Source organism: Paramisgurnus dabryanus, chromosome 13 (genome assembly GCF_030506205.2).
Source record: "Paramisgurnus dabryanus chromosome 13, PD_genome_1.1, whole genome shotgun sequence".
Lineage (NCBI taxonomy): Eukaryota > Metazoa > Chordata > Actinopteri > Cypriniformes > Cobitidae > Paramisgurnus > Paramisgurnus dabryanus.
In genome coordinates this window covers 23,232,318-23,285,531 of record NC_133349.1, presented here as the reverse complement: position 1 = coordinate 23,285,531, position 53,214 = coordinate 23,232,318, and the positions used below count along the sequence as shown (strand labels likewise).

Here is a 53,214-nt window from a genome sequence, read left to right as displayed (position 1 = left end):
TTGAGAGACGAGAGGTTTTGAGAAGACGAATCACAGATTTTCTCTTCATTGTATTCACAAATATAATAATGATGATGATATAAATACAAGAAACAATATTCCAGACAAAATGTGGTCTTTGTAAACATTGTAAACATTTATTGGTAAAATGACAATGTGTTCAGTCATTAAACTGAGCTAAACTAAGGAACCCTCTCAGAAATAAAGGTAAAAAAGCTGTCACTAGTGCGTTACCCTTTCATAAAGTGCACATTTGTACCTTAACAGTACCTCAAAGATACATACTTGTACATATCTGTACCTAAATGATACAAATGACCATTTAAAGGGTACCATCACGGTGACAGCTTCTGCACCTTCATTTCTGACAGCGTAAAACCAACAAATTAACTTCTAAAATCTTTTACAAACTTCTAGCAGATCTTATTGATTTATTTTATGGTTGGTGGTTACCATTATAGGTTTTATGGTTTATGGTAACGATTTAAATTCCCAAACCAAAGTGACAAAACCACAGTCCACATTGCAGTTTTTAGGAGGTGAGGGAGGGGCTCTGATCACTCATCCAGACTGTCAAAGCCAAAATATTAGTCAGACTGTCAGTGTGCTGCGTGTTAAAACTACAACAGTTAACTATCAGGACTATCGCTGTTAGCATTAGTATATGATAGCTTATTAAAAAACCGCAAATTTAGTTTTTTTTGTAGCGTTAGTTAAGTTTTAGCAAGTTTGACGCAACCTGCTAGTATTAGACAGATAGCTTGACATTTTAGCCTAGCCATGACAGAGAGATATGTTTATTCTGCAAGTCTCGTGTCGACCACTGTGCTTTAACCTTTTCAATGTGACTGTGGAGTAATACAAGTGACAGTTTCTAATGCAAAGACCGCTGCCGGGTAATGGTTAGCAAGTAAGGTTTATTTATTTAAGTAGAAAGTTATTCTGTTACCCAAGGCAGATAAAGGTTAGCCTGCTAGCAGCGAGCAAAACCACTGTCTAACCACCAATCTGTTTCTGTGGAATAATGAGCGCCACTCATGTTTATGCAAGTCGCAAACGGAGGAAACCTGTCCCAAAAAGGTAATAAATCCATATTTTACCAAAACCAAGCCTTGTACTCTAGTATGCCTTGATATATATACTACTAAATATTACAATATTGTTAAACCATATACCATAGTAAATACTAAAGTTTGCTATACAATATTAATAACAGTTGATCAATTCACTATAGTTACAACTACAGAATACAATAGATAATACAATAATGTACAGTAATTACTAGACTCCTATATACTCTAATTACTAGACTCATCAAAGTAACTTCCTAAAATTAAAAAGTGCTAAAGTATTTACTATAATAAACTATAGAAACAAATGTAATACTAAAGTATACAGTATTTGATATACATTTACTTTTAACTCAACTCTTAAGTATCACATACTAGAGAGCTATAAATGCTTATTTATGTGAAGTCACATCAAACTACTCTAAAAACAAGGTGCCTACCTAAACATCATTTTGAGCATCATACAGTGCCACAAATAAATGGATGAATATTTAAGGGTATAAATATATAACTCAATATATTTTTCTTAATATATGTACAGTACCACTACCTACAATTAAAATAACTTTCCAAACAATTGCCATTAGAGTAATGTGTCTGTCCTAGTCTGTACTAGCACAGTAAAACCATATGCATTGTCATTTACAGTGCACATCCTCCACCTGAAAGCGTCAATTCAAATCCTTCTAAACGCCACCGGGATCGGCTGAATGGAGAGTTGGACAGGTTGGGCAGCCAGCTTCCCTTCCCGCAGGAGGTCATATCCAAGCTGGACAAACTCACCATACTGAGGCTAAGTGTGAGCTATCTGCGAGCCAAAAGTCACTTTAATGGTAATACTTAATGCATGGTACAGTATTGATCCCTAATAGCATAATAAAGGTGCATGGTTTAAAAACCACCACAATCTTTGCAATCCAGCCCTCTTTAAGACAACACTTCTTCTCCCTTAATAGTGAATATAGATCATGTTTAAAGTGCTAGCCCCAAACACTTAAAGAGCCTCAATATTTACACGCCTGTTTCCTCCTATAATGCCCACCCACATCTCATGGCTGTTTACAGTATGATACGCTCATTGAGAAATAAGAGGGGGAGCACTTTCAAAAAACAGGATGTCACTTGGGTGTGTGAGATCCTGTGGAAGGTAAAATATAAATTTGAAATCATATGCTTTGCCCTTCAAAGGACGCCCAATCAACACTGCAATAATAGGGCAGAAATGTGTCTCAGTTTTGTTTTTGATAGGTAAATTGCGTCAATGTTAACCAAAACTAGTTGCTTAAGTATTATTAGAATGTTGTTTAAAACATTAACATGTTGTGCATAACATTATCTTCAAAAAATTATCTGGCCTAGGGCAATTGCCCTGTCTTCAGCATACAGAGATAGAAGGACAGATTGGAAGGGCGTTTCTTTTTTTTGTTTGCCAAGTTTATGCAGTAGATTCGGTTTGCTTATATTTTGATAAAACACTAGAAATATGCTAAGCAAGACACGTTGTTTTGTACTCTTGGGACAGATCACATCACATTTTTTCTTGCACCTGTGCAAAAGTTTAGTTTTACAGTTTTATGCATGAATCGCAAAATTTAAAACACTTCTTCAGTTTTGTTTATTTTGTTGACATTGTTCATGTATTGTGTCTTTACATTATTAGTTGACTTTATGTATGTTTACATTATTAGTTTACATGATCTATGTTTACATTATTATATATGTGGTATAGATGAAAAGAGATTATATTTTGCATGCTTACATGTATGCAATGTGCACGTTTAAAGTGTGTTATACTGTAGGCCTTATATAGTACATAGGAATTAATGGGGACATTACATTACACAAGACTTTTTTAAGATGTCAAATAAATTTTTGGTGTCCACAGAGTACATTTATGAAGTTCTAGCTCAAAATACCATATAGATTTATTATAGCATGTTAAAATTGCCACTTTGTAGGTGTGAGCAAAAATGTGCTAAATGTGCAGTGTCATTTTAAATGCAAATGAGCTGATCTCTGCACTAAATGGCAGTGGCGTGGTTGGATAGTGCAGATTGAGGAGCAGTATTATCCCCTTCTGACATCACTAGGGGAGCCAAATTTCAATGACCTATTCTATCACATGCTTGTAGATAATGCCTTTTCCCAAACAAAGTTACTGGGTTGATCTTTTTCATGTTTTCTAGGTTAATAGAAGCGGGACCCAATTATAACACTAAAACATGGAAAAAGTCAGATTTTCATTATATGTCCCCTGTTAAGGTTCAGTCCTTTCAAGGTACAAGTTGCACATCTTTCACGTAAATAATAATGAGTCATCATTCAGGGAAGTTAGTTACTCAATCATTATGTAGGGAATTGGGCAACCACTGTAGCCTGGCTAACACCAAACCAGTCTCATAGAGAATGAGACGTGGTCTGGGAATCACATGCTCATTTTCTCATATTTGAGGCGTGGTTTACGAATGCCCAGAGCTGTTTATTGGCCGCTACGAATGTCTATCAAATGTACGTCTATACGTAGCTCATAGCCAATTGTTTTAATTATACCACATGACGTATGTAGTGTGACATAAATTCAAAAGTAAACAACTTTTATCGGGTATGTGTGCACACAGCTGAAAGTTATGCAACTAAACCGGTAGCTGTATATTGATATTGAAATGCAACACAACTTAGTGGCACTGTGACAACCACAGTAAAAGCATAATGACAATATGATATTAATAAATACCACTTACCATTTATAAGTTAACTGTACTTCGACGACATCGACGACGATGCCTAGCAGGTTGGTCCTATAAAACTCTGTGGCTATCATGTCTTGCCATATCCAAACATCCTTCTTGTATATGAAATTGTTTTAACGCCAAAAGTTGCTCTTTTTTTTTTTTAAATAAACTTACGTTCAAAACTACTTGGAACACTATCTAAGGCTGCATTGAAAAGTAACGTCGCGTCTGCTGCCATGTTAGATAAACAAAACTGCTTCGGTGTGTCGCATAGACGTCATCATCGTCTTGCTGCCCCCTCCTTGTTCTGTGATTGGTTCCTTATTTCAGGGACAAAATTGGTCCATAGTTTCCATACTAGACTTGCAGCGTGAATACATTTGCACACAGGGCAGCATGGGGAAATCCAGGCTACAACCACTGTTTTATTTACACTTAAAGGTCACCTAATATGGCATTTTTTCAAGATTTAATATTTGTCTCAGGTGTCCCCAGAATGTGCATGTAAAGTTTCAGGTCCAAATAATATATAAATCATTCATTATACAGTGTTGAAATGGCCCATTTTTAGTGTACAGGAAAAGTGCTGTTTTTGTGTGTGTCTCTTTAAATGCAAATGAGCTGTTGCTCCCTCCCCGTTTACTGTCATTTATACAGAAAACATACCCAGTTTTTTTAAGGCAATCACCTTACTTTGTTGTGCAAACTTTATGTGCGATAATACATTATGGCTGTTTCTCAATTCTAAGAACGCAAAGAACGGACTTGCGTTCTCGCCAGGTGACCTTGGAAGAACGAACTCAGAAGGTCGCGAGAACACAGAACGCACTTGTGAGAATTGAGATGTGTTCGATCTTCCTGCTGGTCGCGTGACCTCCCCAAATTTCAACGCGCAAGTCTGCACTCGATGCATCCTCGATATCAAGAACTCATCCGGGTATTTTCACGCGTCCTCTGTACTTGCGTTCTTGAGAATTGTAATTGAACTTCGACTGTTAATGATGACGTAGAGCGAGAACACAAGGACGCAAGATCGCTGAAGAACGCATATTGAGAAACAGCCTATGTAAAGAATATTTAAAATAAAAATAATGACCTAAGTGTGATCTTTGGACAGTTGTGGGTGGGGCCTGTGCAAAGTGACATCAGTTTGCTCATAAAATGCCAACATCTTGGCCCCTAAAACTGTTAAAGGTTTTATGTGGATTTAAATAAAAGGAGATTTTTATCATTACATGGTGGTTGTGTACACACATGGACGACACACAATTATTTTCAAACAACATTTAAAAGTAAATTTATCATATTAGGTGACCTTTACGTAAACCGGCAGAAATAGTAACTGATACAATATGACAACGAACTAAAAGTTTTCAGAATTGTTGTGTTATATCGGAGTGCAATCACAGGTGTGGTCAAGTGGTTAACATTAAAGAGAACTTAAACTGGTAATGGATTCTGTGAGAAACAGGCTAAGCAGGAGTGGATTTGCTTTGGTTTTCTCCCAAGGCATTATGGATGCCTGATGATTGTTTGGTACGCAAGTACACAGACACTCTGGAGGCCGACACTGGGGGAGTAGGGCCTTGGTTTGCGTGAGTAATTCAAACAGACTCATTGACCTCTTGACTTCTGTTAAAAGAGTTACGAAACTTGTTTGATAGTCACTGGCTTCAGAAGCAAACTTTGACCTGAGTCACTGTATAATGTCAAGCACCCTGCCAAGCCTTGATGTGAACCAGTGGGGTTCTTCGGGGCCAAGCATTGCATTATAAGAACGCAGATATGATCTTGATGTTACACTGGCACGCAGTATCAAATCCATAGGGGTTTGTTTAAACAAGGACTAGAAATCACCTTTTCATTCAGTAATGGCATCTAGTGTAGTAAATGGAGACTGTGGATTGATTGTTCTCAATAGAAAAGAGGTTGCTTGGCAGACCAGAACTCTTTTTGTATTACAATGTTTTTTTTAACCATTGTTTTGGTTTGCAGTTCACAATTGATACACTTTTGAAGGAAAAAAAATGAGTTACATAATATATGTCTGTCTGGTCTACGTTCTGATCTCTCATTGCGCTTGTACTGTATGGCATTATCAATCCATAAGCAAACATTTCATGTGAGTTGTGCCAAGCACCAGCGATTTTCTGTATTGTGTACAGTATTGTTAAACTGCCGGGCATTCAAGTTTACTTTCAATTTTAGGATGCCCAATGCCAACAGACCTATGTTTAAGGTAACCCATACAGGATATTTTGCTCATGTTTGAACAAGTGCCTGATCAAGTGCTTGTTTGCTGTTGCAGTGTCCCTGAACTCAAAGAGATCCAGCCACATAGCAAACAACAGCAAAGTTCAAGAGCTGCCGGAGGGAGAGCTGTTGCTACAGGTGAGTGTCTTGTACATGTCATGCGAAACATTGACTTTTCCACAAAACAGAAGAGATCAAACAAAATACCTCCTTTCACAGGTTATAAATGGCTTTGTGTTGGTGGTCACCTCCAATGGCACTATCTTCTACACTTCGTCTACCGTTGAGGACTACTTGGGGTTTCATCAGGTTGGTTATTGCTTGTGCACATATTCAATATTATTGCACTGGGAAAAAAACTGCAGACCAAAGAGTTTTTATGATGCAGTTGTGAATCACTAAACAACTTCTTAAAGGGCACACATTTACAAGATGTTTAGACATAAATCTGTGTTGGCAGTGTGTGAACACAACAACCCTACAATGAATAAAAAAACCACCCTCTTCTTTTTTTAATCCCCATTTAAACAAAGCAGTCTCATTAGACCTGCTTGTTAATGTGATGTCACACTGATAAAGCCCCGCCTGCGGCCACTGACTGACTGGTTAATTTGCCCAAAAGCTTTTTTAATTGTCTTTGTTAGCATGTTGTAGCCCTAATGCTGCTAAATACACTCACCTAAAGGATTATTAGGAACACCTGTTCAATTTCTCATTAATGCAATTATCTAATCATCCAATCACATGGCAGTTACTTCAGTGCATTAAGGGGTGTGGTCCTGGTCAAGACGATCTCCTGAAATCCAAACTGAATGTCAGAATGGAAAGAAAGGTGATTTAAGCAATTTTGAGAGTGGCATGGTTGTTGATACCAGACAGGCCGGTCTGAGTATTTCACAATCTGCTCAGTTACTGGGATTTTCACGCACAACCATTTCTAGGGTTTACAAAGAATGATGTGAAAAGGGAAAAACATCCAGTATGCGGCAGTCCTGTGGGCAAAAATGCCTTGTTGATGCTAGAGGTCAGAGGAGAATGGCCAGACTGATTCAAGCTGATAGAAGAGCAACTTTGACTGAAATAACCGAGGTATGCAGCAAAGCATTTGTGAATCCACAACACGCACAACCTTGAGGCAGAAGACCCCACTGGAAAAATGTTGCTTGGTCTTATGAGTCTCGATTTCTGTCAGAATTTGGCGTAAACATAATGAGAACATGGATCCATCATGCCTTGTTACCATCCTCTGATGGATACTTCCAGCAGGATAATGCACCATGCCACAAAGCTCATATCATTTTAAATTGGTTTCTTGAACATGACAATGAGTTCACTGTACTAAAATGGCCCCCACAGTCACCAGATCTCAACCCAAAAGAGCATCTTTTGGATGTGGTGGAACGGGAGCTTCGTGCCCTGGATGTGCATCCCACAAATCTTCATCAACTGCAAGATGCTATCCTATCGATATGGGCCAACATTTCTAAACAATGCTTTCAGCACCTTATTGAATCAATGTCATGTAGAATTAAGGCAGTTCTGAAGGCAAAAGGGGGTCAAACACAGTATTAGTATTGTGTTCCTAATAATCCTTTAGGTGAGTGTATACTACTGTATTGTCTCAGACTGTTTTGACATGAATCAGTTCTATTTTAACTGAAAGTACTCACTATCTGTTGGTAAGGGGTGAGGAGCTGTAGCTCATTTGCATTTAAAGGTACACACATGAAAATAACACATTTTGCTCACACCCAAATAACGCCATTTTGGACATGCTATAATAAATAATATGTGGGGTCATTTGAGCTAAAACTTCACAGACACATTTTAGGGACACCTCAGACTCTACATCTTGTAAAAATTATATGCATAATATATTTCTTAGGTGTTTAAAAAAGCAGCGGCCTGGTTTATGTACAACCCCAAATCAGAAAAAGTTGGGACACTGTAGAAATTGTGAATAAAAAAGGAATGGAATTATTTAGAAGTCTCATAAACTTATATTTTAATCACAATATAATATAAATAACATATCAAATGTAGAAAGTGAGACATTTTGAAATGTCATGCCAAATATTGGCTCATTTTGGATTTCATGAGAGCTAAACATTCCAAAAAAAGTTGGGACAGGTAGCAATAAGAGGCCAGAAAAGTTAAATGTACACATAAGGAACAGCTGATTGAGGACCAATGTTTAGGAATAGGAATGTTGTCCCATTCTTGTCTAATACAGACTTCTAGTTGCTCATCTGTCTTGGGTCTTTTTGTCGCATCTTTCTCTTTATGATGCACCAAATGTTTTCTGTGGGTGAAAGATCTGGACTGGCGGCTGGCCATTTCAGTACTCAGATCCTTCTTCCACGAAGCCATGATGTTGTAATTGATGCAGTATGTGGTCTGGCATTGTCATGTTGGAAAATTCAAGGTCTTCCTTGAAAGAGACGACGTCTGAATGGGAGCGTATGTTGCTCTAAAACTTGGATAAACCTTTCAGCATTGATGGTGCCTTTCCAGATGTGTAAGCTGCCCATGCCACACGCACTCATGCCACCCCAAACCATCAGAGATGCAGGCTTCTGAAATGAGCGCTAATAACAACTTGGGATGTCCTTGTTCTCTTAAGTACGGATGAAATGTCGTCCCAGTTTTCCAAAAAGAACTTCAAATTTTGATTCATCTGACCACAGAACAGTTTTCCACTTTGCCAAAGTCTATTTTAAATGAGCCTTGGCCAGAGAAAACGCCTGCGCTTCCGGGTCATGTTTAGATATGGCTTCTTGTTTGACCTATAGAGTTTTAGCTGGCAGCAGCGAATGACACGGTGGATTGTGTTCACTGACAATGTTTTCTGGACGTATTCCTGAGCCCATGTTGTGATTTCCATTACAGTAGCATTCCTGTATGTGATGCAGTGCCGTCTAAGGGCCCGAAGATCACGGGCATCAAGTATGGTTTTCCAGCCTTGACCCTTACGCACAGAGATTGTTCCAGATTCTCTGAATCTTTGGATGATATTATGCACTGTAGATGATGATAACTTCAATCTCTTTGCAATTTTTCTCTGAGAAACTCAGAAAACTATTTTTCACCGCAGCATTGGGGGAATTGGTGATTCTCTGCCCATCTTGACCTCTGAGAGACACTGCCACTCTGACAGGCTTTTTTATACCCAATCATGTTCCCAATTGACCTAATAAGTTGCAAATTACTCCTTAAGATGTTCCTTATATGTTAATTAAAATTTTCTGGCCCTTTATTGCTACCTGTCCCAACTTTTTTTGGAATGTGTAGCTATCATGAAATCCAAAATGAGCCTATATTTAGCATGACATTTCAAAATATCTCACTTTCAACATTTGATATGTTATTTATATTCTATTTTAAATAAAATATACGTTTATGAGATTAATAAGTTATTCCATCCCTTTTTTACGCACAATTTCTACAGTGTCCCAACCTGTTTTGGTTCAAGAAACGGGATTTTGATTATGTGCTAAAGATTATAGAGGATACTATTTCAGCATATAGCATGTTGATAGAAAATATAATGTGTATATATAATATGTAATGAGCAATGTGACTGATGTGTTTGGCTTGCAGTCGGATCTGATCCAACAGAGTGTTTATGAGCTTGTTCACACTGAAGACCGGGCTGAGTTTCAGAAACAGCTCCACTGGGCACTTAACCCCAGCTGCATCCCAGACACTGGACAGCTAGTACAAGGTAAAAAAACAACTAAATATCTCTCTAGACAGTTTGTTGGCAGATCTGGCCATAAAACGCTGACAACTATAAGAATTTATTGCAATATCTTCACTATAAAGAGTTTCAGATGTACTGCCCACATATACAAACTTCAAAACAAGTTTCATTTATTTATGTGTATAATGAGGCATATGTTTAATTAACAGCTACTTTTTAGATGCTCTACATGTTTGCTTTTCATTTATATGATTTTGAGGATTCCTGTGTTTATGTACTGTGCCAAATACACTGATTCCACCCAAGCCCAGTTTTTATGGTAGGTGTTTAAGGACTGTGCCAGTTTATTCTGGTCTTAGACTTAAACCACTGGATGAGTTTTCATAAGAGATCTAATGCTTGGTGGTTTGAAACTGGAATTCAAGAACTTTATCAGCACACACGCTTAGCAGTAGAAATCTTTTATCAATAACGCTGATGTCAGTGAGTTATATAAATTCTTACACTGCAGGGCCAAAATGTTGCCATTAATGCTTTATTATCCAGTGCATGCAACATTTATTTAATCTGAAAGAAACTGTATTAAATTGGGTACTTGTATATGTTTTGTTCAAGCTTCCCAAGATGCACCACTCCCTCAGATGTACTACCGTCCAGAGCAGCTGCCACCGGAGAACTCCACCTTCCTTGAGAGAAATTTTGTTTGCAGGTTAAGATGTCTACTGGATAACTCCTCTGGTTTTCTTGTAAGTTGAATATATTTATTTATTTATTTATATTTATACACACATTACAAATTAATTTTTGATATATCTGGCAAGGTTTCTACTGTATGTTTACTGTGATTTTGTACAATAAGATTTTTAAAGTTTTATTTAAAATGTATAAAAAAAAATGTATTACAATTAGAAATAGCACACCTAATAAAAATGCAAAAATGATCTGCATACAAAGTTTGAATGTGCTAAGGAATTAATATCAGAACATTGTGGAGAATAAAATGTAGGGATTTCAAAATGGTGCTCACCTTTCTTAGCCGGTAATTAAAAGTATTTTTTGTCAAAAAGCTAATGATCGTATAATAATCCTGTCCAAAGGGTGAAATTAAAGACTTATTTGTCTCTAAACACAGAACATCACACATAACAAAAGATAATTTAGTTAGCGTTATTTTGACTAAGATTAGGTCTGTGGCTCCACAACTTTAAGATGACATCTGCTGTAATGGTGAAATCGTAACCGAGTCACTCCTTGTTTGCTTAAGTTTGTTTGTGGTTGATAATTATTTGCTTGTTGTAATGACCCAGTCATTAGTCCCTTTCACACATACCCTGTAAAAAAATTCCGTAGAAATTGCAATGTTATTGCAGCTGGGTTGCCGGTAATTTACCGTAGATTTAAATTTATGTTATTTACTGGCAAGAGTTTGTTCAAAGTTTAATAAATTTTAAATATTAACAAGTCTTTATCTTTAGAGAATAAAACTATACAATAACAGCCTCATGCAGAGCATTCTGGGAACCAGAAATCATCATCAACCTTTTTCTGTTTTTTGCTTCAGATTTTGTTTCCCAGAATGTTTTGCTTGAAGCTGTTTTTTTAGTTTTACTCTGTAAAGACAAAGACTTGTAAATGTTTAATGTTCATTTATCTTTGAACAAAATGTTGCATGTAAAAAACATACATTTAAATCTACGGTAAGTTACCGGCAACCCAGCTGCAATTTCTACGGATTTTTTTTACAGTGTACAATCTTTACTGGTAAATTGCAGTTAACAGGTCATGTGTGAACAGAACCTTACTGGTAAATTAGTGCTGCTAATTGACCAGTAAGAGAGGTTGTAAGATTACCAGTAATTTACTGGTAAGCGCTATGTATGAACATATAAAAAGGATTGCTAGCATTTAAAATGGCAACGTCAGAATGTGCTGACAGCTTCAGGCCAATCATAATGTTTTTATACATAATACAGATGATGCGTTTACCCCCGCACTGTTTCCACACGCACTCCACAACGTCCACATCTCTTCACCAAAGTTTTTTAAAACAGCTTACCATCTATTTTCCGAATTGCCCACATCCTTTGCACACCCTCTGTGAAGCCTAATGTGTAAACATGATTGCGGTTCAAGACGCAGGTTTGCGACTCTTCCCAATTCAGTTCAGTTTGAAGTCACCTAATACAATATTTTGTCACGAGCAACTGCGCAACAGTCAGTGTTTGCCACAGAAGTGAAAACATCAAAATACGAACTGTGTATATGAAGTCCTAACCTGCCATTGTTTACAAATACAACACTGGGTCACCGTGCGGCAGTTTAGAGGTAACTTCTGCTTTCTCACCGAGTTAACCGGTGTTTTGATACTGATGTGTGAATGATATCTTACTGGTAAAAGACTTTCAGTCACTGCGTGTGTGAACAGCACATTTTTGTATTTACTGGTAAAGTCCTTCTGGTAAATTCATGGTAATTTACCGAAATTACTGTGTGAAAGAGGCTCTTTAGCACATTCAGACGTTTCACCATTAAAGAGCACCAATAGTCTGATTCATGATTTCCATGTTAATGATATGCAAAAGGTACAAACCCCAAAGTAAACATTGACGCGAGTTATCGTCTCCAACGTAATCTCTTTTCTTGGAATACAACAAACACACGGATTGTAGGCAACAGCTTACTTCCTAGGATTGGTGATGTGGTAAAGACTGACATTATCACAATTCCTCCTGCTTGGACTCACAGCCTTTTAGTTCGGCCAAAAATGATATTAAACCCATGATTAACTCACCCCCAAGCTGTCCGAGTTGCATATGTCCATCGTTTTTCAGACAAACACATTTTCGGATATTTTAGAAAATGTTTTAGATCTTTCAGTTGATTAAATGTAATGTTACGGGGTCCACGACCTTCAAGTCCAAAAAAAGTGCATCCATCCTTCACAAAATAAATCCAAACAGCTCCAGGATGATAAACAAAGGTCTTCTGAGGTTAATCCGCGCGGTGTTGTTTTAGAAATATCCATATTTATTAGCGTATTAGCGTAGTGTACGCACTTTTCTTAGTGACGTATGACAAATTCAGAGGGCGGGGGCACAGAGCAGCAGCAGAGTAGCCTCCGTAGGCTGCGTAAGCTCTCATCCTAAATGCGGACGCGACTAAGATGGCGGCCCAAGAATTAGTGCGCGTCGAGAGGTTAAAACAGATAATGTTTCATTTGATTCAATTTTGGATGATGGAATATGCAGAAAGAATAGAATTAGGCTGAAAGGTCTTGGGTAAGGGTGTAATTACACTTAAGGTGCTTTATGCAACCGGGCCCTGTTGCTTTACAATTGTAGCATATTCAGGTTGTGCATCATGTTTTTGAAAAGTAACTTAGTAAAGTAACGGGATTACTTTCTTGGAGAAGTAATCCGTAACTAATTACTATTTCCAAGTAACTTGACCAACATTGATTATAGGCTACCAAATACACAAAACAATGTTTTTAGCAATGAAATAGGTGCACTTTAAATCATTATCTGATACATCATCATAAGTCACAAACTTGTCCAGTGTACTAAACAATTAGTCAGTTTCAGTGTCGCTGTTATTTTTATGATCCATTTTGTTTCATGCAGATGTTTTAAAACATTAATCCCTTAATTAGGGTCACATTGTGCTTTTGAAGTGTACTGATAATAAGTGTGAGAGATCAAAAGATTACTTTAATTATACTCGATTGTTTATTATAATTATAGTCACATAGTTGTTTTTATATTTGATTGCTTAATTGTTTACTTATAACAGTTTGGGGTGGTTTCCCGGACAGGGATTATCTTAAACCAGGACTAGGTCTTAGTTTAATTAGGAAATAAAACTAGTTTTAACAAACATTACCCGTGTGCACTTTGAGGCAAAACAAAGGGCACTGATGTATTTTAAGATATGTCAGTGTAATTTGTTTTCAACCTCTTACATTTATTTTAGTCTAGGACTAGTCTAATCCCTGTCCGGGAAACTGCCCCTTTGAGTTGTAGTACTGACACACGAAAACTTTCTCATGCGTCACATTATCTTTCCTTATTTTTTTACAGGCCGTGAATTTTCAGGGGCGTTTGAAGTTCCTGTATGGTCAGAATGAGAGGACAGTAGATGGGAAACCCATCCCTCCTCAGCTGGCCCTGTTTGCGCTGGTCTGCCCCGTGCAACCGCCGTCCATACTGGAGATCCGCACTAAGAGCTTCATGTTCAGAACCAAACACAAACTGGATTTCACACCCACTGCATGTGATGCAAAGTAAGTCACATACTGTACGCCGAGATACAATCACATCTGAGAAGATTTGAATGCTGGTTTTGTTTCTTTTTCTGGCAGATACTGTAAGTGTTGGTAAGGGAATTGTTTAATACCACTTTAAAAACAAAACTTTATCTGGAAAATAAATGATTTGTTTGCATTTCTTTTGCTTGAATTCTCAAACCACCACATCTCATTTCACTTTCAAAGCTCTGTGTTTTTTGGCTCCTCCACAGAGGGAAGATGGTTTTGGGCTACACAGAGGCAGAGCTGTGCTACCGTGGCTCAGGTTATCAATTCATTCATGCAGCTGACATGTTGTACTGCGCCGAGAACCACATGCGCAGTAAGAATACCTTTTATTACAGTATGGTACACACACTACATCCACTTGATGTGCGGGAGGTAAAAATGTAACCCTGAATGATAACATAGTTATCAAAATAGTTTAGTTTTAATATCATATCAATACATTTACTATAATAAAAACTGTACTAGTGAACTCTGCAATTGTGTTTAAGCAGCAATTGGTTTATGAAACCTATAAAAGGCTTTATTTTGTACATCTAATAGCTGAAATGTTTCTTCTTTGTCCCATGCAGTGATGAAGACGGGTGAAAGTGGACTGACTGTTTTTAGGCTCTTGACGAAATTCAATCACTGGGTTTGGGTCCAGGCCAACGCCAGACTCGTCTACAAAAATGGGCAGCCAGATTGCATCATTGCCTCTCAGCGAGCGATCACGTATGCCCCTATCTGAAATCATCTTTTTATGCTGTTGAATGCACAACTGGAAAAAATGCTATCAGGAAATGTTTCTTAGGGTAAATTTAGTAAAATCATCAATTCTGAGTACTGGTAACAATTTATTTGCTTATTCTGGTTTTGAACATACAAGCTAAACTTTTTTTTTTTTTTGGCATTTCCTGAACAGCAGAAACCCACACATTACCCAATCCAAACCACATCTTTATCCAAATTATATCAGCAAATGTATAAATACACCCTAGTTTTACGTTCTTTCTTATCAAAATGACAGCTTTTCTTATTTGTTGTGTGGTAAAGTTAAAGGAATATTGACTATACTCAGCAAGCATTTTTGTGCTTGAAGCGACACTACACTTTTTTTGAAAATATGCTCATTTTCCAGCTCCCCTAGAGTTAAACATTTAATTCTTATCGTTTTGGAATCCATTCAGCTGATCTCCGGGTTTGGTGCTAGCACTTTTAACATAGCTTAGCTTAATCCATTGAATCTGATTAGACATTTAGCATCGCGCTCAAAAATAACCAAAGAGTTTCGATATTTTTCCTATTTAAAACTTGACTCTTCTGTAGTTACATTGTGTAACATAATATCAAGCACTGCCCGGAAATAGTCCACTGCTATTGAAAGTTACCAAAGGGGACTATTTTCGAACGCTGCGTAATATCATTGCGCCTCCTGCAGCCATGTTACGACAGCAAAGTCCTTGATTATTACGCCAGAATGACAGTTTAGTTCCTAGCCATATCGGCCTAGAAAATCGCAACTTTAAATTTTCCGTCGGTCTTAGTACACAATGTAACTACAGAGGAGTCAAGTTTTAAACTCTTTGGTTACATTTTTTTAGGCGCAATGCTAATGGTCTAATCAGATTCTTTGGATTGTGCTAAGCTAGGCTAAAAGTGTTAGCGCCAGACCCGGAGATCGGCTGAATGGATTCAAAAATGGTAAGAATCAAATGTTTAATTCTAGGGGTGCTGGAAAACAAGCATATTTTCAAAAAAAGTAGAGTGTCCCTTTAAAAGAGATCTAATAGCGGTCCAAACACAGCCCAGATATCCAGGCTAAAACAAGGAAAACTTTGGGCTGTCAGTGAAACGTAACGCTTAGGTTACTCACGTAACCCCGGTTCCCTGAAATAACGGGAACGAAGCATTGCGTCAGTTAGCTGACGCTATGGGGGGGGAAACTCCTGTTTACTCCGTGACTGAAGCCTATTGGTTAACGTCTGTACAAAGTACAGACCAATGACGTTTGAACCCGCGCGCGGGAGGAACGCGTCCTTATATAAGCGCGGTTCAATCGTCAGGAGCTCATTATATTCGACTGAAGCGCGCAGCCGAATAACACTCGCTGCGTAGACGTTTGTAGCACGGCAAGAGACGCAATGCTTCGTTCCCGTTATTTCAGGGAACCGGGGTTACGTGAGTAACCTAAGCGTTCCCTTTCAATACGGTTCACTTCGCATTGCGTCAGTTAGCTGACGCTATGGGGGAACGTAATCCCATCACGCCGTGCATACACAACGTACTGAAGTGCCTTACCGGAGAGACACTGCGTGTGGCCCTATACCCGGCATATTCACAGCTTAAAAAGCAAATGTGTAAGCACCATATAATTGTTGACGCGCACACGGTGGGGTTTTAAACGCACCGGGGGCACATAACATAGCACAAGACGGCGAGGTACCGAGCGCGCCGCGGCTGTGCGAGATAAGTAAATTCAGAGTCACGTTGGTGAGCTCGCTGAGAGCACCGTGGTGTACACATAAAACGCATGAGCGTGCATGATTGAGCCGAGAGAACCTGCGCTCGTAGGGCAGGGACGTCTAAGCTGTACAATCTGACAACGTAGACGGCGAAGACCAGCCGGCCGCGTAGCAGATATCAAATATAGATATAGATACCCCTGTAGACCAAGTTCATGAAGAAGCCAAACTCGCAGAGAGTGGGCTCTATATAGGACATAGCTCATAGAGGGGCGTGAGCCAGTGCGATGGTTTCAACGATCCATCTAAATAACCACTGTTAGCAACAGACATACGTAGTGAGTGATCTGCGAAGCTCACGAACGGCCGATCTGACTATAATATGCGGCAGAACGGTTCGTAGCGTGGGATTATACAGATACCACAATAGTGTGAACCCAGGTGCACCCTCGAGCGCATCGGGATGCATATAGGTAGTATTATAGTGCACAGATCGGTGAGCTTTCCAAGCGCGCCGTAAATGTGTATTGACTATAAATTGCACGGGCACAGGTGAACACTTGAATACATCGTGAATGCATATAGATGAATCAGAGTGTTATAATGCACAGGCCGGCAAGACTCTCGAGCGCGCCGTCATGTGTTCTGATAATAAATTGTGCGCACACGGGTGAACTCTTCAGTGCACCGTGAATGCGTATAGATAAATCAGTGCACAGAACGCGCCGTGAATGTGTACAAATATGATTGATGAACGTAACGGTGGGCACCCAACGCACCGTGAACGTACACAGATGAACAACAATGTATGTGTCACAAATCATAACACAGCTGTGTATACAGGTGAGCTTTCCCAAGCGCATCTTATTGTATACCAAAATGTTATAGCGTGTACATGTGAGCTTCTCTAAGCGCACGGTGGACGCATATAATTAAAAACCATATCGTGCATACAGGTGAGCTAATGGGCGCACCTTTAATGCAACAAACCTCAGAAGTGCGAAGCAGGGATGTCGAAGCTGTAAACTGACAACGTGGACGGCGGGGACCAGCCGGCCGTGTCACAATTGTCAAATGAGAAACCTCTAAGACCATGCCCATGCTCTAAGACAAGTGAGCATAATTGTCACGGGAGGTGATAACGTCAACGATCCATAAATAGCCTGTATTGACAGGTGCTCTAGTGAGTGATCTGTGACGCAGATGAACAGCTGATCGTCTGATGTACGTCAGACGTATGTGTCATCCAGGACCTTGGACAGTTCCAGAGCGCTGTGCCTCGGGCACCGTCCGCATCTGAGAAATGACAGGCTTATGAATAAAGTGAATGGCCAGCCGTAAAAGCATGGTTCGCTGTTACCGCCGCCGTCCGCATCTGAGAGATGACAGGCTTGTGAATTAAATGAATGGTCGGTCTTAAAAGCGTGGTTCGCTGTTATCACGGCCACATAGATATAGGTAGGGGAGAGAGCCGCCGTGCCTCTGTAGTGAGGAGAAAAGTGTTCCACCCACGATTCGCGGGGGGTATTGACTTTCAAATGTCACTAGACAGAATGGATCAGACTTTGCATAAGGACGCCTCGTGAAAGGGGTCCTAGCAGCTTGTGTCAATGTGTCATAAGGCACGTAATGTAGGTCGTGTCCCACGGATGCCATCTCCCCACGCCCATCGTAATGGGTTAATATTGGTAGTTTTAGCATGAGATGCGTATCACTCTGATTGAACATAGCTTATAAAGCGATGCAATGAGTTTATAAAGGAGATGACTCGTCAGCTTGTTCAGGGGGCGAGATCTCAGTCTGGTTCGGTAAATAATGAAACCACCGTAGATTGCCCGACCGCATTATCACAATAACACGGTCGAGAGTGCTGCAGTGCTAAATCATCCTCTCAATGTACCGTATTCACAGTACAAGGTGATTTATATGAGACAAACGGCGTTCCACGCGCCGAAGGCTGATTGCCGTCGTAAAGCGTGTTCAACCCACAGCAAATGCTGGGCTAGCTCGTAATGACAGCACTCCATGCAGCAGTGTGTAACTTAAGCAAGCTTCCCGGCCGTCAGCTCGGGGCGGGACCTTTGCTTAGTCAAACTGAAGTGGACTTATGAACAATGCCACGATATTCAGCTTTCTGAGGCTCGTTAGAGGGGTACGTGCGCCCGTCTTAAACGAGATGCCGCGCGCGTCTGACTGTGCGCGCGCTTTAAGCTTTGAAACTTATTGTGGCGGGTAGCAAGCTCACTTGAGGTTGATATTACCCTTAATATCTCCGAGTATTGGAGCGGAGGTGTGAGCGTCTTCGGATCCGCTAATATAAATCAGCTATATGGCCGAAAAACGTCATAAACCGCTTGGCTGTAAAGGGTTTGAGTGGCCGTCCGGAGAGGGCGCGATTCAAACGCTTGGAGCCATGCAAAAGTCTGAGGCTGTCCTTCCTCTAGGAAGAGAGAATAACAGCCGTAAGACCGTGCTCGTTTGCGCCATCAGCATCGTAGCGGAGAAACTGAGGTGGGCTGCGAGCGAATTTGGCAGAAAGGTGTTATGGCGCTTTTCCATTGCATAGTACCCCACGGTTTAGTTTAGTTTGGGTCGGGTCAGTTTACTTTTGGGAGCTTTTCCATTGGGTGCAGTACGTAGTACCCGATACTTTTTTTCGTACCACCTCGGTTGGGGTTCCAAGCGACCCGAGCTGATACCAAACGTGACGCGAAAACACTGTAGATCACTGATTGGTCTGAGAGAATCGTCACGTCATCGCTATAATGTAAATATTAGCTTTAGCTTACTGCTAGCTTGCGCTGTCTCAAGCAAACATGTTGTTATCTGTGTTCTGCTATAAGTTTCCAAACACCCTTTTAGCGATGAAAAACATCCGCAGGTTGAGAATCCGGGACACCATAACAGTTTTTTCCAGACTTACAGTTTGTGGCGGCACATTCGCGACGTGCACGTCCGCATTATATATGCTTATATGCAACTTGAATGAGGCTCAGCGGAGCGCCGTCGACTGACGCCACGGGTCGGGTGTTTGAACAGAAACTGTCATGTGAGACAGAGGTAGTTATAAACGCGATGTGCAAACATCTATTTGTGGTGGCCAATTTTAATTTTGTGGCAGACTGAGAAATAAATGAATGTATGGGAATGTACAACAACGCTCTCACGTGTATGATGTCACAGCAGTAGGCAGCGTAAATATAACGACACGCCTATAATCCCTCCCACTCCGAAGTGATACTAAACTCGATGGAAAAGCTAACCACGCCAAAGTGAGGTGAGCTGACCCGACCCAAACTAAACTAAACCGTGGGGTACTATGCAATGGAAAAGCGCCATTAGAGACACCGTACAGTCGTGGGGTGTCAATACACAGTATATGGCCAAACCGGGGTTTTTTCGGCTAGCGTCGATAGAATTATGGACAGCGGGCCGTGTGTGCGTATTACTGATTGCTTGTCAGTAAGGCGATAAAGTGTTTAGAGACACCGTACAACCGTGGGTGTCAATACACAGTATAGTAAGCACGGAAATTACTCTTTTTAGAGGAATTAAATACCGTTCGCCACTATAGTGAGGTCGCATAGCCGACAGTATTACACAGTATGTTTGGATAAACAGCACACAGAAAACATTTCAGGGCAGTCCAGCCGAGGCGCGACATAACCCCTTTTTCCCAGACAGTTTCGTTCTCTGTTGATGCAGCTATGCTGCGGAGACCAGAGCTCAGCCGTTCAGGTGCACAAGCCTCAGTAGTGACGGTGACCGAACGGCTCACGGAGCAGGGTAGTATGTCTAGGTAGTTTAATGTCAGACTGAACCCATCGCAGAGAGGAAGTCTGCCGCGAGGCCCGCGGTTTTGCCGTTTATTAAAAGGGCAGAAAAACCGGGTATATATATATAAGAATGTACCAATATTCAGCGCACTGATATAGGACGGGACTGAATAAAGGGAGGTATTCGGGCCTCAGTATATTATAAACAAATTCGTTCTGCCTCTGATTCCGTCTTAACCAGAGAGAAATTACCAGGCAGACGAAAAATGAGCTATCTGAAGTGAGATCGGCTCAGGCCAGTAAAGCTCTATAATAAGTGTTTTAGCGCTCCAATAGAGGCGTGTCCGCCTTATCGAGCAGACGAATGAGATCGTGCCGCTCCAGGAGGGGAGGGGCATGAAGCTCTCTTAAAATGAGTGTTCTTGGTGCTCCAATAGCGGCGAATCGGCCTATCGAGCAGACGAATGAGATCGTGCCGCTCCAGGAGGGGAGGGGCATGAAGCTCTGTAATCGTTGAACACTGGACAGCTGCATTTAGAGGCAGCGAGCCGTAATACCGCGTGCTAGCTAAGCCGTTAAGAGACCTCACCACTGTGGGGAAAGGAGCGAGGGACTCCGCGAGCGTGGAGCACGAGTGGCTGTGCTATGACAGAGACAGGGGCAGACCGCCCGTGTTTGCTTGTCGTATGCATCTATCCAGGTCTACGGTTCCCCGCTTGTTCATCTCAACAAGAGAGGAACGGCAGAGGGGAGCAGCAACAGACAGAACAGCCATGCGTCGTGACGGTATCACCCGATGCACTCGGGGGATTAATATATGTGCCAGAGATCTCGCCACTGAATTTGAGAGGAGCGAAGGGACTCTGTAAGCATGAACGGTTGCGGTGTGACAGAACACAGGGGGGGTTAGTCCGTGTGTGCTTGTCTATGCATCCATCTAGTCTCATGGCTCGCCGTGTGTTCATCCCGGCGAGAGAGGAACAGCAGGGGGAGCACGAAACATGGATAAGACAACCAAAGCATAAGCGCGGTCCCGGCGTGGGAGGTGCCAGACCGGTAACGCGCTCGGAGGAAATTCATAGCAGAGAGGCTCACCGAGCCGCTGTGCTGGACGCTATTACAACAGCGCCTGCTCTTTTAGCTTATAGCTTTATATTAAAAATATTGATCTTACCGGGCGGCCGCAGGGGAGACCTCGTCAGGCGTGTCCGCTGCACAGGGCTCGTACCACGGCAAGCGAAGGCTATCTTCGGTTCTCGGCCGGAAAGCGGCAGGGGAAGACGCTAGACCTGGACTCTGCTATCTTCGGTTCTCAGCCGGAAAACGGCAGGAAAAGACGCTAGGCCTGGACTCCGCTGCAGGGCTTTTGTCAACGGCGAGGTAAGGCTTCTTCTTTTTCTTCGGAGCAGCGAGAGGTTCGCGCTGAAGGAGAAAATAATGAGCTCCTGACGATTGAACCGCGCTTATATAAGGACGCGTTCCTCCCGCGCGCGGGTTCAAACGTCATTGGTCTGTACTTTGTACAGACGTTAACCAATAGGCTTCAGTCACGGAGTAAACAGGAGTTTCCCCCCCCATAGCGTCAGCTAACTGACGCAATGCGAAGTGAACCGTATTGAAAGGGAACTATGGCACCAAAATAAATGAAATAAAATGAATTAATGAAACCAAATACCTTATAATGACTGTTAACTTTGCTTACATGATGGATATCATACATTTCACAAGTTATTTTGGCAAAAATGACATGTAACCAAATTCAAGTTCATTTTGACTAGAAGTGGCTGGACTTTTTTGGGGCTGTGGTTACCCAAGACTGCTGGGTACCATTTCATCACTTGCAAAATGGCATTGTGGGTCAGATTTGTAAAAAAAATCTCCCTTTGTCTACTGTGTGAGCAAGGTCTTTGTTCCTTGCTTGTGTGACTGATGTTGAGTTATTTCATTTTTATAGGGATGAGGAGGGTGAGGAGAACCTGAGAAAGCGCACCATGATGCTCCCATTTAGCTTTACCACAGGCGAAGCTGTTCTTTACGATACGAACCTTCCCAGATCTCTCAAAAACACCACACCCTCTGATCCCAGTGCTCCAGGCAACAGTGATCAACACAAAACCATCGGAACCCTAGACCCTGACTCTCTGCTGGGCTCAATGCTGAAGCAGGATGAGTCTATATATGTGTGCCCTGCAGGTTCAGATCAAACATTACCCTCGATAGAGTGCCTAGGTAAAGAGGACCTGGATGTCTTCTTTACTAGTAACCGGCAGGAGAGCATCTGTCAGAGGTCTCTGTTCACACAGCAGCCAATTAGAGCCTCTGGAGGAGACGACAACTGTGAGATCTTGAACTTCATGGGGAGTTTAGGGATCAGCCCAGAAGACCTCAATGATGAACTCTTCCTTAGCATTGATGGTGGCAACAGCATGACAGACCTCACAGATGGAGTCTTGTCCTACATCCAGCACTCTCTCAAGATAAAGTCAGACCGTATGACCAGTGATGTTCAGGGTAACCTTGTAGGGAACCCTACACAGACTGTCACCCCTCCATGGGAAGCGCCTATGGTAACTTCTCAACCATATTTAAGCGATTCCCTCATGTTAGAACCAATGTCCTTCATAATGGAGCATCCTGAAGCTCAGACCCAACTGCAGCATCAAAATAATCCTCAAATTCACCAGCAAACGCTGCCTCTTCCATACAGTGGGACAGGAATCACACAATGTGCCTTTTCACACACAACTGTCCAAAAACAGCAGGTTCACATCTTGAACCAACAGACTCCAAATCTTCCACCTCTTATCCAATTTAGAAATGCTCAGGTTTGTAGTAACATCCCACATGTTCAAGCCAACGACAGCCAGCAGGTTCCTCCTCTTTTCCAGCCAGGGCTTCAAGAGTCTGGATACTTTTACAGGGAGACATGCCCTCTGGAAGTGGAGAACTCTTACAGAAACCATCTCAACACTGTGTCCATAAGTTGCTCCCAGGAGCTCTCCTCACCTTATATTACTGCAGGTGACACAGATGTGAGTGCGTTCATCGCTCAGGACCTCGAAGAGCTGCTTAGCAGCCTGGATAGTGGAGGTATTGATAGGAATAGGCAGCTGGGACAGAATGTAGGAGTGGGCATCGAACTAAGCCTAGATCAGCAATCTTACATAGACCAGGTATGTATAATAACAATTTTTATGTAAAGGGTGATAACAGAAACAGAATTACATATTTAAAGGAATATTCCAAGAATTTTTTAAATAATTTATTCACCCTCATGTCATCCAAGAAGTTTAGTTTGATCAGTTGAGAAAAAAATAAGTTTTTTGAGGAAGACATTCCAGGATTTTTCTCCATATAGTGGATTTTGGTGAAACTCAACAGTTTACAGTTTCAATAAAGTTTAAAATTGCTGTTTCAATGCAACTTCAATGTACTCTAAGCGATCCCAACCGAGGCCTAAAGCCCGATTTATAGTCGTGCGTCAAAAAAAACTGCGTCATAGGTTTTTCCTTTTGTGACGACGAAAACAAAGATGAGCCAAGTTGAGGAGTGATTTAACTCAAACTGCAACAAAAGTCGCTGTTTATTTACTTCCATCATTGCTGGTCTTCTCAAATCATACACAACAAGTTGCTGTTTCTTCTTTGTTTGTGGGTTAACTTGCCAAGCTTCTTCTTCATTGACGGTCGCGCTGCTACTGTGGTTACACGCGTGGATACTGGCCACCAGCGGCCTGCGCGTGTGTTTGCACGTTGACACGGACGACGACGCAAAAGTATAAATCAAAACCGACCCGGAAACTACGCCGTAGGACCTACGCACAACTATAACAAGCCCTTAAGGCTTTTATCTAGCAAAAAAGTACTTTTAAACCACAACTTCTCATCGTGCATTAGCCGTGTAATGCGCCAGCGTGACCTCACGTATTACGTAATAACGTCGACAGTTTACGCATGATGTATGCGAAACTACCGCTCCAGTGATTACAAGTGTGCAGAAAGAGGACCGTTCCAACGGTGTTGTATGTGGAATGATACAAATTAATGTCTTTGTGTCAGTTTATTGTTTAAAATGGTCCGCAAGTGACGCGTGACCTTTCGATGTGACTACTTAATACGTAAGGTCGCCTTGGCACATCACACGGCTAGTGCAAGACTAGAAATTGTGGCTTAAAAGTACAGCTTTTTTAAGGGTGCGCTGATAAATGCCGATATACACTAATAATACATTGTGGATAACTATTCTGAATCGCACAGCCGATAATATTCACAGCTATTTCATGTACTACAGCTTTTGATCAGTAAGTCCTTATCGATCTGAAATCAGTGTTAGTTTGACTCGTTTATAACATGCATTTGAAAAAGCAACACTCCTCAAACAAATAATCATTATACATATTCTTTATTATCATGAAAATACCTAAAAAGGTTTGAAGAACAGCAATATAAATATATCCTTAAGCCATGTCCTTGAGCTCCGTGTGTATGGTTCTTCTTTTAGAGTGCATATTGAGTTTCTGCATGAGAGCGCCCTCTGGCTTTTGGATGTAGCGGCATTTCACTGTAATTCATTGAGAAGCATAGCAAGCATCATCTGCCGATATATCGGTGCATTTTTTATTACATACATTTATTTTTTTGGTGAAAATGACAATTGTTTTGCTAGATAAGACCCTTATGCCTTGTTTGGGATCGTTTAGAGCCCTTTAAAGCTGCATTGAAACTGCAATTTTAAACTGCACTGAAACTGTAAACTGTTCAGTCCAATAAAGTCTATTATATGGAGAGAAATCCTGGAATGTTTTCCTCAAAAAACTTAATTTCTTCTCGACTGAACAAAGACATAAGACATAAACAACTGTGAGTAAATAATTGGGATTTTTTTATGAAGGTAGAGTATTCCTTTAATATACTACTAAAATCCCCTCTCTGATTCAGTTTCAGAATGGCGGTCACATACTCACAAACTATGCAGTGGAGAGTAACTCGACACATCTAGCACAGCATCCCAGCCAGCATCAAAACAACATGCCTCATCCAAATCTGACTTTAGGAGGATACTTGTGACTGCTTAGCAGACAGAAATTTAACAAAGTCCTGGGTGGAACTTCCTACCGATCGGAGGTCACCATGCCCTGAGCCGGATCTCAGTGGCCCGAGTTGTGCTGAGAGCTGTGATCGTACACTGGATAAACCCATAAAAAAAGGAGATGAAGAAATTTAGGAAAGGGCGAAGATAGATTTAAAAAAGCTTTAAAGGGCAAGAATGTTGAAAACGGGTATGAGAGACAATGCGTTTGGGATGCTCGAGATGAATGCAGAACCCATTTCTATCAAATGTATTTTACAGCTTCATCAATGGCTCTCTGTGCTTCTCTTTAAATATCTCTTTAAATGAGATGATGTTTATCTGCTGACCTATCGAAACTATTTCTCAAAATGATATATATGCACTAACTGTACAGAAAATAGCCTGCAGGAAATACAAAAAGCTATGGCTTTTGAAATACATTTGTCAAATGTGATTATAAAACCACAACTTTGACATTGTTAGCCCTTAACACTCTGGATGTTCATTTTGCCAAATATTGTACAGTATATGATTTATTACTGTGATTTACTCTACATGGGTTGAGTTATAGTAAACAGTGGCAATCCTTTAGCAGTATTTACAATTATGCATTGAAGCTGTGGATTTGTAAAATGTTTTGCGCACAAGTTTTTCTATCAAATTATATGAATAATTGTATTAATTGAGAACATTTTGGACATGTTTTCTTAAAGTCTTTTGTAGCAGCGTTTAGTTATATTTAAGGGTATTAACTAATCAGGGTGTTTAGCTAGTGTAAAACAAATCCTGTGTCAATCTTTCTGTGACATTTGTATAGTGATTTATCGTTATATGCTTGTTTGTACTTGGGTGAAGCTGTTAAAGACAATCAGTCATATGTAGCACTTACATACAGATCTCTATAGAAACAGATCTGAAGGCAACAGAACCAAAAAAAGACATTCATGGTTAATTTATCTGTCTATATTAACCAGAAACATGGACTTTGGTCACATTGTATATCAGGTAGTGTTTGGTTTTCTGCAGAAATGTTGTATTTAGAAAGTACTTCTGATAAGCAGGTTTTGATTCAGTGTATTTGTTGAATGACCAAATATGGATGTACTTTACTATTTCTAACCTTCTGGACTAAGCTGTTGTACTCTCTATATCTGCCTTTATACAAAGTGCACTTTTATGTATGTGGATTGAACTTTTTTCTGTTTGTTGATACAGGGTTTGTCAGCCCTTTACTGCTTTCATCACTTTTTTGATTTAAACAAATTTTCATCTTTTGTCTTCAAACTGATATTGATTAAAATATAAAGTATTTATTTGTTTATCCCCAGAGTCTTGTCTTTCCTGACCACAACTGAGGAAAATAATGACTTCCTTTAAGATTAACACTGATGAACTTTAATAATAATATATAAATAATAAACAATAGTAATTGTAAACAAAAGTAGTGCAATGTCACGGGTACAAATACTTGTGGTATTTGTTTAGAGCCATCCACTCTTGTTGTGCAGAACTGCCTGTCCTAATAAAGACCAGTGAGAGTACTTCTGAAATATTTACGTAATAATCATAATTTAGTAAAGATCTTTTACATAACAAGATTTTCATTCAGGATTTGAAGCCTATTGGATCAACTTGACTGTGTATGGTGTAATGCCTTTTTTGTGATATGTTCTATTTTTGGAACAATACTGCCATCTGTTGGTTCAGAAGAGTCTATTAGGGTCCTGGAGGGCCGATGTCCTGCAGACATGCAGTTTAGCGCCAATTTGCCACAGCACACCTGCCTATAAGTTTCTAGTATGCTTAGTAAGACCTTATCAAGACCTTTAGTGCCAAACTTCAGGTGTGTTCGTTAGAGTCGTAGCTGATCTCTGCAGGACACCGGCCCTATAGGACCAAAATCGGGTACCCCTGAGTCCAAGTCAATGTAAAAATCACTTCTCTCGGCCTGTGTAAATGTGTAAGCAATGCTTGTGTTACTTGAAAAAATTACCTTAATCATAAAATGGTGGGATTTTCTTATGGAAACATCACCAATGTTAGTCTTGAATGAGATGAAGGGATTGCAAAATAGCCTCTTCGTAGCCTTTTAAAAGGATTAGTCAATTTTCTTTAAAAAATCCAGATAATTTACTCACCACCATGTCATCCAAAATGTTGATGTCTTTCTTTGTTCAGTCGAGAAGAAATTATGTTTTTTAAGGAAAACATTCCAGGATTTTTCTCATTTTAATGGAATGGACCCCAACACTTAACAGTTTTAATGCAGTTTCAAATTGCAGTTTCAAAGGACTCTAAATGATCCCAAACGAGACAAAAGGGTCTTATCTAGCAAAACAATTGTCATTTTTGGCAAGAAAATAAAAAATATGCACTTTTAAACCACAACTTCTCTCCTTCCTCCGGCTGTGTGGACGAGTCAGCGCGACCTCACGTGCTTGCGTAATGACATAGAATGGTCACGTGTTACATATATGAAACACATTTGCGGACCATTTTAAACAATAAACATAAACAAAAAGACATTAAATAGTGTAATTCGACATACAACAACGTCGTAACGGTCCTCTTTCTCCACACTTGTAGACACTGGGGTGTAGTTTCGATACATCATCCGTGAACTCTTGACGTGATGACGTATTACGTGAAGTCGTGCTGGCGGATCACAGGACCGGAGATAGACAAGAAGTTGTGGTTTAAAAGTGCATATTTTTTATTTTTCTTGTCAAAAATGACAATCGTTTTGCTAGATAAGACCCTTTTGTCTCGTTTGGGATCATTTAGAGTCCTTTGAAACTGCAATTTTACACTGCATTAAAACTGTTAAGTGTTGGGGTCCATTCCATTAAAATGAGAAAAATCCTGGAATGTTTCCTAAAAAAACTATTTCTTCTCAACTGAACAAAGAAAGACATCAACATTTTGGATGACATGGTGGTGAGTAAATTATCTGGATTTAAGAAAATGGACTAATCCTTTAAGTAAAAGATAGGATTACACATCGGATTTTCAAAAGTCAAGATGGCTTTTGTATGTTTTGCACTATAGACACACTCTCTACAAATGCTGGGTTTCAACCTAGCGTTGGGTCAAAAAAGGAAAAACCCACAGAAAATGTTTATATTTGGCCCAAGAATGGGTCAAAACAACCAAGCATTTTAAGTTGAAAAAACCCAGCATAGGTTCATATACAACTCAACAGTTTGGGATTGGCCCTTTTTGACCCAACACTGGTTGAAAATAAAAAATTTTAGTGTATAAAGCTTAAATTTTTTTTTAGGAAAATCAAACAAATGGCATCTGTAAGGGATCTCAGGTTTCGGAAGGGGAACAAAACTGCAATCGTTCCCGGGTTTCTGACACAATATGTCTGAGAGCGTTGCTAGAGTACGAATATATTGTATTGCAATATGGAGCGTTTAAGTGTTAACACTAAATCAAAACTAAACAACAGATTTGTAAATGAAAAGGTTTAATTACAGTACTGACTTAAAGTTACAATTGAAATGCTTACACTATAAATACATGAAATGGTAAATAATACAAACAATTGACTGTTTCCAATGTATGTGAGATATTACCTGATAAGATAGAGAACAGAGAAAGAAAGAAAGCTTAGAAGAAAGGGATTCACACTTGAGAACTGGAACCCCAGAGCTCAGGTGAAGAAGAAAAGGAAAGGGAAATGGCCAATGCAAAAGGCAAAATGCAAAAGCCCAGAGCTCATAAAAACCTTGACCTATATCCTCTATCCCTTGACCATGTGACTAAACCTAACTTGATACATTCAAATTGACCAATCAGAAGATCACCTTTAACCCCCACTGTATTGGATAAACAGTTGTGACAATAGTCTTTGATCAATATCAGCATAGGGGGTTGTGACAAGTTGTGACCAAGTAATAAATTCCTATATTTTTAATCTTACACATCAGCAAAACTGTTGATGTGATTTGAGGTGTCCTGTGGTTGGCCTTAACATGAAAGCATATCACAATGTTGTTCCCAGCTTTATTCAGATAATAAATACAGAGTGTCTGCTACCGTATGTAGGTCTATATCCACAACGTTTAGTTTTACAGTTAATGGTGTCATAGCACTAGTGGCCAGCCCACTTGGGTCAGGATAATCCCTATGGATTTAGCTCCATAAATCCCATAAGATCCCACTAACACCAGATGGAATTTGCCCTTACTGAGGCTAGAGGTTCCCACAAATTGAATTAGTATATGATAAGTTATGGGAGGGTAAGGGGGAAGATCAGGCACAACAATGCTCCTGTATTCAAGTCCTGTATGAAACAGGTCAGTATGGAACTTTCCTGTGTTACCAGTACATTTCACAGGTCCCTGGTTCGAGCCATGACTGGGCTTGAAAGCCTTACTACACTTTTAGAAAAAATTGGGATGGTACCTTTTTGGTACAGACATGTACCTTTGAGGTACCAATAGTATAAAAGTGTATATTTTGAAAAGGTACCGCCCTTGTACTTTTTTCAGTGTATGTGGAGTTTTCAGTGCATGATTTCCTTGTGCAAGAGTGGGCTTACTCTGGTTTCCTTCAACTTGTGTGCAGATCATATTGTTTATAGCCATAGGCATATATGCTAGAATGGCTCTAAACTAAGGGATAGTTTAGCCAAAAATGATAAAAAGCTGTTTAAATTGTACACTTAAAAAAAGCAACAGTCCTTATCTCACAAACAATGAAGCTTAATAACATAGTTGCGTAATAAACGCCATTTGCGATATAACACCCACAATATAATTTCAAACTAGTAATATAAATAAAACAGTTACTGTACTTGTTGAATGGCAGTGTAAAATATTATTTAAAAAATTACTTACCATTGAAAAAGATGATATTTTTGCAGCTCATGACTTTGTTGCACCCACTAAAGATTGTCAAGGCTGAGATCAATCCTATAATGCAATTCGAAATCTAAATAAATGGGGAAACACAGAATATATTTTACTCATCATCAAGCCATCTTAAGTGTATATAACTTTTTTCTTGCAGCCAAACACAAATGTAGTTATATTAAATAATATCCTGGCTTTTTTCAGCTTTATAATGGCAGTGGATAGTGCCCCATTTTTAAAGCTCCAAAAAGCATCCATCAATGAAATAATAATTCATACTGATTTTAAATGTCTTCCAAGGTGGAGCGTTTTTTTTTTTACTATGGTGTATGCATGTTTACAAGAGTTGATGATACAAAAACGCATTGTTTCACTTCAGAAGACATTAATACACCTTCACTATAAAAGTGAAAAGTTTGAGTTAAAAATTTACTTTAATAACACTTAAAAAACTAAGTTTTATCAACTAAAATTTTTACCTAAAGTGAAATTTTATGTTGAAAAAAACAGTGTTAACAAAGAAAGTATTTTTTTAAAGTTTATCCAACTTTTCATTTTTTCCAGTGTAGGGTGACTTAAGTGTAAGTTAAATATTGGCTTTCATTTTAGAGTGAACAAATTCCTAAAAAAAAAAAAAACTTTCCATGATGTTTTTGCTTGTTTTGGTATGTGGTCAATGGTCATCAGGGTTTATCTACTCCTGTATAAATAACAGACAAATATTTCTCTTAACTCTTATCACACACTTTAGAGAAGGCCTGATTTATTTTATACTAAGCTATAATGCTATTGTTTATAAATTATATAAAACATTTTTTTAACAGTGTAACTGCCCTACTGTAGTCATACACTCTACATTTTATACATTAGATTTATGTTTCTCAACTAGATTCAAAATATTTTAATCTAAATGCTTAAGCAACCATATTGTCCCTACATATAAACACAAAACACGTACAAAATAGATAATAATATTTAAAAACTCAAACAGTGTCGACTTTCAAAACTGAATTAAAAAGCACCTTAGCATGCACCTCATAAAGTTGGTTGAGAGAATGACCAGAACTGTACAGAGGTTTTTTCATAGACCTTTCTATTATTCTCCTATGTGGGAAATAGTAATACTAAAGATGAGTTTATTTATAGTGAGTAAATGGATCCTTACTCAGTAGTGCGACTCACGGCAGAGCTGTGAATGGATGTGACGCTGGGTCAAGGGCTCAGTTTGGTTTCTGGGAGGCTCCCAGGCCATCAGCATGAGGAATAGCCAACAGCTGGATAAAGAGATCATCACACACCCACCCACAAACACCCACAAACACATTCACTGGTTCTCCAGCTGCCTGAGGTACGAAAAGAAAAGACATAAACAGTGAGAAGAACAGAGAAACAGACTGGCAGAATAGCAGAGGTGTACACTGCATGGGACACCATTCACTCCTAACAAGCATTTAGGCAGCATGACATAAAACGTGACATCTCGGTGAAGCTCAAGATAAAGTGGACCGTCTTCTACAGCAGTGAAAACATTTATCAGTAGTCGGACAGGAGCTGTAAAGAAAGTGAGGAATGTGTTTGAAGTGACATGTAAAAATGTGAAGCTCCCGACAGCTGTGGATTTATGACGATGACAAATCTGCACAAAATCAGCGCTAATCGCAATCCTTTCCCCCAGGATGGATGAAAGGGTCCCTGTCCTATACTGCTCTCCTAACAGCCATCAGTGACAAACAATGGAGGAAGAGAGACCTTGTTGTTGTGAGGCATGACTGATCCTTCGTTTCTTTAAAGTCAACTACTGGCCATATTCTGACAGGCTGAAGCAGTGATACAGGATATGCTTTCGTTCTGTTACTGGGATTTGAACTGAAGGTGGCAGTCTTCATCTTTCTCAAATCCTGGTGAAAGACGGAGCAGCAGGTGCACAATGCGAACTTGAGCTTAGACTGAATTTTTCCCCAGCCTGTAACCAGAAATAATGCATGTCTCTGCTATAACTGAAATATTTGAAATCAGACTATCCTGGGATCACTGTATGCCGGGATCTTGAAGCATTTGTTCATGAGGGAGAATAGGAAAATATAAGTCTGCGGCTAGTTGTCACACAGGCTATTTTTCCAGTAACTTTTTGTGACCCTGTCGGTGGATTCAGGCAAAAGTTTTATAATCTAATTATGAGATGAAGAGCTTTAAAGTTTGATGTAACTTTGATTGATTTCTTTGACATCATCATTACTCATTCAATATTAAAGATAGCAAGCTTATATTGTTTACATAATGTAAAAAATTATGTACTTTTTACATTATTTTTTTCAACCGTGTGTTTCCATGAGCGAGCGAGCGAGCAGGAGAGAGAGAGAGAGAGAGAGAGAGAGAGAGAGAGAGAGAGAGAGAGAGAGAGAGAGAAAACCATCTTTATTCATCAGCTCATTTGTATTAAAAGAAAACACCTAAAAATGACACATTGTTGCTCACCCATACAAAGTGGCAATTTTAATGTGATATAATATATTATCTGTATGGCATTTTAAGCTAAAACTTCACTCTGGGGAAACCAAAGACTTATTTTACACCTTAAATAAAGTCTTGTGAAATGTCCCCTCAGGGTTCAAACGTCTTTGTATTCAAGCATTTCTTCATTCATTATGTCTCATGTAATGTTTACTCTGTAGTTAAATGTATTGAGTCAGTGACGGATCATTTATTTAATTTGTTTATTCTGTGTAGCGCAAATAATCCCTGCCCTCTCGCGGTGAGTAGTGAGTAATGTCAGCCATTTAAGTGTCCATGGATCTACACTTCCGAACATCCGAGAACTTTATGGATACTCATTTCAACATACTATGATTTGGAACATAATAATTCTCATTTCAAATACTATTTAGGATGGATAGGAATACACAGGAAGGATATAAATAGGCTGCGTCCGAAACCGCATACGTACAGTAGGTACTGAATGAGATGAAGTACCTACTTACTTGCCGTTAAAACAGTAGGTACTGTATAGTATGAATCCTGGTAGAATGAATGAGATTCGGACTAGGGCTGCAACAGCGAATCGATTAAATCGATAAAAATCGATTACCAAAAGTGTTGGCAACGAATTTCATAATCGATTCGTTGTGTCGCGTGATTCAGAGACGTTTAATAAAAAAAGGGAAAAACTTCAGTTAAGCGCGGAACGAAGTGTACACACTCGCACTGCGTCCCAAACCGCCTAATTTCATACTATATAGTAGGCAAAGAGTACGAGAAGTAGTGCTTTTCGCCTACTATTTAGTATGGAAGTATGCGGTTTGGGACAGTGCGTCGGTCTCTCTCGCGCACTGTTGCTTGCAGAGTCGGGGCCTCATAGACAGGGAGGCGGAGAAAAGATAAAAAAACAGCGAAGGTAGAGGAAAACCACATGTCAGTGTTTTACTCCTCCAAAACGTAAGCGCGTCACCTGGACGTTATAGCCGCCAAAGAGGTAAACAAACAAAGACGACATGCTTATGCTTTATAGAGTTTCTAGAACGAATAAAAAACTCAAATGACAAACTCCAATAATATTAAACAAAGAAATAAAACGTTGGGAGAGAGTTGTATGAACGCTTTTCCCCGTCATGGACCTGTATGTTAATCATCGCGCCGTCACTCTCCTGCTTCTCTGTCCTTCTAATCTTTAAAACAGATGAATATTGGGACTAGCTCACTAAAGTCCAAATAATTTGTATCCATCCTTCGTAAAAGTAATCAACGCGGCTTCCAGGGAATAAATAAAGGCCTTTTGAGGGTAAATGATCCGATTGTTTTTAAACATTACCAAACGAAAATAACTACTGTAGCTTCGATAATGCCACCATCTGAAGGGCACATTATCCCACATTAGCAGTACAACAGCCACAGAAGAACAAGCTTGGCCAGTAAACCCACAAACGAAGAAGCAGCAGAAGCTTGTTGTGAATGATTTATGAAGACCAGCAGTGATGTGAGGTAAGTAAACAGTGATTTTTGTAATAACTCCTCAATTTGGCCTATCTTTGGCAAGCAGAAATGCCTTTTTGAAAAAATGCGACATAGATTTTATTTTACTTGACAGGAGGGGTTCTAGTGGACCAATCACAGCGCTTGCAGTCGGTGTAGAACAGACACGTTAACATTTCGGTGATGTGCGTGTCAGGCTATGCATAGCCTATGGCTAGCAACCTATGCACGACTATAAATTCCACTTTAGACGCCTCTGCATTCAGGAGAGAGTATCAGCGTATTGTACACACTTTTCGTAATGACCATAGACTGTAAAAAAAGATCCATGTAGTGTCCGTGACGTCACCCATAGGTTTCTGAAGATCGTTTAAGAAGCTTTAAGTAGGCGGTACCTGTCGTTGCCATCTTGGCTGCGCGTCACCGGGCTTCATTCGCGGATAACCGTAAATGGGTAAAGAGCCAGGACGTGGGTGAAGCTTAGGTGACTGCTTGCTGAAACCACGCCCACCTAGGTCGACTCCAGTGGCAGCAGTGGCTGTTCAACCATTACTCAAGTGGCCACGCCTTTAATTATGATGAACTTTAAGGCTTAATATAATCTAAACGGATGAGTTACACAAAAGTTCACCCCCTCACAGTCATGAAGTTTTCAAAATTAGCTATACACAGATCAAAAACACTTTTTGTACCAGACTATTATTTTCTGCTGTAAAGTTGGAAATTTTAACATGGAGGTCTATGGGGATTGAATCCCTTTTGGAGCCAACCTCTAATGGCCAGTCGATGAATTGCAGTTTAAATCACTTCCGTATTGGATTCATCAGAGAGATCAGAAGGTTGCCCCTCGGTAGTGACGTATGACGAATGCAGAGGGCTGTTTTGCTCCCTAATCTGTGCCTCTGCCCTCCGCAGTTGTCTACAATTTTTTTTGCATTCACATTTTTAAGTATAATCAACTTGAATTTACAAATCTTTTCAACTATGATTATTTATCTTGACTGTATCTTGAGTTACTTAAGCTGAATTACCTTAACTTATTTCAACATTATTTTATAAGTTACAGCAAATTATCACTAGTCAAGATAAAAAGTAAAAGCTGAAATGACTTGAAAATCCAAGTTGATTTTACTTACAACCTCTAGTAGCAAAAATGACATATTGTGCCATTACACAATAAACCTCTGAATTTTTTTTACTGGACTTAAAAGTGTGACATCCAGTCACACATTTTCACTCTTTTTTAATCTGCTACACAATCTTGATGCATTTCAACAGAACCAAACCATATTAGGTAACACTTTGAAAACCTTTAACAATGCAGAACAATCTTAAACTTAAAAAAGATGAGCACACAACCAATATATCAAAGAGCCAACCCTCCAGCCATATCTAATGTTCCCATCAGTGTTGTTTTGTTTCACTGGCCCATAAAGTTGTTCATAACACACATATAAATACTCCGAAAACCCTTTCTCCCCTAAGACTCCTCCTTAGATTCACGTTCAAGACTGTTTTTCGAGGCCGCAGGGGAACATTTAGCCTCCGTCAGAGCACCAATTCCCAGACACAATACGGAGCCAGGATAAACACTACTGTGGCAGTCTTACACCTGCACAAACCGACTCTCCCCCCATACCGCAAATAAACTACGTCATCCGTCACAGAGAAATCTCCCAATAGCCCAACTGTATTTCTTCATCAACCAGACATGAATAAAAACCCAAGAGAAGATGGTCTGGAATGTGTCTAGATGGATCCCGAGGGATTTAAGATATTTGTTGAGGTGCAAAGTCTGCAAACAAACGGGTTGATGGATTTACCGCACTAGCGAGGGGGGAAATAGCACAGTTGGACAAATGTAATGTCGCAGTGACATGCAAATCAACGCAGGGCTCCTGGCTGGACACCAGTGCTCGAGGTTACACACCAGAATAAATTCAATGTTGACATTAATTGGACACCTGCAAGAGATGCACGAGGCCAGAAATTCAGTCGAGCGAGGCCATAGATGTTTTTGAAAGTAGAACAGAGAAAAAAGGAGAAGCGAGCAAAAAAACAGCTCTATAATTTTACAAGATCCTCCTGTACGAAAATAACTATAGCGTGAGCTGTTATTTTGAGAGCGTTGCATGCAATATACTCACTGCGGTGATCTAAGCATGAATCTTTTATGTGTTTAAATAGATTAACTTTGTTATCGTACAGCGGTTTGCAACTATAAATACAATGTTATGTTGGTAGAGAGCTATTTAGAGGAGGAAGACCATGAGAACAAAACTTACAGTAAAAGTACCGTAAAAACTTTAGCTGAAATGTCTTTGAAGTGGAAAGTAATAAATGTTTCTTAAAAAATGAAAAAATCCTGACACTTCTGTCCCCAGATCAACACAGTCACACTTTTCTCAAGTGTTTGGATGATAATTAATCATAGTTCAGCGGTTCTTCTGATCAAACGTGTGATGAAAGTCAAGAAAACACTGGTGACTAAAAAAAATCTAGCGGCGACAGCTCAGTGGGAAGGGTGACTGAACAGGTGACACATGGCTAAAATATTCCCGGGCAGTGTATTTTAATGCCGCTCTTGCATACATAATCAGACAGTCTGTGGTTCTGTCGATAGTCACCAAACAGTTTCTGTAGACCGTGCCCAGTACAGAGCAGCTTTGCCTGTTGAAGCCCAGCAGGTGTATGAATCTCCAGTCAGATGGCTTGAGGGGGCAGTGTCGCCATCATACTGCCAACTAAAGTCCTCGTGAACCCAGGATCGTTCTCACCACAGATTCGTGTGAAGTTGGAAATGTAAGAACAACGTATTCCGGCGACTCTCGAATTTTCTTTGGCTAAATAATGACGGTTGAATGAATCTTACAATTATGCCTGTAGCAGAACGGACTATTTTTAACACGCGTCTCTTCTGCTTAAGGTATAATCGCTTCTCTGTGGGTAAGAGAGAACTGAAAGCTTTCAGACTGACATTAATGTACTTTTTCCTCTTCAGAACAATGCAGAGATTTAAATTACTTCAAACTGTGCATTATGTGTACTTACATAGCACAAGCGTTAATTGAAGTGGGAACAATTGAGAGAAAGTGACATGGAGAGAGAGATGTTGGTACCTTGACTTCCATAGTAGGAAAAACAAATACTATGGAAGTCGATGGGTACAGTCAACTGTGTGCTTACAATCATTTATCAAAATATCTTCTTTTGTGTTCAATTAAGAAACTCATACAGGTTTGGAGCAACCTGATGGTATAGGTACTATAAATGATGACAAAAATCTTAATTGAGGGATATATTGAAGCGATACTTTTTTAAAAGCACTTTCTATACACGCTTCTTAGGAAGTGCAACTGAAATATTTTGCATGGTTGAAAGCACGAATTTTGTGACAGTAACGTGGGACTGTGAATGTGCTGTAAATGTGTGACAGTAAGTGAGAGGCAGTGGGTGACTCAGTCCCCACATCACTGCTGTTTTTCAATCTTCTCAAACCCCTGAGCTGGTGAAACTGGAATTGCAAGAGCCGTGACTTTTTCATATCCTCAGATAATTGTTGAGAGACCTTATAACATCAGATGCCCTATGGGTCACTTCCTCGACATGCGGTTGTATGACAGATATCCTCTGTGTCTGAGCGTGTATTCAGGAGATCTGTGTGTGTGTGTGAGCATCTTAGATTAATATTACAGCATTACTAAGTACTGAAAACACCACAGTTTTTCAATAAATATTTTACTATGTTCTTACCTCAACTTAGATGAATACATACCTATCTTTTATCAATGTGTGCACTTTTAAATTTTTTTAAAGCGCCTCCTGAATGTGTCAGCATTTAGCCTAGCCACATTCATTCCTATGGCTCCAAACAAAAGTTTTATTTTGTGCCACCATACTTACTCGTGTAAGTACTCATGTAACAGTCTTTAAATAGGGAAAACATGGAAGTGTTTGGTGGCTTCTAAATTCATCCCTGTTTGGATCCTAAGGAATGAATGGGGCTAGGCTAAATGCTAACAAATTCACGAGGCGCTGTGCAAAGATTAAGAGTGCACATTGAAAAAAAAATGTATGTATTCATTTGTCTAAGTTGAGGTAAGAACATGGTAAAATATTGAAAAACGGTGGTGTTTTCCTTTAAGGATGGTATGTAACGTATTGTATGTGTGCAGTTTGGGCTATGCTGGTAAGGGCTAAATGTCTTTATATACAGTACAGTATCTTGAAAAAATATGCAGAAAACCAATTTGAATTGCTCTTAAAAATTCCTTTGAACTGGCAAAATCATGATATCTGTGAGGTTCAGCTTAACATCATTATAGGAGTATGAAAACCATTAAGTCTATATTAGAGGCCCTTAGTTATAAAGATGCTAAGGTTTGTGCTGGTCTTACAGTCCAGATTACACCTAAAACCGCACTGAAATATATAAGAGACTTTTGGACATGAAAATGTCTGAACTTTAAACTAACTTTGAAAGATGTTTTCTTAAAATAAACTTTTCTTGAAATATGAGTCACTCATTTCCATAATGCACACACAGTAGTTGTACTAGTACATGTTTTCTTTCAACATTTCCTGTAATGTGTTTATTAATAGTTTAAGATTTGCTGTAAATACTGTCACACACAGACTTCATAAACTGTAACCAGTCCATAGTGAGGATCATAAGCCATGTCTCCATCCAGGTTTTGTAATCTACGAAGTAAATATACATAAAAAAGTGAAATATTGCTGTTTCCATTCGAATTTTATCAATAAAATGGCTTGCGTGTGACATCACTAGTGAAGAAAACAAATCGTCAAATAAGTTTTTGTGTATCGCTAAACAATCTTACCTTGAGCCGTTTCCATTCATATTTTTGTGTATATCACAAATGATCTACCTAATTTGAGAAAGCGAGAGTGTTCAACGTGCCAGCTGGCATTTCAATTTCACAAAAAAAAATTGTAAATGCACGAAATATCCAAATGCACAAAATATCCAGTGGCGGCCGGTGACTTTTTTTCCGAGGGCGCTTGATGTGAAGTTCGTCACAACATGTATGTAGCCCGTCATGCATGTGGTTTGGTGATAGTTTCAAAATATGTGTTCGACGCGTCGAGCGAATCATGTGTCTTGTCAAAATAATTGCCTGCTGCAGATGCGTCTAAAGGGTTTATGATAAAAGAGACGCTCGCGTTTGTCAGATACTCGCATAATCTCATGCGTAATTAAAGTTTACTGTTAAGGGTGTGTCTTGCGTGTATCTTTTATCATAAACGGGTTTGATTTGTGTGCAGCAGGCACTTATTTTGACAAAACACGTGATGCACATGGTTCACATGACGCAACAAACACATATTTTGAAAACACGAGCAAAACACAAGACACTCCAAACACACATTTTGAATTTGCACCCCTCGGAAGAGCAGTCACGAGCCGCCACTGGAATGTCAAAAAGCTGTAGTCCTTTAATAAGTATATAGTAAGTGTATAGCTGTACAGCCTGATCTCATGAAAATTCATTAGTTTTTGTACAAGTTGGCTAAATTGTATGAAGTGAATTGTACAAAAATGTACCACTATTATAAAAAATACTGAGACCCCATCCCAACCCAAATGTCACAAAAATGCGAATCATACAAAAACGTACAAATGTGGTCGTAAAATACGTACAAATTGCAGTGAGATTGTGATGTACTGTACTGTGTTATAGTTAAATTAACTCTTAGGTTCATTTTGAAGTGCTAGTCTGTGGACAGGGATTTGTTTGCTCGTATTGCGAGAGAGGAACAGGGATGTGAAATGTGATTGAAAGAGGAAACACCGAAAGCTTTACACATCCTCGCACAAATAAGATGGTACATTTATGAGATGCCCTTTCACAAGCATCCTGTTTGATTCCAAAACTGAAAAGCTTCTTTTGTAATTCGCTGGTTTCCGAGAAATGGTAGAGTAACACAATATGGGCTGTCCTGTGAGCTGTCATAAAGCAATTTTGAAAGCAAACAAAAAAGACAAGTTTATCTCATCAGCCCTTTGGAAACACAGAGTAAATATTACCCCAGCAAACAAACTGCTCGGATGGATTATGAACCCTGACGATGAAAGTGGTGTGGGTTGATTTCACACTTATATATGCATGTCATAAATCACAGTGCCCTATAAAGATGAACTTACATATGTACTAGTGATCTAATCTTAGATCTAATCCATTTGGAGATCAATCAATATGAGAGCAGACAGGGGTGGAGCTGTACAGAATGAGAGCTATTGTGCTCCATATTAGGAGCCATTTCATGCTAAACGCAGTGCATGGTCTCTAAGCAACAGCATCAGACTCTACAGTACCAGAGCTGTCTATATGGATAAATAACTTACCTGCATTCACAAGCACCACATCTCTTGACACTATAGACTTTAGACCTGTTATTAAATGTTTGTTATTAAAAGTTTTAATAAATATTCGCATGTAGTGTTTAGATTAAAAGAACCCACTTTTCCTCAGTTGCGCTTAACTTGATGGTCTGTCCAATCAAATGTATGCATTACAATTACGCATTTGGCAGATGCTTAAAGGTGTAATGTGGGTTTTAGCGGCATTTAGTGGTGAGGTTGTGAAATTGCAATCAACCTCAATTTCGAAACGCAATGAAAAGCTACAGTAGCTGCCACAAGACAAACACGTCATCGTCTAAGATAACGTAGGGACAAAACATACTCTGTAAAACAGTTAGTCTGTTTAGGGCTACTGTAGAAATATAACTTCCATGTAAGTGTATGTAAATAAAAACGGCTCATTCTAAGGTAATAAAAGCAATACAGTTCATTATGTAAGGTCTTTATAGTTGTGTATATTATGTTGCATTTTTGTCAAGAGATCCTTTTAAAAGTCCCAAATTAAACAACTTAGATCGCATTCAAGACATACATTTTATCAGTATGTGTGTTCCCTGGGAGTTGAACTCATGCCTTTTGAGCCGCTAAAGCAATGACATACAAAAGAAGTTACAAGAACGCTACGTTGTGCTCTATCAGTTTTTGATTTGTATAAAAGATGCGGTTTGAATTAAAATTTGACAGATTTTGTGTCTGCATGCGTGTGAGAAAAGATATGTGTGCATAAAGTGTGATAATTCAGTGCAAATGTGTTTCTTGACAGCATTAGCCCTTCACACATTTAAAACTCGTCACTCTATTGCTGCTGTATGAAGCCCGGCCCAGCCGAGACACCACAGAATGTCACGCAGCTATTCCTCTGCTGTTAAACACTTGAAGTCTAAAGCCTGCTGTCGCAGCCTGTTCTCGCGTTTCTCAGTCTGGTATATACAGAAAAGGGCAGAGTCATAACATCTTGGGTTGTTTTACTCTATGGTGGGTTAAATACTGGAAAGAACCAACCATTGGGATATAAATAAACCGATTTAGCCGAAATTATATAACCCAACGGTAGTTTTTTTCAAAACTTACCAAACAATGGGTTAAAACTCAACATGTTAGAGAGTGATAAAACGTTATAGAGTGCAGTAGGGATGATGTATTATTGTAGGCCGACCCTGGAAGTTAGTCAGACTAGGATTATCGCAAAAAATCTGTATTTAACAAAAATTTATGACACTTACATGTTTTGTCCAAAAAGCTAATCTTCACAGATGAACACAAAATTTATGAATTTTGAAGTGTAAATACATTTACTACAAATATAAAAAGCCAAATTTTAACTTTAAACAACTGTGAAGATTAACTTGTAAACGTGTAAGCGACATAAACTTTTGTTAAACACAGAGCTTATTTTTTTGGCAATTATCCAAAAGTCTTTGGGAAAAATGAATGGGATTTTTAGTGATTAGCCTATAAAAATATGTAATCCCTGCGGTACTCTATTGAGTAAATAATAAAAATGTACCATATGAGACATTTTACAAGAATAAAGTACAAAAGAAAAGGGGCCTGAAATTCTTTTAAATGAAACTACAGGGTTCTCACACCTTACTTAACTTCTTACACCCTGAAGCTATTTTGGGGATTTTCGCCTGGATTTGGCCTACCCAATTTCAAAAGCATCCCATACCCACATGCAGAGGTTTACATACAAAAGTTTGGTATCATTTTACAGGTAACCCTTTGAAATTACATAAAACACTGTTAAAAGTGCTCAACATGGTTGTATGTGATATCAGTCCTCTAATAAACACAAAAATAAATAGGCGCTTTTTTATGTTTTTTTCTAAAGTTTTTATTTGAAAGTATATAACTCTGGCTCTGGGTATCTCAGGTCCCTGCAGACAGTTTTGTTTGATTCCAGCAATTGTCAGCTTACAGAGGAAAAAGGAATTTTTTCTCTATCATAATATATGCAAAAGTTATTTTACTCCAACTGAAGGGAGGAATAATACCCTTTTTGTATACAATTTCTGCCTAAGAACATTTGAAGTGTCCCCATAACCACATACAGTGGAATAAATGCAATTTCTTTATCTTCTTACACCCTGAAGCTATTTTGGGGATTTTCGCCTGGATTTGGCCTACCCAATTTCAAAAGCTTCCCATACCCACATGCAGAGGTTTACATACAAAAGTTTGGTATCATTTTACAGGAAACCCTTTGAAATTACATAAAACACTGTTAAAAGTGCTAAACATGGTTGTATGTGATGTCAGGCCTCTAATAAACACAAAAATAAATAGGCGCTTTTTATGTTTTTTTTCTAAAGTTTTTATTTGAAAGTATATAACTCTGGTCCTGGGTATCTCAGGTCCCTGCAGACAGTTTTGTTTGATTCCAGCAATTGTCAGCTTACAGAGGAAAAAGGAATTTTTTCTCTATCATAATATATGCAAAAGTTATTTTACTCCAACTGAAGGGAGGAATAATACCCTTTTTGTATACAATTTCTGCCTAAGAACATTTGAAGTGTCCCCATAACCACATACAGTGGAATAAATGCAATTTCTTTATCTTCTTACACCCTGAAGCTATTTTGGGGATTTTCGCCTGGATTTGGCCTACCCAATTTCAAAAGCTTCCCATACCCACATGCAGAGGTTTACATACAAAAGTTTGGTATCATTTTACAGGAAACCCTTTGAAATTACATAAAACACTGTTAAAAGTGCTAAACATGGTTGTATGTGATGTCAGGCCTCTAATAAACACAAAAATAAATAGGCGCTTTTTATGTTTTTTTTCTAAAGTTTTTATTTGAAAGTATATAACTCTGGTCCTGGGTATCTCAGGTCCCTGCAGACAGTTTTGTTTGATTCCAGCAATTGTCAGCTTACAGAGGAAAAAGGAATTTTTTCTCTATCATAATATATGCAAAAGTTATTTTACTCCAACTGAAGGGAGGAATAATACCCTTTTTGTATACAATTTCTGCCTAAGAACATTTGAAGTGTCCCCATAACCACATACAGTGGAATAAATGCAATTTCTTTATCTTCTTACACCCTGAAGCTATTTTGGGGATTTTCGCCTGGATTTGGCCTACCCAATTTCAAAAGCTTCCCATACCCACATGCAGAGGTTTACATACAAAAGTTTGGTATCATTTTACAGGAAACCCTTTGAAATTACATAAAACACTGTTAAAAGTGCTAAACATGGTTGTATGTGATGTCAGGCCTCTAATAAACACAAAAATAAATAGGCGCTTTTTATGTTTTTTTTCTAAAGTTTTTATTTGAAAGTATATAACTCTGGTCCTGGGTATCTCAGGTCCCTGCAGACAGTTTTGTTTGATTCCAGCAATTGTCAGCTTACAGAGGAAAAAGGAATTTTTTCTCTATCATAATATATGCAAAAGTTATTTTACTCCAACTGATGGGAGGAATAATACGCTTATGGTGTACAATTTCTGCCAAAAAACATTTGAAGTGCTACCATAACCACATACAGTGGAATAAATGCAATTTCTTTATATCATTTTAAAGAAAACCCTTTGAAGTTACATAAAAAGCTGCTGTTTGTGACAAATATTGTTATTTATGTTGTTTTTCATATGATGAAACACCAAATTTTATTTTTTATGTTGTAAATACTGTCTTTGATAGTGTATAACTCTGGTTCTGGGTGCTCTAGCAGACTGCAGACAGTTCTGGTTGTTACCAGCAGCAGACAGTAAACACCCAAAAAAAGAATGAACTCTTTAGCATGTCGCATTCAAAAGATATTCTTATTTTACTGAAGGGTGCGGAAATACATTTTTCATAAAAATATTAATTTTTTGTTTTGCACATATAATAAAAAGCTAGGGATTAATTATGCAAACAACCAAAGAAAATGCTGTGAATGGACTCATTGTTTAGAGTAGGACCTAAAATAAAAGATGGTGTATCATTTGTGGCTATATGTGCTATCTGAGGCAGTTCACACTCAAGTTTCACATATGTTTACAAAAGACCATTTTTTACCTTATTATTCATTCGATGATTGTTGGATATGTGTTGATATTAGAACAAAAATAACACTGTAGCCTTATTCCTGAGAGTGAGAGCTTTCATTTGATATAAGACTTGCCCATGTTTGTCATTTTTGAAAAATATGAAATATGTGAATATTATATGATATCAAAAAATATTGGGTGGGTGATAGTGTAAATTAAGTGTAAATAACTTTCTTACAGTAAAAGATGTGTCAAAGTGATGCATATCTGCAGAAAGTAGAGACTCTAAGCTTTCAAACAGTATCTCATATGTGTTACTGGGGTCCATGACGGAGCATTAAAGATTAAAAGAATCTTTTATATTAAGTCAAAATACGAAATTTTGGACCCGGGACAGGGTCCTCAGGGTTGAAGAGGTTATATCATTTTGCAGAAAACCCTTTGAAGTTACATAAAAAGCTGCTGTTTGTGACAAATATTGTTATTTATGTTGTTTTTCATATGATGAAACACCAAATTTTCTTTTTTATGTTGTAAATACTGTCTTTGATAGTGTATAACTCTGGTTCTGTGTGGTCTAGCAGACTGCAGACAGTTCTGGTTGTTAGCAGCAGCAGACAGTAAACACCCAAAAAAAGAATGAACTCTTTAGCATGTCGCATTCAAAAGTTATTCTCATTTTACTAAAGGGTGTGAAAATACATTTTTCATATAAATATTAATTTTTTGTTTTGCACATATAATAAAAAGCTAGGGATTATATATGCACACAACCAAAGAAAATGCTGTGAATGGACTCATTGTTTAGAGTAGGACCTAAAATAAAAGATGATGTATCATTTGTGGCTATATGTGCTATCTGAGGCAGTCCACACTCAAGTTTCCCATATGTTTACAAAAGACCATTTTTTACCTTATTATTCATTCGATGATTGTTGGATATGTGTTGATATTAGAACAAAAATAACACTGTAGCCTTATTCCTGAGAGTGAGAGCTTTCATTTGATATAAGACTTGCCCATGTTTGTCATTTTTGAAAAATATGAAATATGTAAATATTAAATGATATAATAAAATATTGGGGGGGTGATAGTGTAAATTAGGTGTAAATAACTTTCTTACAGTAAAAGATATGTCAAAGTGATGCATATCTGCAGAAAGTAGAGACTCTAAGCTTTCAAACAGTATCTCATATGTGTTACTGGGGTCCATGACGGAGCATCAAAGATTAAAAGAATATTTTATATTAAGTCAAAATACAAAATTCTGGACCCGGGACAGGGTCCTCAGGGTTGAAGAGGTTAACTTCAAACTCAAGGACCTTTCAAGGACTTTCCAGGTCCAATAACCTCAAATTCAAGGACTAAATGTGGGGACACATTTCAACTGAAAGCAAGGTTACATCGAGTTACCTTTTAAAATATATTACAGTTCCCTTTATAGGGAACTCGTGCTGCGTCACTGCAGTGACACTTTGGGGACGCCTCCAGGTGTAAGTGCATCTGAATGTGTAATCAAATTCAACCAATGGTGATGCTTAACAACAGAGACAGGGTGACGCGGGAGCCAGGAAGTATATCGCTATCTGAAATATTGAAAAGAAATCTGAAAGACGGCGTTAAACGGACGCAGGAAGTATGGCAAGGGAGATGCAGCGTCTCGTTCCTTTCTCATGGAACAACAATTACATACGTAACCCGAGACGTTTTCATGTGTCAAACACAACTATCCAAAAAAATACTTTGGTATGAATCAAAATTTGCATACAGAAGATATGAGCATTTTAAACGAACAGTTTAGCACGTGTGCTTAAAAAGTCTAGATTTTTTATGATATTATCCTACACTACACATAATATGGATCTTTTTCCAGAAAACTTTTTGCATAAAATTGATTCAAGCATCTACAGTAACCTGCATCTATATGTATATTTTCAAAAACGTTCCAGGGCCTTGAATTTTTTCCCGGGAACTCTGGAACTATGTGTGTCTTTGTTAAATTTTACACAATAAAAATGCTGTTTTTTTTTAAATCTAGCATTGGGTCAAAAAGGGACGAACCTAACCCACTGGGTTGAAATATATGCTGGGTTGTTTAAACCCAAAACGCTGGGCTTTTTAACCTATTGTTGGGTCACATATAAACCTTTTCTATAGGGTAATTTAACTCAACGAATGGGTTTGTCCCTTTTTGAAACAATGCTGGGTTGATATAACCCAGCATTTTTAGCAAAATGTTTTTACAAAATGCTGATCATCAGCCTCAATAGGACAAACTGAAAAAAAATGCAAGCTTTTATATTTGGCATTTATTTTATCATTATAATAAAATGTGTTATGCAACCATGATCAATGTTGCCAGGTTTGCGGTTTTCCCGCACAATTGGGCTATTTTGAAAATACAGTTACGGGAAAAATTTTGGGGCTAGTTTTATAATGTGCCGCGGCCGCAAAATTTTTTATCTGTAGACTTCTAAAATGAACTTTCTTTATTTTCCTAATATGCATTAATCCCATAAGCAATACCTGTCAACCCAAGGACCGCTGCAGCGTCAGGAAGTCAGTGGAAAAGTGAGATGAGGGGCGCGTTTTGCTCTTAGTATCTCGTCAGAAACAAGAAATCACCATACGTAAGGAGTTACGTCTGTACTAAGAGGATATTTACAGACCAGCTGAACCCATCTTTGTATGATCTTTTCAAGTTAAATAAAAAAAATTAAATAGAGATAGTATTTTAAAAAGTGCAGAGTTCATATACTGTCTCAAAATGCATGGTTGGGTACACTTAGATGTTCTTAAGATAAACTTAAGAAGTACTAAAGTAGATTTTTTTGTATATTTAGAAAAGAATAGTGTGTGAAAATAGAGGACTTTAAGTGCATTACGAAAATGTTCATCTGGAAAGTACATTAAAAATAAAAGTAAGAGTTTATTTTTACAGCCTTTTATTGTAATCCCGCAGTTTTCAACTGTGATTGGACAAATGTAAAAATTGGGCTAGTTTTCGTTCCTTTTGGGCGGGTTTTAAGTTATCATTGGGGTGGAAAGTTTTCTTGGACCTGGCAACCCTGACATGATTGGGTTCATTTGTTTCCTTCTACACTCTAAAAAATGCTGTGTTATTATTTTCAGCCCAGAGTTGGGTCAAAAAGAGACGAACCCAGTTAATGGATTTAATTAACCCAGAAAATGTTTATATTTAAACCAACAATACGTAAAAACAATCCACCATTTTGGGTTGAAACAACCATAGGTTAAATGCAACCCAGCAGGTTGGATTCGTCACTTTTTGACCCAACGCTAATGTTGCAAATAACCCAGAATTCTTTTGAGTGTAGGCAAACAGCAATAAATAAACTTTAAACTTTTATAAAATAAAATCAAACTTGCTTTGTAAAGAGCAATTAATTTTTACATTGGCTTTGTTGGATACAATTGGGTTAATCAAAAGTTCTGTAAAAGGACAGGGTAAAGAATTTCAAGGAGAAATATATGGATGATAAATGATATAAGACACAAGTTTATAACACCTTGACTTTAAGAAGAGATCTCTGCTTACAGTGCAGTCTGACAGATTAAGTAATGAGTGTGATTAATTATTACAGGATTGTCTGTTAAACTAAGTCCAAGGAAAGAGAACTAATTCTTTTATTCTCTGGAGGCCTCTAACATTGAAGGTCGAGTTATTTTCGGATAGGCCTGATTTTCTTTGCCTTCTTTAATCTCCTGCTAATGCTCCGAACTCGCAGAGCTAATGCTCTGAAATCTACTAAAAATACAATTTAATCAAAATTCACAAGAAGTGACTGCATAATCATTGGCGTTTAATGTGAAATGCAAAAAATATATATATTTTTTAATGGGATGTTGCTTGTTATCAATAAGAGAGGTGTGACAAATGAAATAACTCATTCGTTCTCAGCGTGAGATCTGTGATTCCCACTAACCATGATAGCAGTAACAGACGGGGTGACATTGACCAGGTCCCATCATCTTTGGGCCCCAGGTCACCATGGTCTGTGATTGGACGGCCCTTTGTTCTGGTCTTTCATGTGTAGTGCACCTGCTTCACCTCTCCCTCAAGCCGTCCTGGTGAGTTATGGGATAGAAGAGGACGGATAGGCGTGAAATGAGAAATGTGAAGTTGCTTTAAGTTTCCGCGGGCTTCAGTCACACTAAGTGTTGCCTCTGTTTGGGGTCTAAAGCAGGGCAGCTATATACCCCAGATGTGTGTGTGACTGACAGGAGGACTTTGTGTATTGTTATTGTAGACGTACAAGACTTAAAGTTATTATTGGCATGATTAGAAAAGAGATTTACATTGCCAAAGAATATAAGACACAAGCCTTTTCATGAAATGAAGCCTCTAACTGAATCTTACAAGATACATATGCATATCACTGGTTCTCAGATGAAGTTTAAATAACAGCTTCAATTTATAGTAGGTTATGTGTTAAAACACAGGAAGTGATATTTATATATATATATAAATAGATGGTGGTGGTATGTGCATGTACTCGGCAATCAATCCATGCAACAGGTTTACTACAATCTTTCCATTTCTCTTTTAATTTTTTTTTTCTTTCCTTCTTGTAGCATCTGTACATCTGTAGCTTGATTACAAGGCCAATAGAGGCGGTGGAGTTTCTCTCTCTGATCATCGAATGCTATTTAAAGTGCTGCCACAGTCCTGATGCCCATGCCAGGGATGTAGTTAGTGGCTGATGTCCTGTGGGCATGTGCAATTGGATCTGTTTAATTCTGTTTGAAGTGGAAAGTTGACAAATCTTACAGTTAAATCCTTCCTCAACAGAGAGACTTTTGTTTTTCTTACGACTGAGAGAGAGAAAGGGAGAGAACAAAGATATAGAGTTTTATAGCTTGTTAGCTGGGGTGACATAGCAGTGGTTAGGCTGGAAAGACCGGGGAGGAACTAGATCCGAGATGAAAGGAGCGGTTAGACTATCTGAAACCACTCCTTAACACAGCATGAGGTGTGTGTGTGTATGTGTCTATACATAAACATTCACCTCACATTAAAAATGGTGCTTTAGATGTTAGGAGGGGAAAGCCATCTCCAAGAATTACTTTGCTTTATGAAAAACAACATATCAAAGTGGTATTATTGTTACAGATATATTAGTAAATATAACATTCATTTTGAGTTTAAATGAAAGAATAATAGAAATACTGTACAAAAAGTGTTTGTCAAACTCTTTTTAGTCCATAGTTAATGTGATGAATTACACCTGTGGTCAGGACACCTAAAAAATAAAATAAAAAAATAATTTAGGGTGACTTAAAAGGTGCATTGTGTAACTTTAAGAAGGATCTCTTGACAGATATGCAATATACATTCATATTTATAACTATAATATCAGTGGTGTATAAAGACCTTACATAATGAACTGTATTGTTTTTTTTACCTTTAATTAATTTGTCACTATGTTTATCTCAGAAGATGACGTGTTTGTCCTGTGGCGGCTACCGTAGCTTCACTGTGCATTTCGAAAGGGAGGGGTGAGCTGTGGACTGAGACGATTGTTGCAATTCACAGTCTCACCACTAGAATTCGCTACAATTCTATACACTGGTACTTTAAAGAGATACTCCATTGTTATGTCATATTAAACTATGTTATTACCTTAACTAAGAAAAGTTGATACATACCTCTATCATCTTAGTGCGTGCACTTAAGCGCTGTGGCGCGCAGCGACACTTTGGTAGCACTTAACTTAGCCCAGTTCATTCGATGGTACCAAACAGAGATGAAGTTAGAAATGACCAAACACATCAACGTTTTCTCTATTTAAAACGAGTAGTTATACGACCAAATATGGTGGCACAAAATAAAACGTGGCGCTTTTCTAAGCGGGTTAACCTCATTATGAGAGGGAGAAGGGGAGCGGATTTTTCAGGTGTGACTTTTTAATATGCCGAGTCGAAGTACTCCCAAAAGTGCTATTCCGCCATACATTATAGTTACCCTTTTTAAAGGTAATAACATAGTTTAATATGACAAAACGATGGAGTATCCCGTTAAATGGCAGTTTCCCGTACAGGGCTTTTTCTAGTCCCTGATTAAAATGCATGTTTGAGCTGTCTTAATTTAAAAACATCTTGCACTGACATATTGTAAACTGCTTAAATGTCTTAGGCCCAATTGAAAAAATTCTATTTTATACCCCTTGCCCTACCCCTCAGACCTTTCCCTTGCCCCTTCGAAACAGAGTGAAATGGGGTAGGGTTAAAAATATTCCCATAAGAAATAGGAAACCACTACACCGTCATATGACACTGTATGTCCTACATCAAAGAAGATGCAATGTTTTTCACAAACTTAAAAGATGCCACCCTTATCTGTAGTCATAAAACACCCCTCTGTTAGCGATTCAGATGCTTTCTCCCTCCACCTCAAGTCTGTTATATTTCCTAATAAAAATAAGGACTAGTCCAGGTTTAAACTAGTCCCTGTGTGGGAAACCACCCCAATGAGTCTAAGGGCCAGGGCCCAGTTGCATACAGTAAAGCACCTTAAGTGTAATTTTCCCTTAAGTTCACCCTTATGTCTCCCTTAAACTTAAGGGTGTTGCAGAAAAAAACGCTTAAGTTTTTTCTGTTGCATCCCCATGGCAACAATAGTATTTTATAACGACAAACCTGGGTCGCTGTCGTGAAACACTTAACGATTACTTTTACCTAAGAGCACGGTTTAAGGAATTATACTGTATGCAACACCCTTAAATTATTCTCGTAGTTAAGCGGAATTTACCCCTTAAGTGTCATACTTAAGGGAAAAACTTAAGGTGCTTTATGCAACCGGGCCCAGATTTACTAAAAGCTTACTCAGTGAAAACCATCATTTTGGTGTTAAATAACGACTATCAGGATTAACAAAAAATTCGCAGTGGATAATTAGCGCTGAAAAGGTGTGGTCTTATTATTTTAGCGACTGACCTTATTCCATATGCATTTCTAGGAGTTTCTAGCCTGAGTGCCAGCCGAATTTAGCCCCGCCCACAGCAATGTAGGCTTGGGGAAATTCGGTCTGGAGTCGATCCGTTGTGGCGCTACTATGCTCGAACAAAAACTGTCCGACCAATCAAATTGTCAGATAGGGCTTTATATGATGATGGACAGATCAACAGTAACGTAATCAATCACGTGACCAAAGAGCGCTTGTGTTGAATCCGTTTACAACAAAGACAGCTGCTGGCCGCTGGAGAATTGAGATATGAATATTCTGCCATCGAGTCTGTTCTAGAAGATATCGACAGCGCACTCGGTTGCTGATTGGTTGTAGGTCAATCCAATTGAGTGCAGAGGAATTTTTTGTCCTGGTTCGGTTGAAACACGCCCCATAACCACAGCCCAATGGAACGGTTTCAGACTCAAATTCTGACTAGAATTGAGTATGACAACATCAGGCTAAGGAGTTTCCCTTTCAGACGCAAAATTTATGGGAGAAGAATATTTAAATGATTCACGCAACATGATTCACTAATGTTTGCGTGATTGGTGTTATTTAAATCATTTAGCGCTTGAAATGGCTGCAATTGTTGCTGATAGAAGAGGCATCATGGAGATCAGAGAGCATACAAGGCAGAGGATTTTTTAACACGTAAGAGTTTATTTGGAACGCCAGAGGAACATATTTTTTTAAAATATTGTTTGCCAAGCCATGTTATTTTTTGTTTGCTGGATGAAATAAAAAATAATCACTAGGAGAAGTCACACAATAGCAGGCAATTCAAAACTTCTTGTAAACCTTAAAGGTCATGTTCTTCCTGTGTTTTTGAAGCTTTGATTGTGTTTACAGTGGGCAATATAACATGTGTTTTGTTTCACATGTTAAAAAAATAACGCTGTATTTTTCACACAATTTGCTTATCTGTATATCTATATAGACATTTTCACTGTCCTAAAAGCATTGCTGATGTCTTCCTTGTTCTATGAAGTCCCTCCTTCAGAAATACGTAATGAGTTCTGATTGTGTAGTTTGTTTAGTGTGTTGTGATTCGACAGCAGCTTAGCTTAGCAGTGCCGTTTGAGCCAAAGCTGGTGACTGACGTTTTTCTGTGGGTGGAGTTTAGTCAAAAATTGACGTCATTTATTGACGTCATTAATGCAGGAAGTAGAGGGCTGTAGTCCAAACCGGACGTTCACTGTAGGCTTTGAAAGCCGAATTCTGTTAAAGAAAATATATCGCCTGGCAGTGAACTTTGAGCTTCTAACAGCAACATTACACACTAACTGAAGTTTGAAAAATGGGATTCAGTGCACTATGGCTTTGTTAGCTGGGATTTCACCCCGAATTTTTCGCTGTGATGTAGCTCCCCCGCACCTCATTTGCTCTGCTTATTTGTGACCCTGAACTAATTGGCGCTGCTCTTAGTAGATTGCGTTGGTCATTATGGAAATCAGCTGTTGCGCCTGTGTTATTAAATTTGCGCCTTTTTAGTAAATAACTCACAGATATTACCACTCCCATCAGCGCTTTGTTATTATTGCACTTTCACACTAATTAGCCCCGTTTAGTAAAAAGTGTCACTTTATTTTCACATCATGTTGATTAATTTCTACATGTTTACATACTTTTCATTTTGATTTGTTTCATCTTATTTAACTAAAATGTTTGTGTTATTTGCTCACTGT

At 38.8% G+C, this 53,214-nt stretch overlaps 1 protein-coding gene across 1 annotated transcript; it reads left to right on the top strand.

The window, feature by feature from the left end:
* The first annotated feature begins 586 nt into the window (after positions 1 to 586).
* Positions 587 to 26,681, top strand: ahr1a (aryl hydrocarbon receptor 1a). Its single transcript, XM_065261321.1, has 11 exons — positions 587 to 1,080; positions 1,719 to 1,903; positions 6,111 to 6,193; positions 6,275 to 6,364; positions 9,656 to 9,779; positions 10,374 to 10,504; positions 13,838 to 14,040; positions 14,277 to 14,386; positions 14,643 to 14,784; positions 22,245 to 23,463; positions 25,228 to 26,681. The coding sequence occupies exons 1-11, from the start codon at positions 1,025 to 1,027 to the stop codon at positions 25,354 to 25,356; spliced, it is 2,472 nt and encodes an 823-aa protein (XP_065117393.1). The 5' UTR covers positions 587 to 1,024; the 3' UTR covers positions 25,357 to 26,681.
* The last annotated feature ends 26,533 nt before the right edge of the window (positions 26,682 to 53,214 follow it).

What these genes read in the sequence shown, in the direction of transcription:
- ahr1a (XM_065261321.1), top strand. Translation starts at nt 1,025, where the DNA reads ATGAGCGCCACTCATGTTTATGCAAGTCGCAAACGGAGGAAACCTGTC. An exon ending in ACTACTTGGGGTTTCATCAG is followed by an intron (nt 6,365 to 9,655) that starts GTTGGTTATTGC and finishes TTTGGCTTGCAG; the next exon opens with TCGGATCTGATCCAACAGAG. An exon ending in CACTGGACAGCTAGTACAAG is followed by an intron (nt 9,780 to 10,373) that starts GTAAAAAAACAA and finishes GTTTTGTTCAAG; the next exon opens with CTTCCCAAGATGCACCACTC.